General features: G+C 45.5%; 2 protein-coding genes across 2 annotated transcripts; one reads left to right on the top strand and one right to left on the bottom strand.

The window, feature by feature from the left end:
* The first annotated feature begins 21,380 nt into the window (after positions 1–21,380).
* On the top strand, positions 21,381–36,656 carry GTF3A (general transcription factor IIIA). Its single transcript, XM_046663868.1, has 10 exons — positions 21,381–21,479; positions 24,154–24,579; positions 26,794–26,894; positions 30,966–31,062; positions 31,409–31,497; positions 32,560–32,633; positions 34,106–34,186; positions 34,769–34,998; positions 36,081–36,140; positions 36,390–36,656. The coding sequence occupies exons 1-10, from the start codon at positions 21,381–21,383 to the stop codon at positions 36,573–36,575; spliced, it is 1,443 nt and encodes a 480-aa protein (XP_046519824.1). The 3' UTR covers positions 36,576–36,656.
* Positions 36,601–54,059, bottom strand: MTIF3 (mitochondrial translational initiation factor 3). The gene is given in 7 exon segments (XM_046664148.1): positions 36,601–36,742; positions 36,744–36,857; positions 38,131–38,288; positions 40,800–41,263; positions 45,207–45,274; positions 46,699–46,800; positions 50,791–54,059. Coding segments are annotated over 4 exon segments (792 nt in total). The 5' UTR covers position 41,263; positions 45,207–45,274; positions 46,699–46,800; positions 50,791–54,059; the 3' UTR covers positions 36,601–36,685.
* Between the last annotated feature and the right edge of the window lie 17,578 nt (positions 54,060–71,637).

Below are 71,637 nucleotides of genomic sequence, written 5' to 3'. Positions count from 1 at the left end.
GCACTTCCGACTGAATTTCAGAGGGTGTGTAGAAGAGTAATGGGTGCTCCACAGACCTTCTCCCACTGTCGTTTCTCCTTGAAAGCCTGGAGCTGAGAAACGAATCCATGATTGATAGAAGAATGGCAAGAGAGAGCAGAGTCCATGAGTCCATGCTTCCCAAGTCCTTGATACTCCCAGCCCCAAAATGCTCTTTTCTGGGTTCTCACCTCAGTTAGGTGTGCTCAGTGGCATGCTGGTAAATGTTTAGAAACCAGCTCTTTGGGGAGGAAAACAAGCCCTGACTTGTACTGTTTGTGATTCCTTTCTTCTGAACACTCCCACCCTGGCTGACTGTGACATCACCAAACCTGGAGTTGGGAAGAGATGCACCCACCGATGGGCTCTTGCCGACAGGTGCCCCAGCTCCGGCACACCTCTGTGTGCACTTCTGCTTCTGCTTAAATTACGAGTTCGGTGCCCCCATGTTTGTCCCTCCAGGGAGATTATAAGCTCAGTGAAGGCAAAGAGAGTGTCCAACAGGTCTTTACATCATCTATAGTGCCCGGCACAGGGTTCCATAGAAAGTTCCCCATAAATTGTCACCAGCATCATTAGTACTACTTTTATCACTGGTGCTGTTCTTGTTAGTTAATAATTATTGAATTCAAATTTACTCAGAAGAGCTTCTCTTGTATCATCTCGTTTGCTGATGAGGAACACAAGAACGTATTACAGACTACGGAAACAGCATGGTGGATCCTCAAAAAATTAAAAATAGATGACTACTACTGAACTGTACACTTAGAAATTGGTAAGAGGATAAATTTGTGTTATGTGGGGTTTTTTTTACCACAATTAAAAATTTTTAAACATAGAATTACCATACGATCCAGCAATTCTACTTCTGGGTATATACCCAAAAGAATGGAAAACAGGGACTTGACAGATATGAGTACACCCGTGTTCATAGCAGCATAATTGACAAAGCCAAAAGGTGGAAGCAACCCAAATGTTCATTGACAGATGAATGCATAAACAAAATGTGGTATATATACAATGGAATACTTATTATTCAGCCTTAAAAAGAGAATTCTGACAAATGCTACAACATGGATGAACCTTGAGGACATTATGCTAAGTGAAATAAGCCAGACACAAAAGAACAAATAGTGTATGATTCCACCTATATGAGGTATAGAGCGGTCAAATTCCTTGAGACAGAAAGTAGATGGTGGTTGCCAGGGGCTGGGGCAGGAGGCAATGGGGAGTTAGTGTTTAGCGGATACGGAGTTTCAGTTTTGCAAGATGAAAAGAGTTCTGGAGATGGATGGTGGTACAACAATCTGAATATACTTATTGCCACTGAACTATATGGCTTAAAATGATGAGGATGGTAACTTTTGTCATTTGTATTTTACCCCAATTTTTAAAACTTTTAAAAGGATGTATTAGAGAGAATAAATATATTTATTGAAAGAGTTATCAGAATTATACTCATTCAATGTCTGGAAACCACTAAGCGACGTGTATTTATTTCCCAATCATTCCCCCTCTTGCTCTTTTCCACTCTGTGGAGCATCTCTTCCTCCCTGTTCCCTCTTCTCTTCTCACACAATTTCTCTCGTCCATTCCTGATTATGGATGCGTACACATCATCATTTGCAAATAATTCTCAATCATTAGAGTGATAAAATTCTTCTTCATCTCACCCACAATGACCAGTGTCATCACTCTGCAGAAACACATCTTCTGTGGTTTCCCTCATCAGGGAGTTAGGGCAAGCCAAATAGCTGTCTTAAATGCAACCTCATAACCCTCCCAGCCTTCGAATCTCAGGACAGCAGACGAAGGATGAGATAGAGCGGGGAGGCAGAAGGACCACATTTCCTTCAGGCCCCACCTGCCTGTGAAAGCTCTCAGAAGAGAGCTTTGAGGCACCCCTCCTGCTCTGCAGGTGGCACAGTAAACTGGAAGCCTAGAGACTGGGGTCCTCATTTCAGCTCAACCACTGAATTGTGTAACTTTAGGCAAATCATTTCCCTATATTCAATCAACATTTTCTTTTAAAAATCCACTTTCTAATTTATTTATCCATACACTTGGAATAACACATTTCCTTACAGTTTCTTGTAAAGCTCAAATATATGAGGTTGTGCTTAAAAGCACAAAGTCTGATATGTGGCCACATGTGCAGAGCGTGAGAGCCCTATATTATATGTTGTAAACACATTGGTATGAAGTATTATTTTTCTTTGGACATTAAACCAGTAATCTCACGGCTGATACAGGCCTATAGGTATTTTGCCATACTGATTCAAATATGTAAAACACTTATTGTTATCATTAGCATCAAAAATGTTTATTAAATATTTATTAAATTTCCCTTTTTGTTGTGTGTTGGTCTCTGTAGTCTGGGTGATTATTTGTCTTTGCAAACAGTGAGGAGCTATGAGAGCAGGAATCGTAGTCCTATTTAGCTAAACCTATTACTAATGTCCTGGGAAATGCTCTCAATTCTAGGTTCTGTAGCTGATGTCTCATCTAACATCTCCCAAAGTTCTGGGTTGGGCAAAAGTTACAGAAATTTCCAGTTTCTATTAAAGTCTTTTCCTGTGCTTTTATTAATTTAGGCTGTTGTTGCTATAATACATCATTTTATCCTCAGAGGTGAAATCTGTCTAAAATACAGACGGGAATATTTCAATAAGAATTTTCTTCCAACTACTTTAGCCCTCTGTCTATAACCATTCTGGCATGTACGCGGAGGACCGCTTCCCACTTTGCGTTAAGTGTTATTCAGTCCATCACTTCCTGTTGAGAGAAGGAAGTTCCAGGACGCAGAGCTAGTCCCCCGGGTGCTGCTAGTAGACGGTCATCCTCGGTTCCACCTTCTGGGAAGGAGGTCAGCTTCACCTCTCCTCCTCCTTTCCACCAACCTCAGAAGGGAACTTGGACTTCTGGCCTCTAAAGATGAATATACTGACTGTGGCCCAACACCAGACACCTGGCTAAGCTCATGAAAGAGCCATTGGTTCAAACAGCCAGTTTTATATTCTTGGCCAGCTGTCGACCCTGCCCCAACCTGGGCTGGGGCTGGGGGAAATCAGAGGAAGGACTGAAGCAGTAGCACATTCCAGGTAAGGCATGCTCACTCACCTTGTCTCACTGGGCTTACAACCTCCTCAGGAACAGGAGGAAAGTGCCTGCTATGGGAAGATACCCACAAAACAGATGCGGAGGTGGAGGTACAGAGGGAGCAGACCCCCGATGAGATGGTTCTGTGAGGCCCTGGGGGATGTGGGCACTCTCAGTCCGTTGCTCCCTACACCCTGGGCATTAACAACACGAGAGGAGTTAGAGAGCTAGATTTCCTAGAAAAAAGAGGATATTTAAACCTCATCAATTAAGCCCAACAAGGAATGCTTCCTCTTTCAAAAACTAAAACGCGTTTGTTGTCAAAAGATCTTTTCATTAAAGCAGTTATGTCAATACACCATCTGGGCACAAAGAAAAGAGTTCACTTGAATGTACGTAAATGATATTAGTGTTAAAATTATTCAAACTGTAGGTGACAGCTCTGTTTCAGCCACTGCTGCCTGCATTCTCTCTTCTCCAGGTCCCTCTTGGAAACCAGACTGTTGTATCTCGAGATTGCCTTTCCCCTGAGTAAAAGGAAGTAAGTTTGAGACTGTCTACTTTTTTTCAGGCTTCTCAGATCAAGAAGAATTGACCTTAATTTTTTCTTGTTCAACCTATTCATAAATATCTACCATGACTCGAAGGTACTTATGGAATAGAATTACTTATTAGTTGAGTATTTAGACATATTTTCCCTGTAGTATCTTTCAAAGAGCAGATTTTAGTTTTCAGAACTCCAGGATGGCTTCCAAATTAATAATTTGTTCGTTTCTTAAAATTTTTTCTTCCAAGATCACAGGTGAGGGTTCTTCTGCAAGAAGAACAGTTTCAAAGCCTCTGATTCTTGCCTGCTGGAATAGCACGTGGTAGGACTGGCGCTGGGAGCAGGTCTAGACCAGTCCCAGCGGGCAGGAGACAGCACTCACTCATCTGCAGGATCCCAGCTCGTTCAACAAAAAAGCGAGAGTGGCAGATGGAGGACATGTTTTCATCTTGTTGCATCTTTAAACAGATGGACCCTTTTTGAAAGACATAAGCCCTGTTATCATTAAGAATTAGATCGTAGGAAAAATAAAACTTAAAAAATTCCATACTTGACCAATAAAGGGACTAACGCAGTAATTCACACAGGGTTAAAAAGGACATTTTTAGTCATTTGAGAAAGCATTACAAAATGTGTAAATCAAACTTACGTATCCTTGGACATGCCCTTTGATATTGGAATCTGAGTTTTATGATCTGCCCGTAATTACAGTTTTTGGTTAAGTTTTTAAGGAAGAGAAAATTAAACACTTTAAGAGCCAACAGCTTGTTTCTCAAGACGTGAGCCAGGGTGGATTTTTGTGGCTGCACTAGGCTTTCAGTCCCCAGTGGCTGGCACTCTCTTCCTAATTCTCAAAGCGCTTCCAGCCCCTCCTCTTTACGGCGGCCCGTGCTTCCGGCAGGGCCTGGGTGTAGACCTGCCCGCCCTCTTGCTGTGGACACGCTGTGCGGTCACAGCTTGGCCTGGAACGGGCCCAGGGCCGAGGCTGGGGCACAGGGCCGGGGCTGACACGAAGGGAGTGAGCCTGGACTTAGACGCTGGACAAATTACAAACTGAGGGCAGTCGGCAGGGGAAGCACACTTGCTCTGTCTGAAAGAATAAGGAGCCTTCTTAAATCACAGCCACCCTCGCTGCCACACACTTGACTGTGAGCGGACTGGCCGGCACAGGCAAGCAGGGGTCTTCCAAGGCAGTTATTAAACACAGCCATTATTAATAATTATGTAAAATACAGAGCTAAGAAAACTCAAGGATGGTCACTTCCTAATTCACTTTTTACCACATTTTACTATTATTCATGTTCTTGAGGCTGTTTGGGGTACTGTAGCAGAGTGATAGAAATACCCTATCAGGATGTGTTACCGGGCGTCTCTTCTCAATTCCATGTCAGTAGATGGAAATCAGCCACAGTGGGAGTGTTCACAGCCTGGAAATTGGCAAAATGCTACACATCAGAGTTTGGTTTATTGTTTTGTTGCTAGCGCAAACTTAAAAAAGTGATGGAGAAAATATTAATAAGACAGATTAAACTTAAAAATGTGTATAGCTGTTAAACTGTGAATAGCAGGAAAACTGAAAATACATTCCTTCAGTGTGTGAAAATATTATCTGATTTAGCAAAGAAGTCACACACATCATTGATGAATGACTGAGGATTGACATAGTCTTTGTTGTTTTCCTTGTATCTTACTCTTAAACTGAAATATCCACTAACATTATGTTGAAACTACATTTGTTCATCAGCCATAACCATAGTTTCGCCGTGAATACAAGAGTTCAACAAAAATCAACCGAATGCCTTCTGTGAGAATCAGTCGGCTATATGGAATTTATAATCAAGAGTACTGTATATTTTTTATTTGTAAGTTGTGTATCACACATCTTCTAATATCAGTAAAATTTATAATAAACCTATATATTAAACACATTACGCACCCACACGTGCACATTTTTACCCCTGAGAGCTGGGTGCTAAGTACCTGCTAGCATTTCACTGCCTACATGGGTGTGATGCGTTCTAGACTTCTAGGACAGCAGCTTGCAAAACTTTTTTGACAGCAGCCCACTTTGACAAGCTAAAAACCTTAGGGCCTACCTACCTCAGTCAGTTTCCAGACAGCATAGAAAAAGAGCTCCTCAAACACATTCGGCAGAATTATGCATACTTTTGACTTAGCAATAGGGGCCTGGGTGGCTCACGTTCCAACCTCAGGGCATTTGTGTATTAACATGTAGTGACTGGGAAAGTATAGGCAGAAGCTGAAATACACCACCACACACTTCAGGGTTAATCAAACAAGCCTGACAAACCAAACGGACAGGAAAGAAGCTAAAACAACAGTAAGGTATAATTTAAAAGCAAGAAAAGCAGCAATTGCAAAGCACGACCAGCTCAAGACGGCGCTGTTAAGGCGTGTTCCGCCCCCAGACTTGAGGAATCCCAGCTATGCCGCGGGTGCCACGGAGCCAAGCTTGCTCGCAGCCAGCCCTCTGGGAAGGGACCGTCGGGATGTTCCAGCCCTGTGCTAATTTTTGTTTGTGAATAATAAATTTTACTAACGCCTAATGATTCACTTCTTAGGTGACAAATAATTAGGCATTAGTCGTCTATAAAAACGAGAGAGTGTGGAACCACCTGTCATTTACACATGAGAAAGGAGGCAAGGACCTGAACCCTTGCCTCAGTTCCCTGCTCAGCACAAGTGGGCTGTGCGTCACCGTGAGCCCGGGCCTCACAGGTTCTGGGGAATTCGGTGGTCTCGCACGTAAATGCTCTCTCCATCAGACTTGACTCAGACTTTGGAGTCCTTGTGCTAAATAAAGTCCTTGCTGATAGTCACTGACAATTAAGTGTGGTATTTTTGTAGGAGCATCAAATCCTTCAGTCATTGATTAGTCAGTGCTGGGGCCAACCTAGTCCCAGCCATAGGCCCCACTCTTCTCCAGGGGGATGGAAGGGCTTCCCCGGCCGCTGGTCACCAGGAAGGCCCAGCTCCATTCCAGGCTGAGAGGGCACTTGGGCAGACAGCCCCCGATCATCCAATGAGAGCCAAGTGACTGGTTATCTCCGCTGGGGAAATTCTGGGTCTGCTCTGGGGTGTGCTTGAAAGAGCTTATCTTCCTGTTTATTTGTTTCTCCTGATCGAAACAGCGTTGGCCCAGTGACAGACCGGCACCCGGAACTGATCTAGCAGCTGGACCTCCTCAGCTCTGGTTTAGAGCTGATTTGGGGGTTAAAGGTTACACTTTTTGAGAAAGGTAGTAAAACATTAATGATGGGTAAAGTTCTTTCTCTCCTGCCCCGTGAGTTAACTGGGTGATCCTGTTTGCTCTATAAAGTGAACTGTATTTGCTAAGGGTAATTTGAAATTGGCAGCGCAGCTGACCTCCTTGATTTCCTCCTGCTGCTGGGCTGCTGTGTCGAGGTGAGCGTTGCAAGGCGTTTTCAGGCAGCTGAAAACAGCCTTGTCATGCCCAAGACCCACACTTAATCGAGTCCCTCCAGTGGGACAAATGCTGCATACCTTAGGAGACCCACTGAATTAGAGACTGGAGGACCCAAGATGTTAGGAGTCACACAGACTTCCCAGAGCCGGTACCTCATCCACAGACATGCTATCTAATGCAGGTACACAGTGCACAGTGATGCACAGTAAAATTGACAGCTGGGGAGTCTGATTGACTTTCCTCACTGCAGTCTCTGATTTTATTCCTGTCTCTGGTCCCTAGACTCCTGGGTGCCCTTGGACCATCCTTTCGATTTGCCATCTATAATGTGATGTATTTTTTTGTTCTTGTCTGTCTTCCCACTAGAATAGAAGCTCCATGAGAGCAGGGCCTTGGCTCCGGTTCTGTTCATCGCCATCTGCCTGGGGCTTACAGCAGTACCTGGCACACAGTGGGCACTCAGGCAGTATTTGTTACTCGAACAAACGAATCCTATGACTGTTCTACACATGTTGCCCATTGCCTTCGTGGCACTTACCATCTCCCTGGGGAGACGTGGGTGCTACGTGGCACATGTGAAACAATGAGATGACAGGGTAAGACCAGCAGAGGCAGGAGCTAAACTGTGGGCAAGGCCGGCACACCTCAGCAGGAAGTCAGCGGGCCCAGTGGGCCAAGGGCTGAGCCTGGGCAGGCGCCTCGGCGTCTGCTGGGCAAAGATCAGGTTGGCACGGGGTGGGGGCTGGTCCAGCACAGAGGAGAAGGAAGCATATTCCAGGTTGCACTGAGGACATAGGGAAAACTACTTATCCCCAAAATTTAACTGAATTCTGTCTTAGCTGACTTCAAGAGCAAGGCCAAAGCCATTTGTAGCAGATTATCCCCAATCTGGATTTGAGGCTGCCAACGTGCACACCATGCTGAGGCTCTTACAGTTCTGTTGTCTGTGGTATGAGACGTGGCTTTCCTAAACCCAGCCCAGAAGGCCTCCTCTTCCCACGCTGGGAGGCTGCTGAGAAGGTGCCCCAGTGGAAGCATCTGAAGGATCCTCACTCTATAAGCTGAGCGAGAAAAACCCTTATCAGTCATCCCATTTTAAAAACGTCTCTTGTAATGAGTGTTCAAGAAGGGAGTGCCTCCTGAGCTTAGAGAGGAGGCTGTTTGCTTATTTGAGGATGGAAGTTTGTGTGCAGAAAACCACACGCACCTCACTAGGCACAGCTGATGCAGCTGGGCGAAGCTCTCCATCACCGTCCAAGCTGTTTGGAACAGTCCCGTAGACGCAGGTGACACTGGGGCTTGGAGTAGCCGACGGCCTAGGCGCAGGCCCAGCTGCTGTGCAGGCCACACTCTGAAAGTCTGTCCCCCACGCCTGGGGACTGCACTCTGCCGTCTCAGAATGCAGCGTGCATTGCTGGGGTCTGCACCGTGAGAAAAGGCTCGCACGACATGACGGATGCTTCCAGAGAGGCAATATGAATCCCTGACACCTACAAATCGATCCTCTAAGTCCCGTATCATCTCTGATGAATTAGGTTTATCCTTGACAGAGAGAGTGCAGCTGCACAGCATTTGGCAGCGTCGGAGAGCAATCTGACTAATTTCTTATTATTTTCTAACAATAGAAAAATCCAAATATTTAATAGAGGCAAATAGTAAATCTTTCAGGATCATGATTACCCAATTTGATTGTTTACTTTAATCAAATTACAAACTAATGATCAAATTTGGATTTGATTATGTACCTATAAAGATAACCAAGGAGCCAACGCAACTGTCAGTCAAACCCTTTTCAGACAATAGCTAGCATTACAACACACCAATTACATTTTTATCAGGTAGTTAAGTTAATTACCTGTGGTAAATGTGTTAGCGGAACAACTATAGATTGCTGTAAACGTTTGCTGACCACTTTAAAATGCTGCCCGGCCAACCGGGAGGAAACAAGGGTGCAAGAGTATGCAGATGTATTTACACCTGTGTAAAACCCCATAAAGTTTTCAGGCTGAAACCTGTGCGTCCTTTTCCCACCACAAGATGGCTCTGTATGGTTTCTTCTCAGAAGCAACATGGACTCCATGGCAAATTGGTGTTTGTGAAGCAGCCCAAGCCCTGGGCAACGATATCGTCAAAACTGGATGGTCAGCTTGAAGCTGTGTCTTCGGCCTCCCTTCCTTGGCGAGTGGAACCCTCTCCTTACTCCCGTCTCCCTCAAGCATCCCGTGCCCTTGGCTTCCCTCTGTGCCAGGTGGAAGCAGCGCCTGGAGCCTGCAGCCTGGCGGGGCCTCGGCCTGCTGTGTTCATTGATGTCTTCCCAGTGCTCGCAGCAGGGCCTGAGGTGGTGCTTGGAAATTCTTCGCCTGCTTCCTCATGTGCTGGGGGAGGCCACCGCAGCCAGGGATGTCACCGAAAACCATGTGCTGAGTCAGTGTCGAGTCCATGTTGATCAGCCTCCACACGAGGGTGCCCTGCCTGAAGTTCTCCCCCACATGGAACGGTGGGCGAGTGTGACGTTTTTAATGTATGACGTATCCCCTTTGGCTACTGATATTAAGATAATCCCTTTTCCAACTCCCTGAACTTGTGTAATTCCAAACTGTCTCTCAGGTAGGAATGCTGGCCACGTTCACAGTCCCTCACTGATCATTCCCAGGCCGTGCCAGCTGCTACCAGTCCGCCTTTTTTGGAAGTCTGTGGAGCAATCTCATGATCTCCAAAGTGTTTTCTTTTTCTACCAGCCTCCAAGCCTCCAAAACTGTGTCACTGCCTTTGACCCTTCTGAGTGCTGACCATGGATGAACGTATTTAATCCTTTCTTTGGCTTCTTGACTCTGCCGAATCAGTTGCCATCCAAACTTCTGCTTTCCAGCATCCAAAATTTTGTCGCCACAATCTTATCTCTTGTTCTTTTGCCCTCCTGGGATAATACGCTTGCTTGAAAAAATCCTTCCTGTATTTTATTAGGGCTTCAGGAGGAAGCAGTAAATGCTCATGTTCACTCTGCCATTTTTAATGAGAAGTGAGCCCTCTGCATTTAGTACCTCATTTACTCAACACAATAACCCTATACTGTTATTATCCTCATTGTTCAGATGAGGAAACTGAGGTTCAAAAGAATTGAATCACTTGCCCAAGTCCACACAGCTTGGAGTAGGGGTGGAGCCAGAATCCAATTCCACGTGGTCAGACTCCAGCATTTATCATGCCTTTCCTCTAGAAGAGAGGAGGTGCTGGCAATAGAAGAAATGATGGAAAGTCTGCTTAAGAAGCAATTAAAGCCCTAGGTACACTGTGCATGTGCACAAACACACACACACTGTAGTGACCACCTCCTAGTCATGCCGTTGGTGAGGGAGGGATCCGCCACCCCAAACAGTACGAGGTAGCTGAACACATGGCACCTGACACTGGAAAGATGAGATGACAGCCGTTTATCAGCCACATACTCACAGCTTGGGGGAGGAGGACACACTGAACCATGCAGGGGCGCATAGTGGTTGTTCTCAGGAGCAGAGCGAACCTCTACGGGCTGGAGGAGGCAGGGTTTGTAGTAACAACAGGGTGGAGTACCCCTGGGTTCCCACAAGAGGTTGTGATTGGTTTGTTTAATTTCACAGACAGGCAAGGAGGTGAAACCGATTCAGTGGAGTGCATTAGGTCCGGCTGACAGGGAACTAGCCAGTGGGGAGCTTTTCCTGCTTGGTGGGGGACATACCTGGCCAGAGTCAGGGAGATCACAGTTAGACCTTTGGGGCCCTGTGCTCTAAGATGTCAGAGCAGCACATGAAATTTTAGGTCTTACAACATGCACACACACACTCCTTGCTATGGCCAGTTTTCCCTTTCTTCTTCCCAACAGAAGCTTGGAGTTACACCCAATGAAGAGGATAAAACATAGGGTCTCTGGATTGATGGGAATCTAGCACAGTGGAGGGCGGGAGAGATGGAGGGAAAGTTTATCCAATGAACAGGGAGACTCCCAGTCTCCTCCTCCACAAAGCTTCTGAGATTCTAGCAGCCAGAAGCGTATGGTCTGCAGAAACCTGGGGAACATGACCAGCCCGAGAGGAAAGCCCTAAAAACACTGGGGTTCCCTGAGGACTGGCCCAGCTTTCAGTCATCACCCACGTGTACAGGAATTTGATTGGTTTTTAATTAAATATGAGAAAGCAGCTAAGGATCACCACATAGCTGTGGAAAATCTCTAATATAAGACATGGGTCAACACGAAGGGAAGAAGGCATGGTGGAGGAAACAGAAACCACGCAGGGAGGCGAAAATCCAAATCTACTACCATTAATATCCTCAGACCAATCAGAGAAGATACCACATGCATGAAACAAGAATAGGATGCTATTTAAAAAAAAAAAAGGAGGGCAAATTAAAAAATTTTTAAAACATGATAGGAGAAAATATAAAACATAAAAATAGTATAGAATATTTTTAACATTCAATAGAAGGGTTAGAAGATAAAGCTGGGGAAATCTTCCAGAAAATAGAGCAAAAGAGAAAAAGAAATGAAAAATAGGAATAAAAAGATGAGAATATTAGAGAATTAGGGAGCATCATTTAAGAAGCGATGCAAGAAAATCTCCCGGGATGCAGCAGATGGGTTTCTAGGCCCAAGAGCCTGCTTTGTGGCCAGCCCAGTGGTAAAAATAGGCTGCACCAAGACATGTCACAGCATATCCCTGTGAAATTTCAGAACACTAAGGAGAAGGGGAGGATTCTGTGAATTTCCAGAACCCTGGAGGAAAAACAAAATCAATAGAGGCATATGTAAAGATCAGGAATCAAAACGTCGTCAGAGTTTTCAGCACAATGCTGGAAGCTAGAAGGCCATGAAGCAATGTCTTCAAAACACTGAGGGAAAAAACATTTCAAACTTAAAATTCTATACTCAGCCAAACAATCAATCATGAGGGTAGACAAAAGATATTTTTAGATGTACAAGGTCCCCCACATTTTACTTCCTACGTATTCTTTCTGAGGAAACTACAGAGAGCTCCACCATGATAAAAAGAGGACCAAGAGGGAAGAAGACTGGAGTCTGGGAACAGGAGGGGTGAAGGGAACCGAGGGATGACACAGAGAAGGCGTCCAGGACGGTGGCTTTGAGCAGGTCCCGGGAGCCGCCAGGCCAGACTGGAACAGGTCAGAAGTGCTCCAGGAAAAATTTCTCCAAGAGGGTAAAACTGATGGAATACCAGATGTGTCTGAGTATAATGAGAGGAGATCTAGATAACTGGGGGCGAATTTAGGTTGAATTAGAGATAAATATGTAAGATACAAAAGACCAGGGAAACAAAAAACCAGACAGTTTTTGACTCTGGATAAAATAAAAAGTTTTGCAAGAAGGAGAGAGAAATCACAGTTTACCACAGGGATCAGCTGTTCACAGCACTGATCGAATCGTATCAGAAGAACACTGAAGACTGATCTGACTAAGATCATGGCCTGATCCCAGCAGCTAACGCGGTGCTTAAGAGCATGGACTCAGGCCAGGCTGCCTGCGTTCAAATCTGCATCCACTGTTTACTGGCGGTGGTTGGGCCACTTGCTTAACTACTCTGACTCAGTCTCCTGATCTGTAAAATGGGGATTATAACAGACCCCAGGGTTTGGGGGGAGTATTGAATTAATACGTGTGAAATGCTTAGAACAACCCCTGGTGTGTAACAAGTTCTGTGTAAGAAGAACCTAGTATTGTTATTTTATAACCATTTAGGAGAATGGAAGAGGGGGGAAGGGGGGTGTGTGTGTGTGTCTTAATCTTCATATTCTATAGGGGAAAATCAATAGAAAATGCCTAAAACTGAAAAATCAGGCAGCAGCACTGTCAGAATGTTATTTAGAGACGTAAATGAGCATACCAAAAAGGAAGAAAGAAAGGAAGGAAGAAAGGAAATAGAGCTAAGATGAACGTGAAATGGTTGTTTCTGGAGAACACGAAGGTGGAGGGCGTCTGGGCCGGGTCGGGGCGGGTGGGGGCATGTGGTTTTCCTTAACAAACCTCAGAAAGTGACTCGACTCTCAGTTCCCCAGAAGCAGACCCTGAGAGGAGAACTCGGGTGCAGGACTCACGGAGTGCTCCCAGGGGAAACAGTAGAGGACAAGGGGGAGCCGGACAGGGGAGGAGGAGGCCAGGCCCAGACTCAGGGTGACCCTGCTGCAGGTGAGGTTGCTGGGCCGGCCTCTTCCACACCTCTGACTAAGGGCCAGCCACAGAGAAGGAGGCCCCTGCAGCCCCAGGGCACACCTCGGGAAAGGCCTGGGTGCTGGCGCCCTGGAAGGCTGGTGACAGATCTCAGAAATGCTAAAAGATCTGTATGGCGGCCTTTAAATTGCTAAAGGTCCTAAAATACAGTTTAAACTCTCCAATTTGCATCTCTAGCCAGACTCTCCCAGGCTTGTACGTCAAATGGGATGGGCAATAAACCAAGCTTGTTCCACCAAAGGGGGCTCTGGAGGCCTATGGCTGGAGGGTGCTAATGTGGCCTTCCTGGGAATATCCGCCCCGGTTTTTTTTTCAGGTACCCAAACACCTCATGTGTACTTTCAAGCAGAAAGTAGAGGAAGCACTGTGGGGTGGAGTTCTTTCTTGAACCCCTGAAATCGCTCAACAGAGAGAGGCACTCCTTCTGCATCGTCTTAATGCTGAGGGGGCTGCTGCTCAAGAAACTTATCCTCGTTATTTTTTGTCCCCCCTCCATGCAATTTAAGTAAAACAATAGTGCTTAAGTAAATGTTAGTGCAATTACAATATTCAAACAGCACTTTTTGCAAATACAACCAGCAACAAAAGATTCTTTATTGCTCAAAACAACTTTGAAAGAGAAAAACCAGGGCTTCAATATCCTCCAGAGGACATTGGCCTACTTTTCTCCCAGATTGGCATACTTTCACTTATTGCTCAATAGACATTTAATAAAAAGTCTGTGATGACGTGATTAGAACTCACAGAAAGTCTTTCTTCATCATCACCCCTCCCGTAAACAAGAGGTGATCACACTCTAATGTTTTTAACACTTTTTATCACTAAAATGGCACTGGTCCAGGTGCCCCAGTTGTCGGCTGGAAGGCTCCGGGGTGCACCCCCTGAGCATCACGTGGGGCTGGCACCGAATCTCACACAGAGGTCCCGGTAAATATCTACAGGGACCAAACTTAAGCCATTATATGCAGGTTCACTCTCATTATCACTGGTACTTTAAACACAGGTGGCTCTGTGGCAGTCACGGGAGTATCATAGATTGTAAGTCTCTGTGGGAGAAGAATAAATCAGCCACTTGTTCATGGACAAGATTACTGTCACAGACCATCCCACAGGAGAACAGGCTCCCTTCTGGATGACAGTGCTGGCTCTCCTGGGCAGCCCACCCTTTGGAATGCTGGAGAACACCACTCAGCTGGAGACAAGCCCCACTGGAAACAGTCGCTAACTCCAGGACTTAAAATTGTGACCACAAAAAACAACCAAAAGATTTAATTCCAAACCAAATTGCTGAGTGTTACTTTTGAAAATTTTTTTTCTACTCATCCTCTGGAGCAGGAATTCTTAGCTTGGGGTCCAAATGATGCGAAATTATGTGCAATTATTTTTTACTTAGATGTGTATAGGTATTTTCTGGGGAGAGGACCTTGAGGATGACCCCCCAGTTGTAGTGATGGGCAGCGAGATGACAAAGGGAGAGCTTTTGGTGTGCAATGGAGTATTTTTTCTACATTTGGTAGAGGAAATACCCATATAAACCTATTATTTCTTTGACCCTATTTCCACTGGGGAAAAGGCCTGGAAAAGAGAAAAGGCAAAGACAACCATCTCATTCCATCCAGCTGCAGATAGACGAAGGCACTTTCTCTTTCATATAGGAGCAGGGACCTAGACAGGAGAGGGAGCAACTGTTCCCACAGGTGCTCCAATTCCAATTTTTAGAAGATTAACATTTGAGACCAGCTATTTTCTCTTCTCGTAGGTGGGTGAATATTACTAGAGGTCGTTTTAAGATTCTGGGGAAAGTTTGCGGCATCGCAGACATTAGAACAGTGGTTTTCCAGGGTACATCCTGCAAGTTCTCATACAAGGCCCCAGACATCCAAAGGACCACGGAGACCCCTCCCCTTCCCACGGCCTCTCCATGTGACCCTCCACCTGAAGAGAGATGGTTCCTGTCTCTGAAGCTCAGTCCAGAGACCAGCAAGAAAGGATTGGATGAGGCTGACTCCATGCTTTCATCATCTCCTTTTTGTCTTGCACTGCTGGTCAGTCAACAGAGAGGCTGGGAATCCCCTTTTGGACTTTGGAGTAAGATAAACTCAGTAGTTTGAGAGCTCCAACAGGGAGAGAACCTGCTTTAAGTTTAAAACCCTATCTCCCAGGGGCTGGAGGCTACCAGCGTCCTGGTGGTCTAGGCTGGGAGCCTAGGCTGCCCCATTCTCTCTGGCAGGGCTGACTTGAAAAGAGACTCTTGGCATATCACCTTTCTGTTCCCAATGGAACCTTGGAGATGCCTTGTGTCTGCAGAATTGGGGGTTTTATAACTTAGCGCACTTCCAGGTACAGCACCTGCATCCCGTCAGCCGACTTCCTTTGTCCATCTCTCCTCCATCCCTCTCCCCTCATTAATTAACCCAGTAATTTAGCAGCTACTTAGAGAGGGTTATATAATAGGCCCTGCTTGGCATTTCCAGGAACTGGATTACGGAATTTCTCTCTTCCAGTCTCTGACTCAGAAGAAAGGCTTAGTAATGTAAAGAGAAGAGAGACCACTGGAGGCGCATGCGAATCATGTGGCCAGGGTGAAGAGGCGGTGGCATTTGTGAAAGGTTGGATAGGCTGGGAGTCACTGTTCGTGTACCCCAGAGAGTCCCAGGAAGGTGACAGTCATGACCACACAGTGGAGGAAATAAAAGCACAGAATCCTGAGTTCGGAAACAAGAGAGGGAGTCTGGAGCACCAGCCCCGGAGGGAGCATGGTGCCCCGAGGTGTGCTTCCCTGTCTAGGCTGTTCCCCATCTCCATAACGGGGCACTCTAGCCGCTGGGACTGCGCTTTCTAAGGAGAATTAATAAACACTTTTTGAGTGAACGGATGTCACAAAGAATATTTAAAAAGTTGCCATGTCCCTGCTCTGTGCTGCGAGGTAAGCAGGACAGACGACTCTGCAGTTCCAAGAAGGGTGCAGGTTTCACTCTAAAATGTAGTTGATAAATAAATGCTGCCACTTATTAGCAAAGGGCCTACTGAACAGGACCATATGGAGCCCACAGTTGTGGGGACAAGAAGAGGTCACGGAGGGTGGGGGCCTTAGGCCTGAGTACACAGGGCTGTGGCTATTAGACCGTCCACTGATGCAGACCTCCCTGCCCATGGGCACGGGGCCTCCTCATCTGTGAGAAGGAGTCAGAAGGTCTGCCTCACAAACTTGGGGGAGGATGAAATGAGATGATGTATTTAAAGCACATAGTATAGAAATTGGCCCAAAACTGACCTAGAATGATTGAGAAGAAAGGGGGGAGGCAGTATTTCAAAGCCAATTCATAGGATACAGGGAAGCTGTGAAAGGTGTGAGAGAAATAAAAATAAAAACATATTGGCATGCTAGAAAGCAATAAGTCTTTTGTTCAAGTCAAAAATTTACGTTTCATATGTGAAATGTTATCAGGACCAATAAACGTCTGACCCAGGGAAATGCCATAGCAACTTCCACTACTATTTCTGCGGCTTCATAGCAGTGGTGGGAAATTTACTGATTCAGTCAAGAAAGATTTATTGGCACCCGCCTTGTGCTGGGCACTGCGCTGGGTGCTGTGGATACGGTGGTGGATGAGATCCATGGAGCATGCCCTCAGCGCTTGCACACTGCCGGGGAAGATTAATTAAAGAATTGTGGTAACGGCAGTAACATGTGGTAAGCGCTGTGAGGAGGGAAGCCCAGGGGATGGCAGAGTATGGAGCAGGGCCACTTGGCCAACCGGAGCAGTCTGGCAAGCTCTCTGGAGGAACTGACCCCTAAGCTGCCACCTAACGGATAAGTTGACATTTGCTAGTTTTGAGGGACAGCAGGAGCAAGAAGGGGAGAGTGACACAAACCAAGAGAAGAGCATATGGGAGGTCGGAGGGAAGTGAGAGATGGGCAGGCATGAGTGATGAAGGAAGCTCCCCGTGCTTGGACAGCGTGCAAGTGGTGAGAAAGGAGGCCTGGAGATAACGCGGCTTCTCTGAGGCCTTGCCAGGGCACTAGTAAGGAGGGGGAGATTTATCCTACAGGCTGCGGGACATCACTGAATCTCTGGCATCTGAGAAGGATCCCTCAGCAGTCGTGTGGAGAAGATCGAAGAGACTGAGCCTGGTGGCAGGATGCATCTCGAGATCAGGTGGGACAATGGCAGACTGGACCGAGATGGTGGCACCGGAGGTGAAGAGAGATGAATGGATTCTACCCCTAAAGTAAACCAAGAAGCCATCCGTAAATGGGGCGAGGACTCCCTCCAGATGCCAGCTTCCCTCTGCCAGGGGTGACTCTGGTGGCTCAGTGAAAAAGCTGGCAGAGGAAATTATCGAACACAAAAATCTTGCATGGCCACAGATAGAAACTGTGTACATGCAAGCGCCTGACCCTGTGGGTAATCAGAGAGCAATTAGGCCTCACTCACTAGATGGAATCTGGCTCCTCCAGACTAAAATGGATTTGAAGTGGGTGGGAGTGATTACGCACAGGCCTGTGGCGGTGCAATTACAGCTGCGGGAAAATGCAATGATCAGACTGAAGCAAGAGGAGCGCTAATTAGAGAGGCCAGGCTGGAACTGCAAGATGAGCAGATAATCAAGAAGAGAAATGGTGCTAGGCCTGAGCACTGTCCGCCGATGATTCCAAGAGAAGTCTGTTCCAAAGAACAGACGCTGAGAGAGGGCGAGAAACCTGCTGACAGCGTGCCGCTGGGAGTGAGCACAAAAATACAGATGACAGCCTGGGGGACCTCTCCTAACTGGGCCATTAGACAATCAGTGACTCCTGCAGGCTCCCTGGGAGATGGGGGGAATTATATTGAGGATGTGGCCCAGAGGTGGAATCTCTCTTGTTCAATCTCCAGGCAAAGTGGAGGGAACTTTTCTTAACTGCTGTCTTCCAGCTCACTTTGGGCTGACCTTGGCCAATGCAATAGTGCTCATCCACTCATTTCCTTTTTGTTTGAGCCAGAATTTCAGAAGCTAGTGTTGGTAACAGTTTGCAGATGCATCGCACTTCATGGTTGACAAAGGTGTTCGCACAGATCACAGTAATCATGGCGATGAGAGCTAATTCCTCTGAGCACAGAGCAATTCCTCTGAGCCATGCCTTTTGCTACGTGCTTTAAATGTGTTTTCTCGTTTAATCCTCACAACCTGTGAGGTAGGCACTATTGTCCTCAATTGACTGATGAAGAAACCAAAGTACAGAGAGGTGAATTAACTTGCCAAGTTCTTACGTGACGCCCATAATGACTCTGTAAGGGAGGTAGGTCAGGGTCTCCTCTATTTTATGGATGATCAAAGCAGGTTGGGAAGAGTTGCCCAAAGTCGGGCCCAGGTAGTCAGTGGCCATTCGTGGCCCATCCAAAAGTCTTTCTACCACATGCCTACAAAAGCAGCAGCAGAGCTGTCGTTCTGCTTCTTCAAGTTAAAGGTGTGTTTCAGGGATGGTGTCCTGGTGCCTTGCCTGATCCACAAGGACAGTGGCCCTAGCTAACCACGTTGGCTGCGTGGGACTAGTCTGGGAGAAGTCAACATTGGAAGATAAGAATAAAATTGGGATAAAAGGGACCACACACTGAAGATCTTCTAGGACAGTCCACATTCAAGCTATTTTGTCCAGTTATCACCATAATTGTACTCACTCTTGTCACACTATGTAACTGATTTTTGGATAGGAAGAAATTTGTGTAATGGATGGATGCTGGGTCAGCGTGCCCTCTCCTGTCAGAATACTCCTTGTGCAGATGCTCTCTCCTTAGGGTGTCTACTAGGTCTAGAGTTATTTTGTGTCATGAAAGACTGACTTTATGTATTAGTTATGCTGCGTAACAAATTACCCCCAAATTTAGTGGCTTAAACCAACACACATTTATTATCCCACAATTTCCACGGATCAGGAATCTGGGCACGGCTTAACTGGGTTCTCTGCTTCAGGGCCTCTTCCAGGCTGCAATGAAGGAGTCAGCCAGGGTTAGGGTCTCATCTGAAGGTTCGACTGGGGAAGTACCTGCTTCTAATCCCACATGGCTGTTGGCAGGATTCAGCTCCTTGAGGGCTACAGGACTGAGGGCCTCAGTTCCTAGGTGGCTGTTGGCCAGAAGCCACCCTCAATTCTTTGCCCTGTGGGCTTCTCCAACATGGTAGCTTATTTCATCAATGTACCAAACAAGCCAAGAAGGTAATGGAGGAGAGTGTGCTAGGAAGATGCAAGTCCCAATATTTTGTAACCTAATCACATACCATCACCTTTGCCTTATTCTATTAGTTAGAAGCAATTCATAAGGTCCAGTCCACACTCAAGGAGAAGGGTAATCACAGAGGGACATGAATACCAGGAAGCAGTGATTATTGGGGGCTATCATAGAAGTCTGCCAAACTCTACTCTGGTTTAAGAACGGAAGGCATAAGTCAGCAGCAAGTCGGGGGAAAAAAAGAAAGGCTACTATTGTTTGATCACTTATTACGTGCTGAGCCCTGTGCTAAGCACCTCACATGAATTAATTGTTTCATATAATTCTCACAACAATCCTGTGGCATAGATATTATTAGCCCCATTGTACAGATAACACGGAGTTCAGAGAGATTAAATAACTAGCTTAAGGTCAAATAGTAAACGGTGGAGCCAGGATTCAAAGTTAGGTCTGCCAAACTTCAAAGCCCGCTTCTAACCACCACCATAACTGGGCTGCCTTTTCACCTGTGCACCTGCCGCCTTCTTTCTGGTGCCATGGCCAGCACTGCGAGCCCAGACCTCACACTCTGCTGACAATAATGACCTCTGAGTGTGCCTTCCCGACTCCAGGACTCGCCCTTTTAATCCTACTAGATATCCTCTTTTTCTTTAGTGCCATATTTGTTAGTGTGAGAAGGTCTAAGGCCTGCCGGGAAGGAAGCGAACTTGAGAGGTCAGGAGCAGTTTTGGGGAGGATAGCCTCTAAACAGAATTCTCTCCACATGGTTGGGGAGTGGACCGATTTGATCCCTGAACACCCATTTGCCGATGAGATCACAGACACTCAGGGGAACTAGAAGGACCAGGGCCTTCCTTGGGTCCAAGTGAAGATGGGGAGGTAAAACCAACCATGATGGGCCTTTTAATAAATGCAGGGGTGAGAGATGGAAGAAGCCATGGGTTCAGTGAGCTGGGTGGATGATGGCCCCGCTCACTGAGACAAGAAGACCCGGGAGGGTGCAAAGGGAGAGAGGAAAGCAGTTTTGAATATGCTGAATTTAAGGGTCTGTGGATATTAGACGACTTTAAGGAAGTACTGTTCATCTTGCTGGATCTGATAATAGAATTGAAGATAATACTATGTATAATATCTATAACCTCTTAGAGCTAATTAACAAAATGAGATAATACAGCAAAATGAGATGATGTATGAGACTGCTTTAAAATACTCTAGCAACACCCAAGTTCTCTTGCGGCCTAGGCTTGGAACCAACACACTGTCACTTCTAACTTATAGGGCCAAAGCAAGTCACACAGTTGATACAGAGTCAAAGAGACAGAAAATATCTCCAGTCTCCTACATCGGAGGAACAAAGGGTGGGTAAAAAGCTGAGGGTAGTAAATGCAATTTTGTAGCTAGAACAGGCATACCAGAGTTCTGTTTGTGTTAACCTTTTGGCTTGATCTACAAGACTCACAGCCTTAGCTCTTTCAGGCTGAAGCTGTTTGGGCCTGAGGAAGAGCCTGAACCCCAGGTGGGCCAAAGATTCTCCTTCAGGAGTCACTAGCCATGGGGAGTTGAGGCCAGATTATGTAAGGTCAGGCAGGGCTGTTTGAGTTGAGCCAAAGCTCTTGGAAAACCACAGTCACAGGGGCAGAAACTCAGTGTCACAGAAGAAGCTGAGAAAAGAGTAGAGACAGGCAGGGATGATCCGAGACCCAGGACTGTGAGGGGAGGAAGCCTGAGGAGGGGAGGGAGGGAGGGAGAGAGAACACACGCACGAGCAAGTGAATGAGCTAGCAAGACGCATGCACAGACAGGGACACACGTGCACAGGAAATGAATGGAGTAGCCTAAGAGATGCTTGGAGAGCAAAGGAGTGAGGCTAAGGAAGACAGCCGAGCTGAAGAGCGGCAGACTGAGAAACAGACCGTGTGCAGGCAACTGCCACCCTATGCGGTCTGTCCACAGCCGGTGCAGTGAGAGTCCCTCGCGTCGCACGTGGATTAGTCTGAGTGGGATTATGGTCCTTGCACACGAAAGATTCCTTGATGAAGACATTCATGTCAAACTTTTAAGGTTTCACACAGTGCTTTCATGGTTATGTTCATTTAACTGACTATATTAATACTAAGATGGCTCCTAGTGTCTGCAAGTCACCTCACTACTGAGGGTCCAAAGATTATGATCCAGTCTCTGCCCTTATGAAGATTAAATCAAGATTGGGGAAACAGGAAATTGTATGTCTGAATGGTTAAAAGTAACCCAACACAGTCAAGGACTGTCTACTCAGTGCTACAGAGAGAAAGGGCTACAAAAGTTCAAAGGCAGGAGAGACGCATGGGGGTGGCAGCAGTCAGGGAAGGCTCATCTAGAGGCAGTCAGACTTGATCTGGGCTGAGAATTGTGCCCAGGGGAGGAAGCGGTATGGAGGGGCCTGAGCCCAGGGACCCCACTGCCTACCTCAGTGCTATTACCTGAATTGCAGGAATAATAGCAAGAGGAATAATAATGCTCTGCAATTACCAGTCTTGCAAACTCAAACCTAGAAAGTCTCAGAGGTTTAGGGAGATGAGGCTGGCGAACGTAAAGGTAGGAAAACTCGTTGAGAGGCTGTTGCAGAAGTCTGGGCCCAGAGCAAAGAAAAGCTAGACAGAGACGGACAGCACAGGTGCAAAAGTCGGCCAGGCCCATAATGAGCAGAGGAAGGAAGAGGATCAGGGACTCTGATTTCACTGGTGTGAGCGGGGGCCTTAGGTGTCATCATTTTCAAAACCTTCTGGGTGACTCTAATGTGCAGCCAGGGCTGGGAACCATTGTTCTGCGTTTTCATGAGTGGGAGACAGAATTATACCCCTGTAGACAAGAAGAAAGTGGGAAGGAGGTATAGCCAGATAGAGATAGTGAGATTGTTTGACTTACGATGTTGAGTTTGAGGTGACTGCTTGATGTTAATGTAAAAAAAAAATCCACTTGTCATTTAGAAATGTGGGTCATTGGAAGAACAAATTGGGGAGTAAACTGCAGAGAGGAAAGAGGTGGAACAATGGATCTGTTCAAAGGAAAGAAAGAGAAAGAAGAAGAAAGGCACAGCCTGGATCCTATTAGCTGCTTTCCATGCAGAGCTGTTGGGAGAACTGAAAGTTGGTGGGAAACGTCCCTCACACAGGGGGTGGCACATAATAAATGGAACTATCAGTTAATATAATCTCATTCCCTCCAAAAATGACTCTAACAGGTGGGGATTAACAGTCGAGTTTAAAGGTGAGAAAAGAGATTCAAAGAACGTTATCCAAAGTCCTACAGTTAGTAAATTTAGAGTTAGGATCCAAAGTCAGGTGACTGAGGCTCAAAGACCAGCTCTCCCACTACAGTACATCATAGCAGAGGGCTGAACACGGAAACCTGGGCACCAAGCTAAGGAGGTGGGAAGAACAATTGGCCAAGGAGACGGGCAAAGTCAGGAAGGCAGGAGGAAAGCCATGGGTGTACCACATGGGGTCAGGAGGCCAAGAGAAGGGAGGATCTTGAAGAGATTCACCATGTACCCTCGCCATGTCCACGGTGCAGTGGGCGTGGGGAGGAGAAAGCCAGAGACAACACAAGGGAAACCATTTAAGACTTTTGGAGTTGTAGGAGGGATGTGTGCGGACTCGTCCCCTGGAGAGGGCCTAGAGTGGCGAAGGAGAAAAGCAACAGGTGGATGCGTGTCCTAGACATGCGTCCCAGACACCCTCTCACAGTCCTCATGAGACCCTATGAGACAGGCGCTATTATCATCATTTCCACTTGACAGGTGAGGCTCAGGAGTGAGTACCACGTGAGGATTCCAGTTCAGGACGATGAAGGCCAGGCTTCTTTTCAAAACTGCACTCTTCTGCAGGGACCTGTTCATCACCTTCAAACAAGGCCTTGCTTAATGACTTGGAATAACGCAAGACATGAAAATTACATACCTGGTGGAAGGTCACACAATCCATCCTGTCGTTGTTATCCTCATCCAAGGACATCCTTTAAACACGTGGTCCTCATAAATCAAGATACCCATATCCATTCAGGCCTCTAAACAGTGCTTCCCAAATCTTAATGTGTGTCAAATCACCCAGAGATCTCTGATTCAAGTAGTTAGAGGTTATGATTTCTAGTGATGCTGCTGGTCCACAGTCCACACTTTGAGCAGCAAGGCCTTAGGGCAGTGGTTCCCAAACTTTTCTGCACATTGGAATCACCTGGAGAGTTTCCAAAACTACTGATACCTGTTTCCCACCGCTAGGGAATTGTGATTTAATTGGCCTGGGGTATGCTCTGGGCTTGGAATTTTTAGAGGATCCCCATGTGATGTAAAGTGCAGGCAAGTTTAGGAGCACTGTCCTCCTGAGGCTTGCAGAGGCAGCCTGTAGAAAGCATGCAAGGAAATGAATCGATAAAGATGACGAACCGATAATGCGGTAAGAATACAATAGCTTAAACTATGCAAGGTCAGTACTTTGAAGAGGGTAGTGGCAGTTGGGAAACACGTCACACTCAAGCAGCGCCTAGGAATCTGTCGTGCCTCTGAGGCACGAGCGCCTGTTGCTGGGAAGACGAAGCCCTCGGCTCCCTCTGGTTCACAGCACCCGCTCCTCACCCGTAGCGGGCGGGGCGCGGGCCGGCGCAGGCCTTCCTGGAGCATGCGCGAACGCGCCGCCGGCGTGGGCGGGGCCTGCTGTCCGCGCGCAGGCGCACCACTCCCGCCCGCAGGCCCGCGCCCCCGGAAGTGCGGCGGAGTCACGCGCGCGGTCAGCCGGGGGGGTTGGCGCCGGGCCGGGCGTCGGCCGCGCGCAGCCGCTTGGCGCACGTGGCTGCGCACCAGGCCCCCAGCGCCCTGGAGCCGCCGGCCTCGGTTGCCGAGGCGGTGTCATCCCTGACCATCGTCGACGCGTTCACCGCGGCCGGCGAGAGCCCCGCGGCGGCGGCCCCCGCGTTCCCCAGGAGGTTCATCTGCTCCTTCCCCGACTGCAGCGCCAGTTACAACAAGGCCTGGAAGCTCGACGCGCACCTGTGCAAACACACGGGGGAGGTAACGAGGCCGCAGAGGGGCGTGGCGGCCAGGCCCAGGGACGAGGGACGCGGTGGCCGGCCCGGGGGGCGCTGCCCAAGCGGCCTGGCGACAGCGCGTGGGTGCGCAGGGCCGGCTGTGCAGAATGTGTTCAGCTTTGGCACCTTGGCCCGCGGAAGCGAACCAGCTGTGCCTTAGGTTAGGGAAGGAACATGAACAGGTAGACCAGAAGTTCTAGGACCGAGCTCTCCGCGCTGTGGGCTTATTAAGAACCCCCCACCCCCTTTGATCTTGAGTCTTGGCCAGTCACCACCTCCCCATCATCTGTAAATACGTGCATGGTTGGAAACCGCCCCCACAACAGACACCTGTCTTAAGCACCGGCCTCCGGGAACTGGAATGGGAGATGACTCCTAAGTACTGGAGGTTTTGCAAGCAGCGTGCGTTTATTCTTTCCTAATTCAGTACCATCCCAGCACTGGAGAGAGCGAGCAGTGAACAGGGAAGGCTTCTGCTGTCTCCAGCCTCTCGCTTTAAGGGGAACAAACGAACGAATAAGTAGGACTGAGTCGCAGTAAGGCGAGGGCTGTGGCGACTGGTCAGGAACGGCGTTTCTTGACTGGAATGACAAGGGAAGGATCCAGCCATGCAACATTTGAGGGACAAACAGTCTGGGCGGAGAGAGCTGCGGATGGAGCCTGTGGTCCTGGGGTGGAGGGCAGGCCCGTGTCATGGGCTGGGGGACCACAGGGCAGGAGGCCTGAGAAGCAGGCCTAGAGGGGTCATTTGTAGGCCAGGGTACACAAGAGTTTGGGTTTCATTTTGAGGGCAATAGGAAGCCTTTGGAAGATGGCAGGTGAGGAAAGGGAGGCTCATGGAGGCTGAGGAATCTGCCCAGTTTCCCAGATTTGGCAGAGCCTGGCTTTGTGCTGCCTCGGCTGAAGGCCTTAGTTCTTAAACCAGGGCCCGGCAGTCCCTGCCTTTGCTTCTCGCACCTGCCTCACTTTCAGGCCACTCCTCCATGTGTCTTCATGGTTCCCATCCTCCTTGCCCTCTGCAGCATTTCAAGGCTGACCATTTACTCCTTGGGACCTTTTCCTCTTTCTCTTCCACCCTTTTCCTTGGCTTCTCTTCTGCCCTCTGCTTTGTCCACCCCGCCCGGTCCTCTCTTGGTGGTCTACCCCGGGGCCTGGCTTCACTCGTAACATCCATCATGCTCTGCCTCCGTGTCCTTCCTCTTGCCCATTCTCTCCTCCACACTTTGGGCTCTGTAACCAGTGTTCAAATTAGAGCTCACCTTTCCTTTTAGACTTGTGTGCTGTATTTTGGATATTGGCATTACCAGCTTCCTTCATACAGGCTGGAAAACGTGGAGTCATCTTTGTTGTCCCAAATCTCACACGTTAATTTGACAAATATTTATTGAGCCTACTCCATGGCGAGCTGTGAAAAGTTCTGTGGATCTGCTCTGGTCATGCACCTCGTCTGTCTTCCTGTCCACTTGCTTGGCTACTAGTACTTGCATCTGAGGCCTTGGTACCTCCCTCCTGGACTGTTGTGGTGGTATGTTTTCCATAGTTAAATAAACACAACTGCTTATTTGAGGGGTGTGTTTTGGCTTTTCCTATAGGTTCAGAATGGAGTCCCCTGCTGCCGACTCCTGGCTCCCAGGTGTGGTTGTGATTAGGGCTGTGAGCTGTTTTCCCAGGCACCTGTGAGCTCTTTCAGGTGTGAAACATTGTCGTGTAGCTGTGCCAGGCATTCTTTTAGCACAGATGCTGGGCTTGTCCAGGATGAGACAGAACTTGCACGTTCCTCTGCTCTAGCCTTTGAATAGATGAAAACAGGCCGCGGTGGAGATCTGTGCAGACAGGTCATGCTAGTGGCAGACAAGCCATCTTTAAGGGAGTTGCTGCTGCAGTCTCAGGTCAGGAGCAGGTGAACAGTGCTGTACGGTCACTGTGAAGGCTGTCTGCTTATTTCATATGCTATTCATAGAACAAAATCTGCTGCGGTGGCTTTGTGAGAAGTTGTGGCATTTGTGTTGTGTAACTTCACGCAGGAAAGTGTTGCCTGGGCATGGTGTAGCAGGTGCTGCACGCTTCGTGAGTAGAAACCGTCTCTGGAGACAGTCTGTGGCTTTGCCTACTAGACATTTTAGGCCTGAAAATAATACCAGAGCTACTAACTAGGGCAGAATTGATGTGCTTTTTTTCTTTCTTTCCTGCCTGCTAGAGACCATTTGTCTGTGACCATGAAGGGTGTGGCAAAGCCTTTGTCAGGGACTACCATCTGAGCCGCCACATCCTGATTCACACTGGAGAAAAGCCATTTGTGTAAGTAGTCAACTGTTTAAGGCCTTCGAAGCGGTTGTGTTTGGCAAATAGACCTGGTGAGAACGTTGATTGTTCACCCACGAGGTCAAGAACGTTAAGCTTCTTTGCTTTGCATCTGCTGATGTAAGAGGAGACTAAGTTTTGAATGTGTGGAAGAGAGGGGTTTTGTGGGTCATGTGTGTGATAATTTCAGGAGTGAGTAAATCTGAAGTTCTCTTGAGTTCCCATCCTCTCATCTCCCTGCAAAATGTATACTAGATGGGAAAGCAGCCCTGAAAAACACATAGTTCAGACTAGATGGAAAATGGTTCCCTGGCGTATTCTTGGCTCCGCATTGTCAGGGTCTTCGTAAACTGACAAGCTGCTGGGATAAGAGAGAAGCATGAAGTAGAGCTTTTAATGGTTTATCTTGTATTTCTTCAAATTAGGCCTCTGTACCTCTGTCATACGAGTTTTAATTTTATTCTTCTTGGAGTTACTGAGTATTTCTGAGAGGATAGAGGTATAGCTTTTCTTTTAAAGCTATGGATTTCAGGGGGCCAGCCCCCTGGCCGAGTGGTTAAGTCCATGCGCTCCGCTTCAGCAGCCCAGGGTTTCATCAGTTCAGATCCTGGGCACGGACCTAGCACCGCTCATCAAGCCATGCTGAGGCGGCGTCCCACATAGCACAACCAGAAGGACCTACAACTCGAATACACAGTACATAGAGCACAACTATGTACTGGGGGGCTTTGGGGAGAAGAAGAGAAGAAAGAAAAAAGGTTGGCAACAAATGTTAGCACAAGTGCCAGTCTTAAAAAAAAGAAAAAAAAAGCAGTGGCTTCAAATTTAGGGGGCATCAGAATCACCTGGAAAGCTTCTTAGAACAGTGCTGGCCCACCACAGAGTTTCTGGTTCAGGAGGTCTGGGGTGGGGCCTGAGAATTTGCATTTCTAGCACATTCCCAGGTGCTGGTGAAAATGTTCCATGAAAACAGTTAGTTTTCATTGAAAAAAACAAAATAAATGTAATAGCTGTCCAGAGCTGTATGCGGGAGACTGTGTCAGAAAACAGCTGTGTGGCAGGTTTTGCAGATGCTGGAATTTGGTAGCATAGTTTTGTTCCATGAGACAATTCCTTGAGCAGTAAGCTTTTTAACGGCCTGAGTTGATTTCTTTTAGTTTTAAGAGGATGGTGGATGTGAAGTGTCTCCTGTCTCCCTAAGGTCCAGGCAGTGTGAGGAAGGTGGGTTCTCGACACAGGATTGCCTTCACTGTGGTTTGCCGCATGGAGAGCCATCTCCTCTCTGGCTGAGCACGTGTGGCCCGCGGGAGTGGGGCAGAGTCCCGAGGATGGCCGTGTCTTCACTTCAGTCCCAGTTCAAGCACCCAGTGTGTTGTCAAAATAAATGACCCTGAGGGAAGCTTCATTTATTTCAAAATTCAGTTCAGCTAGATTAGCAAGGAGTAAGCGTGGTCTGGAAAATAGGGCTGGAGGTTTCGCTTTGGGGAGTTTATTGTACAGCTAGACTTGTGCCTGAATTAAGTGTCTGTACCAGGTTCTGTGCACCACGACCTGTAGAAGTAGAAGAGGGCTACCTTTTTGTGTGTGAAAAGGAGGGGAGGGGGAGACAGGATGAACCTGTATTTATATTTTCTTCTATTTGTGTAAAGAAACCTTGAAAGTTACATAACAGAACTGAAAATGTTGTCACCTGTCTTGGGAGTGGTGGGGAGGGCTGGGTGGGACGGGGCAGATGTGGAAGGAGACGTGGCTGTGTCCCTTTTTATGCTTTTTGGTTTCTGAGCTGAGTAGCTGTACACTATTTAAAAAACAGATCTCAAAGAAAGCATGGGTCTGGGTGCAGATGCGCTGGATGGATTAGAAAGGCGATGGTTATTCGCGCTGGAACCGGACAAGCGTGTGGTAATCTCCTCCGGCTCGCTCGCTCGCCCAGACCTCTCCCTTTAGCTCTGGATCTCCGTTGTCCAGCTGCTTGCTGGACAGTATCACATGGTTGCCTCTCTGGCTTCTTAAATTCCACGTGGCCGAAACCCCTCACCGTCCAACCTGGGCTCCGCTTTCCCTGTGGTCCTCTCCTCCCTTGTTCTTGTCAGGTGGCGTTGCTGTCATCCAGTGACCCACAGTGAAGAAGAGCAGCTCCCGTGGATGCCTCATTCTTCTTTCCCACCCTCTACAGCAAACAGGTCACCAGGTGTTGCTACTTACCCCTCAGATCCCTCTCCCCCGCTCCAGCTGCCACTGTCTCAGTCAGGCGCTGCCCTCCTCCATGAGGAATGGAAGTGTTTTCTCTGCCCCCCGACTGGCGCTCTCCCTCAGTACCCTCCAGGGGGCTTCCGTCCCTAAAACCCCGCAGTGCTTGTAAGCACCGCTTACACAACAAAGTCCGGGTTCTTAGGACGTCACAGAGATGACCTTTGTGATTTGAGCTTTCTGTGCTCTTGCCCCATTTGCTTGACACTCACACATGGAATTGTGGTCCAGCCATGGTTAACTGAGCAGCAGCCCCCCGCACCCCCGACTTTGCCAGGGTCTTTCATGTCCTGTGCCTGCTGTTTGGTTCCTGTCAGGACTTTTCCTGGCCCTGTCCTCCTGCCCCACGCTTGGGTTAGATGGCTGTGTCAGGATTAAAGTCAAGAGTGACAGAAAACCCAGCACGATGGAGGCTTAAACAAGAGAGTCTCTTTCTCTTGCGTACGTGAAACGCAGAAGTGAGAGGTAGATGGTCAAGGGGTGCTGCACAGTCCTCAGGCCCCGGGCTCCTTCTAACCCGTCTCTGCCATCCTCATCTTGGGGCTTTAGCATCGTGGTCCGGGATGCCTGGTGGAGCTCTGGTTGTTGCATAAGCATTCCAGCCACCAGAATGGAGGAAGGGGGCAAAAGAAGTATGCCCCCTTTTTAGACACTGGGGGGGTGGTGATCAGGATGAACCAGAAACTTAGCCTTGTGGCCACCCCTAATTGGAAAAAGCTCTATTTCTGTTGGCTGTGTATCCAGCTAAAACTCTGAGTTCTGTTCCTGAGGTCAAAAACAACACCTGCTGGCACTTGTAGCGATCTCTGCCACAGTGCTCCTCTCGTGGGCTTCCAGGGGCCTCTGGCAGATCTCTCACTGTCACTGTGCAGCTCTGTCCTTCTGCCTGTCCCTGAGGATAGCACAGTGCCTGATAGGAGTATTCAGTGAATGGCAGCTAAGATCAGGGCTTGTAAGGAAGTCCTGCTTCATCCATCAGGCTTATGAAAACTCATCACAAAAAGAGCACATATTTAAAAAAAACACAGGGCTGGCCCTGTGGCCGAGTGGTTAAGTTCGTGTGCTCCGCTGCGGCGGCCCAGGGTTTCGCCAGTCCGGATCCTGGCATGGACATGGCACCACTCGTCAGGCCACATTGAGGCGGCATCCCATATGCTACAACTAGAAGGACCTACAACTAAGATATACAGCTATGTGCCGAGGGGATTTGGGGAGATAAAGCAGAAAAAAATAAATAAATAAAAATTAAAAAAATAAAAACACAGTGTCACAAAGAATTTACATAATTTTTTGAGGCCAAGATACAGAAACGCTCCTTAAGGGGAACTAGAATGGCTTGGTGACGTGCCAGAGGCATCATGGTTTATGGTTCTGTTCTCAATATCTGTTGTTACCTCTAATGATGAGCTGAAACTAGTTTTTTTGAGGTCTTTTGGAAATGCAGGTTATAGTGACATTTCAAGCAAAATTAAGGTTATCAGATTCCAAACTGAGAACTTACTTAAATACGCTTGAAGCTTAAGCAAGCTTTGGTTTTTGGGCCCTGGCGTTTCTCCTCTTCCCCCTGCCCGGTGTGGAGGGGAGGTCTGCCGCAGTGTGCTTGATTTCAGAAGCCTAACGTGAAAATGCACCTCGTCACGTGATAACCACATCAGAGTTAAGAGGCCTCCATGGTATGGCTTCACACTTTGGAATGTGTTAAAGACTATTTTATACTGTACTTTGAAATAATTAGCTTTCATAAAGTAGGAGGATATACACATCTTAAAACGCTTCTTCCCTTGGTTTACTGCTTTGATTTTATATACTTTCTTACAGTTGTGCAGCTAGTGGCTGTGATCAAAAATTCAACACAAAGTCAAACTTGAGGAAACATTTTGAACGCAAACATGAAAATCAGCAGAAGCAGTATGTAGTAAGTATGAATGATTTTATATGCTTAAATTCTATTTGTATGCTATCGCCTATGTTTCTAAGATTTTCATCATCCAAATTTTGTCAGTGACACTAGGTATCATAATAATGGTTTATTTTGAAACCATTTTTTTTGCTAACTCAGGTACGTTATCGGCAGGCTACCTCCAATGAAACATTTTTGCTCTTTCAAATGTGTTTCTCTTTAAAGCTTCCTGACAGAGTTTTATAGTAACTAAATGGTGAAAGTAGCAACTATGTAACATCCACAATATTTTTATCCTGAAAGGATTCTGTTAGGAACTGTCTTTGATTTTTCTCAAGACTAACACACCTCTACCAAACAGTGCAGTTTTGAAGGTTGTGAGAAGACCTTTAGGAAGCATCAGCAGCTGAAAATCCATCAGTGCCAGCACACCAACGAACCGCTGTTTAAGTAGGTATTTTACGTGGGGGAAAATCGCTTACATTTCAGGCGAGAATCAGATCGAAAAGCAAAGGTTGGATACAAATGTTCTGAAGCAGTTTCTTAATCAACATTTTTCTTTTAACATGTACAGTATATACCCATTTACATATTGGGGCATTTTAAAAGTTTAATTTTGCTTTTGTTTCTCTAAAAGAAATATTTAATGTTTCAGAATAATTTGTGAGATTAGTATAATTGTGGTTAAGCTTGAAGGGAGGGCTAAGAAGTGACTTGACTGTTTAGAGCATGTTCAATGATAGGAAATGTCATTATGAAGACACTGAGTATTCCTTTCCTACAGAACAAAAGTGAGTGAGCTTAGCCTGCATTAGAGAGGGTTTCGTGGGGAACATGAAAGGGCAACTGGACATGCTGGAACAGACTTGCCAAGGGCATCGAGGAGCCTGACTGCCTGCTCGAAGGTCGTCTTGAAGAGTGCTGGGTGGCTGGCCAGGGCCGCCTCCTGCTACACAGGACGCCTCGCCCTGGGAGTTGCTGCAGGGCCTGCGCCTGGCCTTGCTTGCAGGTCTGCCACTTCTGCTTGTCTGCTGACGCCTAACACAGCAGTGGCGTGTGCTCTCTATTGCTCACAGAGGCGGCTGCACCTGCTGCTGTGCTTTTCATGCTGTCCCAGAGCAGCAGCATTAGAAAAACTAGACACAGACGATTCAGGGTGGCTTAGTGGTTTAGCTAAGCCATCTATTTTTAGCCATGAAAACAGTCTATTTTTAGAAGTCTAAAGATGAAAACATGGTTATCACTTATGTTAATAAGTTATCATTTATTAACATAAATTGCTTATGTTAATTTGATCACATAAGCAAAAAAAGTAATGACCTTTTTCTCTCAGCTTGTTTTGCCCCAAGGTTGGTCAAGTAAGTTGAATTTCACGTCTGATCAGGTCTAAATTTTAAATCTCCTTTTTTTTGACTGGTTTGCTTGTGGGAGAAAAGGACAGAGTAATGTTTACCGCGAGTGGAGTTCCCCGTGACAGTGGACGGGCTAATTCTCCACCTGTTCTTAACCCAGGTGTACCCATGAAGGATGTGGAAAGCACTTCGCTTCTCCCAGCGGGCTCAAACGGCACGGGAAGGTCCATGAGGGTACGTATGGACCTGCTTTGTGACGCTCACTCTCAGCGAGACACCAGCATGGGGTGTATTTGGTTCTTCGACCCGCTCGGTGCCTTCTGCCCTAGTCCGTGGTCATACTGAGAAACTCGGAACTATGCAGGCAGGGGCACCGCTCTGCTTATTCGGGTTTATACTCTTTTTTTTTTTTTTTTCAAAGATTTTATTTTTTTCCCTTTTTCTCCCCAAAGCCCCCCTGGTACATAGTTGTATATTCTTCGTTGTGTGTCCTTCTAGTTGTGGCACGTGGGACGCTGCCTCAGCGTGGTTCGATGAGCAGTGCCATGTCCGCACCCAGGATCCAAACCAACGGAACACTGGGCCGCCTGCAGTGGAGCGTGCGAACTTAACCACTCGGCCATGGGGCCGGCCCCGGGTTTACACTCTTGAGCAGACAGGCACTGTTTGCTGTCGCTTCTTCCCCTATCTGTTGTTGTCGTTCAGAGTTAACGTTCTGTTGTTTACAGCGAGTGCCTGGCTGTGCTTTATACTTAGGAATGTGTTGGTTCTCCAGCCAAGGTTTTGCTTTTTCACACTTGTTTCTAACCTCTTCTCTTTACCACCTGGGCCGTTCTTTTCCTTGTTGGCCTTCGAAGGGCTTGGATAAGAGTTTGAGGTTTTCACAGTAATCAGATTGCAACTTTTTTCAAAAAGACTTCATTAAACTAACTACTTGAATCTATTATCTGTTTCCATGAGGGATTTTTGATAATTCCAATTTCCAAATCCCTAGGATTTCTGAGATTTTTTTATTATTATTATTTAACAAGAGATTAGTAGCTGAGAGTGAGGAGCAGCCTCACTCTTTTTAGTTTCTAACTGGTATTTAGTTAGGTGAAACTCAGGTTGGCTGTCACACTGATTAATCCAACTCTGGTGCTTTGCACAGTGCCTGTTTGTGTGGAGTGTTTTTTCCTGGGTTCTTCTGGTTTTTTCTTCATAAGCTGTACCCTGCTGCTTTTTTGCAGCAGGACTCTTACTGGATGGTAGGACTTGAGGGAGCCAGGGGGTGGGCACATAACTACTGAGATAGAGTGTTGGTGGTTTGCCAGGGACAAAGGACCATGTAACTCTTTTTCTGAGGAAAGAAAGAGCAAGCAGAAAGCAGAGCAGGGAGAGGGGCTGTGAGCATGAGCCGTGGAGCGGGGCGTCAGAGCAGCTGGGGGTGCGTGTGCAGGATGCCCCCTGACAGAAGAGCCGGAAGGGGAGGGCACCTTCCTGTGCAGTCTGTGAAAGTAAAAGCCTGTAGGAAGTACCTTCATGCAAGTGTTTGGTTTTACTGTAAAGCAAGCTTTTCTGAGATTTTATTCCCACCTCTTGAGACTAACAGAATACTCTTGGGAAGTAGGTGAAAAATTATAGAGGTATGTAAGTTTCCTTTCTAATAACCATTGATGTTTACACTGAATATTCACAAAAGGCAATGCAACAATTTTTTTTAATAGGTTATATATGTCAAAAAGAATGTTCCTTTGTGGCAAAAACATGGACAGACCTTCTGAAACATGTGAGAGAAGCCCATCAAGGTAAGGCAGTTGTGAATGGGATGGTGTCACTATTTGTCCCTAGAGAACTGAGGTCATGCTTTTAAAGAGTGAAATATTAAAAATGTGCTCTAAAATAATTGTTGCTATAGTATGTCTTGTGAAATGCTGGGTACCTCAGCTGTCTGACACGTGAGCAGAGATCTGTGGTCCCAGGGTCAGAAGAGCTCTGCCGGGTCCCATCTGCTGTGGACACCAGGCGTTCTTAAAGGCTCTGGCAAGTGAGGAGTCTCAGTCGGTGCTGGTGTTCTGAGGGACAGTCTGGGAAAAGTGCCTGTGGACTGGACCACAAGGAGCGAGGCGGGTCTGTTTAATTCTCTCTCCTTGTCCACAGCCACCTGCTCCTTAGCAATGGAACAGTGACTTTATGTAATATAAGAACTTGTGAAAATTGAGACCAACTGTCAAGCAATAAAAACTGGAGTTAGTTTGCTCTGAAATTTCTGATTTATGATAATCACAAGGTTTTTGGCACCAAATACATTACTTATACACTCAATATTAATTTTTTCTATATGGTAATACCTGGAGAGAGTGGCTAAATTTGTTTTTCTACTCCACCAGAGGAGATAAGATGTGAAGTATGCCAGAAAACATTTAAACGCAAAGATTATCTGAAGCAACATATGAAAACTCATGCCCCAGAGAGGGATGTGTGTCGATGTCCAAGAGAAGGCTGTGATAGAACCTACACAACTGTGTTTAATCTCCAGAGCCATATTCTCTCTTTTCATGAGGAAAGGCGCCAGTTTACATGTGAACATGCTGGCTGTGGCAAGACGTTTGCAATGAAGGTGAGCACTCACCCTCACAGGTGCCGTCCTTTAGGTCTGTGGCTTTCCAGCTGGGTGTCTAGGAGCCCTGGATTCCAGGATGGTGGCCCAGGGCCTGCACATGGGGAAGGCTGGGGGAGCATGGCTCTAGACCGGTCGTCCACTCTGCTTTAGCAGGAGTGGTTCTTAGCTCAAGCCTGCAAAACCACCAGATTGACCTATGCCAGTGGTTCTCAAAGCGTGGCCCTGCACCAGGAGCATCAGCATCACCTAGGAACTTGCTAGAGAGCATATCCGCAGGCCCCACTCTAGACCTGCTGAGTCAGACACTATGGGGGTGGGGCCCAGTAATTTGTTTTAACAAACCCTCCAGGTGATTCTTCTATAGGCTAATTTGAGAACCAGTGGCCTGTGGTACCACATGCTTTTTATTAGAGTCTGCTGATATTTTGGATGTCCTTTTAGACTGCCATCATTAAGGACTGAGAAGGGAAGGGGGCAGCAAGGACACGAGGGACCATACAACTCCGGGGATTTGGTCTAGATCTTGGTGTGATTCGAATTGGTAAGAACATGACGCTAAGTGGAGGGACCCGTGCAGTTTCGCAGACTCTCGCTCGAGTTGGTGCTCCTACAAGCGCTTACCATGGATTATAATAAAGGCTGAGGAGAGAGATGCTGGCTCAGCAGAGGTCCAAACCGTTGGAAAATAACTTCAGCATTATCATCAAGCACAGCAAGACTTTGTCAGAGTTTCCACTGGTTTTGGGGAATGCTGTTGATAACATTCAGTTAAAAGAACCTCCTTTAGCTTGGAATAGTTATGCAGAACTCGCTCCCCATGCCCCCTTTCTTATGCCAGAACTAAGAAGCCGTGGGTAGTTGAGACTGGATGAATTCCTAAGCTGGGTCCTGGGAGAGGTGGGGATCGAGGTCCACGATTTGAGGAATTCTACTCTGGTGGGGGAATCTTTTTAGGTAGAGGTCAGATCCCTCAACAGAACATAACAGAAGTCTGACAGTTTAAGTAACTCACGGAGTTTCATTTTAATAGACACCAAATGGCAATGTCTTTATAACTTTTTGTCTTTCCTTCATTGTAGCAAAGTCTCACTAGGCATGCCGTTGTGCATGACCCTGACAAGAAGAAAATGAAGCTCAAAGTAAGTTGAGACAACTTAGGCTTTCTGTTAACTTAAAAACATAGATTGCTTAAGCCAGATGCAGTCTACTTAGTATATTTTCAACTGCGTATTACTGTGTGCGTCTGCGCTACTGCTGACAGTGACCGTATGCACTTCACTTCCTCATGAAGGGATGCTGGGGACCTGTCAGGGCGTACACCTATTGGAAAGTCAGTTCACACAGGTTTGATTTTGAATTCTAACCATCTGTTTTCCTTGTTTCCAAAGGTAAAACCTTCTCGTGAAAAGCGGAGTTTGGCCTCTCGTCTCAGTGGATATATCCCTCCTAAAAAGAAACAAGAACAAGGCGTCTCTCTGCCGACCAACGGAGAGTCACTGCGCTGCCCTCCAGACCAGGCGCCCCTGACCGCCGCAGTGCTCGCCCTCAGCCAGAGAGCAGCTTGCTTTGTTTAAAAGGACTACACATCAGCCAGCTCAGTTATTTTTTCTTGGCAGCACATTTTTCTTTATTAAAATTACTGCTGCAGAACAGAACATCTAATTCTCTATTCTATTTTCTCTGTTCAGAGTGTCTCCTTTCTGGGTCCCTTGAGTTTCTCTATATGCATCCTCTTCCTTTTTGCTCAAATGACGAAGCACGCACATTACAGCTTTTCCTCCTTTAACAGACTGTGGCCTGGATGAGAAGGTAGCTATTCCAGGCATAGTCTGGAGTATGTGATTAAATATCTCCTCCTAAAAAAGAGAAAAGAGCCAAAGATTAATTTAAAACCAATGTCTTTGAACAGGGCCTTTAAGGAGGCAAGTAAGGTTAAATGAAGTCATAAGGCTGGGGCCCTAATTTAATATGACTAGTGTCCTAATAAGAAGAGGGCGAGACACCAGGGATGTGTACCCACAGAGAAAAGGCCCCAGGAGGGAACAGGGAGAAGGCGGCCATCTGCCACCAGAGAAATCAAACCTGGGACACTTAAATCTTCAACTTCCAGCCTTCAGACTGTGAGACAATAAATTTCTGTTGCTCAAGCCAAAAAAAACCCCCAAAAAACAAAAAACCAATGTCTTTGACTCTTTCTGGTGTTAATGCTCTAATATCCATACAACAATCATTCTTGAATTGCTGCTACTTAAGTGATTAGCTTATCAAATCATACGTATGTGGTTAAGCTGATTGAAACCTATACAATAATCAGGCAGTTACACAAATTCCATGTAACTAAACTAACGCAGTAAAGGCGTGGTAGTTTTAAATCTCCACTCTCATGGCACTGAGGGGCTATGTTTGGGCCCAGACTACCCCCTCAAAAAAGTACTACAAAGCAGTGGGTTTGGGCCCTGGCAGAGTACTTCTCCTCATCCCCAAAATTTGTTAGCCCAGTGCAGTTCCCACCACTCACTCACACAGAATCACCTGGGGCGATGGGAAAACTGCAGACACCTGGTTCTAGAGACGCTGGGTCGGCTGCGCTGAGACCTAGGCCTACGTGATTCGAACGTGGAACCAGGCTTGAAGCCACTTACACTAAAGCTGCCTTTCAGTTGCTGGTAAGTTATTGAAGTCTAAATGCATAATACATGTTCCATAAACTTATCCTGGGATTATAAACTAATACACACTTTCCAGAAGACAACTTGACTAACACACACACACAGTGCTCCTCAGAGGCATTTAAGAAAACGAAACAAACTTTAAAAAATGAATCTATACAGTTTATAGTTTTCCTATTTAAATGTTAGATATTCTACAATTTGTAAAATAGAATGGTATATAGCCCTTAAATTATGAAGTAGAATATTTCACATGGCAAAATATTTATGCTACAATGGAAAAAGCAATGTAGATACAGTAAGCTTGCCTTTTGAAAACAAACTGGAAGGCTACCAGCACCACTGGGTGGAATTACCAGATGCTTTTCTTTGCCTTTACATTTTCCAGATTTTCTACAATTATATTTTTAGGTCAGAAAACAAAAAACACAAGCAGTTACTCATACCTGCTTTTACTTACTATTTTATTTTCTGGCTCTTCTGCATTCTTCCCTTTCTTTATAGTAATTTGAACTTTGTATTTTTTCTCAATCCATTGCTGAATCTGTTTACTCTTTGTGTCCAAATCATGTTGTCCAATGTTTGAAGAAAACGTTAGTTCCTTTGTCAGGGTCGGTCCTAGTTTGAAACAGTTAGACTTGGTGCCAGGACTATTTACTATCCACTGAACTTGATCACCCACACTTCATAAAATCTTAGCTTGCCACCGACGCCCTAATGGTCTTTTCATCTGATTTTAGTTTCACAGACGAGTAAACACTTTTTTAAACAGGAGAGACAGACATAAAGGTACCAATTTTTTACCTGACAAGTCTTTAAACATGAAATGCTTCCACTTAATGTTACTGTCATTTGAGGAAAGAACAACAAAAGAATAGTCCTTTATAAAAGGAGCAGATTTAGCTTTCTGATAAACTTAATTGTCCCTATTTTTCTTTCGGACGTGCATCAGCATCTGGGAAGTGCTCTTCATCTGACTCCTTTTGCGGTGCCCTCCTAGCTACAGTGGGGTCATCAGACTGTGGCAGACAAGGGGGAGCTCGCCAGGTCCTGCATTCACTCACTCTGCCTCTGGAAAGCCTGACTGTCAGGCAGTTATCTTAAAGGGAAGGGACAGACTACTCATTAAAGGCACTGGGACAATTGAGAGTTTTCATATGTGGGAAACCCATAGAAAAGTCTCCCAAGACAGACCAACTGACTAAACGTGAAAAAATACAACTTTAAAACAGAGGAAAAAGGATATGTTTGTGACCTCAGGCTAGGGGAATGATTTTCTTAAGAAAAAGTTGATAATTTCCTATATCAAAAACACTACTAGGTAATTAAAAAAAAAAGGGCCAAAAAGTGAGAAATCTAACTGGGATAAGGTTTTGCATCATACAGAACAGAGAACTCTATAAATGAGGAAGAAAAGCCATGAAAGTAGAGAAAAAGGGCATATGGATAGGCCACTCAAGGGAGAGGAAACTCAAACGGTGACAGGAAATACCAGTTAGAACAGTAAGATATGGTTTCTTACCCATTGGCATGACAAAGATCACAGTCTGACAGTACCAAGTGTGGGTGAGCACACAGGGAAAGAAATTTTACATGCTACTGACATTCGCCCGATAGAATCTGGAGAACCCACAAGGAGACACTGACAGATATGCTCACTGTTCATAATCATGACAAACTGGAAACAAGCCTAATGTCCATGGAAATGGACTAACAAAACTATGGCATATTCCTATGATGAAATGTCATTTAGTAATTATAATAGCTATAGCTATTATATAAACACAGTTCTTGAAAACAACAGTGTGCCATTTATGATTTTCATGCATACAAAATCATCCTAAATACTGTTTATGAATATTTCTCTATGTAACTGGAGTTTAACACATGGACTGGATTGATACCCTGCGTGCATCAGAGTGAGCAGGGCAGGGAGGATGGAGCAGGAGAAGGGGGCACAGGGAACTTCAACTTTTCTGTAATGTTTTGTTTTATTTAAAAAGTCTGAAATATGACAATAACACTTGTTCATTTTGGATGGTGGGTAACAGGTGTTTACTATTATATTTTCTGGAGGCTTTTTAATTTCCAAAATAAATGTAATTTTTCTAAAAAAAGAGTTCTTTTATTAACAACTCCTTGCTTCCTTACAGCTCCTACTAGTTGGTCCTACTTCTGTATCAGAACAAAATAATACCTTTAACACGTGAGCCCTTCAACTCTCTGAACACGGCAATGTGGCTTCTCCAGGCTGTTCAACGTTTTTTTCTGTGACGTAGTTTGATGTCCTTATCACCCTAGTTGGCCTCTTCTGAATATTTTTTGTTTTCCAGTCAACATCCTCATTGTTAAATTCAGTGTTACAAAACTGAGACACAGATAATGTGTGATTTTCTCAAGACACACAACCTCATTGTGACAGCTCTGGGACCAGTCTTCTGGCCCCTGTCCCATTGCATTTTCCTTAAAACACTTTCATAATGATCAGCTCTTATTAGGAATCATGAAAAACAAACATCTACACTTAATATCCAATTCATGGCTATAGTTTAAATGACAAGTCCTTTGTAAGCTGCTTGGCAAAACATGTAAATGAGTGTTACTACGAATACTGTAACAAATACTTGGGCACGGAGATGCTCTATGAATCACTTCAGAGTTTAGAAAGTGCTTCCACGTAATTAACCAAACACCTCCACTGTAACACCTCCACTGTAAAGATGAAAAAAATTGAGGAGGATAAATGAGTGGCCCAGGACAGGAACAAGAACTTGAATCCCTCTCTTCCGAGCCTCACTTCATTACACCCGTCAGTTACTCTGCCTGCCCTGGCCCGAGGAGACAAAGCTAAGGACAAGGGGAGAAGAGTTCCCATCATTTTGATGGTGTTTACCTTCTTATTCCCTCATTTAACAAAGGTTTAAAGGAAGAGATGATGGACACAGGGTATCAAGGAAAAAAGAAAAAAGGAATGGAAATAAGTGAGAGATGAAAAAAAGACACTGGAAACAGAAATGAAACCATGAATTTTCCATTTTTTCACTTCTCCACTGTCCCCAGGCACCTTGGCAAATGCCGGATTTAGCTGTGGACGTGCAGTCCTAAGGGAACAAACAGCAAAATACCCACCAGGCGTAGGTCTAGCCTTTCCGCTCTCTCTCAGCCGCAGCCGTTCTTCGTGGATCTGGATTCCCGTCATGAGCTGGTACTGCGGAGGATCTGCGCCAGGGTTCCTTCTGACGAGCCTCAGGTCTCGCTCGTCCATGAGTCGAATCACGTTTGCTCGGTGCATGTTCCCCAAATCATTGCCCTTCTCGTCAAGTACATGAATAATTCGCTCATTAATTTTCCTCCCAATATTACTAAAAGCTGTTTCGTTCTTTTTTTTCTTTTTTCTTTCATCCTGGGTGTCTTCAACAGTACTAAAAGCTTTTGCACGAATTAGGTAGGACAGTCTTGGGGCAGAAGCAATAAGGGACAATGGTGCAGGTACTATCTTTTGCATGATGTATTTACCAAAACATCTTCTAGTGTAATTCTTTTCAGTCTTTATGATTTGTAATGTTAACCTCTTTAGGAAAACAGCAGCCATCCTAAAAAGTAGGGAGAAAAGTTGATTAAACTCATTTATTCCTGTGGTTTGATATAGTGGTACATGGAGTGTATGTGTGAGGCTGTGGGTACTACGTCATCTGTGAATGTTACGGATCCATGCATAGGAAATTTATACCAATAACACAGACTATCAAGTGACCACAGTCACACTAACTCATGGTAACACCGTTCCCAGTACAAGTTATTGTTAGAATAAACCATATTTGCATGGTGCTTTCATTTTCCAATTTTTTCTTCGCCCAATATTATCTTATTTGACTCTATTTCCCACAGATCTTGTAGTGCCAGCTTCAAAAGTAAGCATCAGGGGCTGGCCCTGTGGCTAAGTGGTTGTTTGCGTACTCTGCTTTGGCAGCATGGGGTTTTGCTGGTTCGGATCCTGGGCACGGACACAGCACCGCTCATCAGGCCATGCTGAGGCGGCATCCCACAGGCAACAACTAGAAGGACCCACAACTAAAATATACAACTGTGTACTGGAGGGATTTGGGGAGAAAAAGCAGGGAAAAAAAAAGTAAGTAACATCCTGAGGGTTTATGTAGGACAATGCAGTATATAAAATCCTTGGTGATTTATAAACACCAATTCATAAACTTTTAACATAATTAACTGCTAACAATTTATCAATCTATCGATGGAGCACTATTACGGGAAAGGGGACTCTGCATGAAGGAAGCTGACCCACTGGAAGAACCAGCTGAGACTCAGGAAGGAGATGCCCTGACAGTACTCAGAGTACTGACCTCAGACCGTGTAGACCACTCACAAGGTAAGGAAGGCGTCACCACCAAATGTTAACTGAGCGTTAGGCACACACCACGATGCTGGTTTTACTTCATGGTTAGAATGCTGCACTGTAAGTGGCATTTTGATGTTTTAGTCGCTTCTCTACCATAACGAGTGTCTCTCTCCTTCCGTTCACACGTTAGGTAAAGCTTAGAAATGCAGGCTGAAGGAGGGACAAGAGGACGCAGTCATCTCATCTAGGGTTTGCTGAGAAACACCGGCAAATGAAGAACTCAGAGAGGTGAGCCTTGTCAAAGATGAAAGAGGGTAGGATGAGGTGCCTTAAGTAGCACTCCCCAAACAACGGTCCCGGGGCCACCTGCAGGAGAATCACCTGGGGTGTTTGTTAAAACTGGAAATTCCCTACTGTCCCTAGCTTTGATCCCATCCAGCTGTACAACCCACTGATCCCGCCCCTGTCACCACCCCTCATGCCCTTGTTGATGATTGATGTGAAGGGAAAAAAGGCACAGTAAATTGAATAGAAAGTGATAGAATGTGTGTCTTCTCACATCCCCCCTTACCCAGCTTGCTAATACCCACATTTATTGCTCTGGCTCCAACCTCTCCTGTGAATCCCAAACTTGTAGAGTTAACCGCCTACCCAGCCTCTCCTCTGAGATATCTGACAGTCCCCGAAGGTTAACACGTCCAAACTGAATTCTCGACCTCCCACCCTACACTTCCTCCTCCCTCAGTCTTCCCTGTCACATAGAATGACAACACGTCCTTCCAGTTGCTCAGACCAAAAATAAGCAAAGTTATCCTTGACTCTTCTCTTAGCAGTTCCTCAGCAGATCCTATTGTTCAACCTCTAAAAACATCCAGGATCCACCCACTTCTCATCTTCCCCCCTGCTATCGCCCTGCTCCAGAAACACCATCCTCCCTTCTGGATGACGGTACTGGCCTCCGGACTGCCCTCCCTGCTCCCGCCCGTGCCCCCTGTCATTTATTACCACCTGGCACACCGTGAGCCTTTTTAAATGTGTAAGGGAGGTCACGTCCCTCCACTGCTGACAACCCCCACTGGCTCCCATCTCACTCAGGGTAGAAGGCAAGCCCAGACAAGGGCCTCCAGGGCCCTCTGTGACCCAGCCCCACCCACCTCCGCCCACAGCATCTTCCCAGTTTTCTCCAGCTCACTCTGTTCCAACCTCACTGGGCTCCTTGCTGCTCCTTGTAAACACAGAAAACACCCTTCCCCAGGGTCCTTGCACCCACAAGTTCCCTTCCCTCACACAGCTGTATGGTTCACTCACTGCAGGTCTCTGCTCAGATGGGACCGCTGGGCGAGGCCTTCCTTGTGCACTCGAACAGCACACCCCATCACCTTCAAACCCATTAACCTGCCTTTTAAAGAAAACCCCAGCCTGACATATTACATGTTTGTTTACACATATCTTCACAATCTCTCCTCACAAGAACATAAGCTTCAGGAGAAAATGCAACTGTCCGTTTTGTTCACTGCTGGGTTCCAAACACTTGGGCTGAGAGCCTGGCTCAGTATGTACGCAGTGAATGAATGCACGAGCCAAAGGAAACAGCTAGGAAGGACGTCGGTGTCCGCTGGCATTTAACCTCTGGGTCTTCAGATGCGGCATTCCCCACCAAGACACACAAATGCGGAAAGCCACGTTCTTCACATTTCTAGCTGATATTTCAAATGCCCACTGACCTCAGTGAGATCTACGGCCAGATGTTTCATCCAGAGTGAATGAGATGAGTTACTTTCTAGTCATTCACTGGCTGGGGACTCCAGCTGCAGATGCTGTAAAGGCTCTAAGCCTGGAGCGAACTGGATTTTAAATAGCTGAGATACTTACTGTTTAATAAAAAACAGTCAGATATGTGTTGGTGGAGAAAGTCCCCAAACCAAAAAGAGCAGTAAAGTCTGAAGAGACCAAAGAAGCCTTCTTCCCATTTATCACTGGAAAATAGCAGCACCAAGTCTCAAATTTCCCTCTGAGTTAGGGCGAAACAAACAGTTACGGACGACAGCTAACGTGGCCCGTGCAACGAATTATCAACACATTAACATGGAAAATACCATTCAAAAGCTAGGATTTTTTTTTAAAAGTAAGCAAACAAACTAGGCATAGAAAAAAATGAAAAGAAATTTATGAAAACTCTGGTTATCTGAGGTTGAAGACAAGTGATTTCTTTTCCTATTCTTCCTACTTATTATTTCTCAAGTTTTTCATAAGGAGGAAGTATTTTTTATAATAATAAAAAACTGTATTTATTTACAAAATAAAGACTATTTCAGAAAAATGATGTGGAGTTTTTTCAAAGCTTTAAAAACACTTTCCAAGAAGAAGAAAAGGTAAAGGGTAGAAAAATACTATAACTATGTTTTTTAAAAAAGTTATTTACCATTATGCAAATTTTAAAAAGCTTTACACTTTCTTGACTTATACAGAAACTAAGCTTCAACAGAAGCTAAATTTTGGCTTTAGATGAACAAAGTAGAAGATATATATGTTTCTTCAAAATAAGCATTCCACAGATAAAAATATAAACCCAAAGTTAAGAAAAATCCTGTGGCTATTAAATTTGAATTGCAAATACCAACATAAATTCAAGTAATTAAAAAATTTTTATTAGGAAAATTCTCAAATATGTACAGAAAGACTAGTGTAAGAAAGCCCTAAGCGCCCATCACTCAGCTTCCTCATTAACATCACATGGCCAAACCTGTTTCGTGTTGATGCCCCCCGCCTCCCAACCATCCATGAACTATTTCAACATAAATCTGATCTTATCAGTAAAGACTTTTGTATGTCATCTCTAAGAGGGGAGATCTCTTTTATCTTTTTAATAACCACAGTAACATTATCCCAACTAATAATCACTCCTTTCTAGCATCAAACATCCAGTTGGAAGATTTTCCTGTAGTGTAATTTTGTTTGCTGATGTTTCATTTATCATTTGGTAGCATGAAGACACTCCCACTGGCCAAACGTGTGATAAGTTAAACAGTAAGGGATAATGACTGAAATTCATTTCAACACTCTGAATATGCAAAAATCTATAAAAAGGAAAGATCATTTGCTACAACTGGATGTGACTATTACCCCGACTCTTTACTGTGAAAATGAGTAATTAAAGAAAAAGAATAAAGCATTTACCCTACCTTTTTAAGAAGACATGTAATCGTCCCGAGTTGATGAAGAAAAGCTCTTCTTTAGAGGAGAATGCCAGCTAATAAATGGAGAAGAAAAGTAAAAGCAATTTATAAACCACCATTTTGCCACCGCAAATCAAATCATGGATTCAGGCAAGGATGGATGCAAATATCATGAGGTAAAAAGCTGAAGATGAACCAAGGTACTCATGTGGTGCCAAAGGGTGACCCAAAGATCACTTCCAAATTGAAACAAGAAAAACACACTCTGGGCGTCACCCTCGTAAGCAGAGGTGAGACCCAGCATCTCAGCAGGACAAGCTGACACCGCAGCGCGCCGCCTCCTGTGCTGTGGCAGGTGTCCGGTGCCTTCTGTGAAGCAGTCCTGCCTAAAAGGTTTAACCTGAACCTGCTCCACCTCCAGACTTAGCTTCCGGTGTCAAGGAACACAAGCACCAGACTTAGAGAGGAACAAATCAGATGACACCAACAGGAAACAATCTGACAAATACAGACTGCGGGACGTGACAAGCGGCTTGGCGTCTTAAAAAAACTCAGTGCCACTGGGAATAAAAAGACAGGGGAGGGAGGCTATTCTTGAATAAAAGACTAACGAGACAGAATTATAAAATGCAGTATGTTTGAAAAAAGCAACTAAAAAGACATGTTGAGATAAAGGAGGAAATGTAAATATGGATTAGATTCTTGGTGGATTAGATACTATCAGAGAAGTGTGGTTAATTTTCTTAGGTGTGAAAATGGCATTCTTAGGAAAGGAATGCTGAAGTATCTAGGGCAGAGTGTCATGACATCCGCCACTTACTTTGAAACGGTTTGGCAGAAAATAGAAATGCAGTTACGGCAAGATTTGCTGAATCCAGGTATATGGGTGGTTAGTTATTAGTCTTTCAACTTCTCTGTATGTTTAAATTTTTTTAATAATTAAAAAGTTTTTTTAAAAAAGACTCCACAGCCTACAGGAAGGAAAAAGTTCAATGGCCATGCCAGTATTATTCCAGTCTGTATAAGTTATATACTTCGCCATAATTTAATAAATTGGCATTGTGCTTTATATATCTTTAAAAAATATCCTCTTCATTAGTTTCAAGCCTATGTCTAAGGAACTTTACAAATTTAAAATTCTGATTTTTTTGTAATGCAAATCACCTTTATTTCTCCATCTAGTTTTCATCAAACCAAAGTCTAAAAGTGTCACACCACCATAAATGGTGGTGGTTTCGGTTTGAAGCAGAACTTGCACAATTTTTTGCTAACAGTTAGAAGTTAACACGTCTCTTTTAGAGTAGTGGTTCTTAGAAACCGGAGGCCTAGCAACGTCATCTGGGGATGCTTTTTCAAAACATAAGGTGTTTCCTTGCCCCTCTCCTGTTAAGAACCACTGTATCAGGACCCCCAGAAAAAGATGACATGAGAAAGTGAGTAAGAAAACATTATACTATAAGTGGGGTCAAGCAGTTTAAGCTAGGATATCTGGGATTACCTTTAGCCTTTCGAGGTTGATGCAGAACAGGAAGCCATGTTCTCTGATGAAATGTCTTTGATACTTCAGTCAAATAAATAATAGGCTGGATGAACCAGGAGTCTAAATTAAAATAAAAATGCTCATGTTCTTATCACACATTTAATCACTCATACTCCCACGACTATCCTTTCTGAGACGTCCAAAAATATTTTAAAAGCCAATTAAGTCAGTTACTTAAAATGCATAATTTTATAGTATGAGATATTCATTTCTGATTCCATGATTACTCAGACCTTTTTGAAATCATGCTGTGCTGCATGAGTCTGCATCTATTAGCAGTTTCAAACTCAGCAGCTGACTCCACATTCTGGAAAGAAACACGTAATTTCTGTGTTGTTGTTCCTTATTTCCTTGAGATTGGGTCACTGAAAAATCCCGTTATCTTCCAAGGACTGGAGGCTGAACTGACAAATGTCCCAAAGCCCCTTGACGACTCTGTGCTCTATTTTCTCTCTTTTAGCAACTCCTGCTACTTTCAGTCTCATCTCTCTTCTTGGACCTCTTCAGTATCATCACTTACTTTCCTAGGACAATGTACGAAAAAATATCAATCGCATTATTCCAATGCACACAACACAGAGGAATTTTAATGTTTGACCCACGCATTCCATAAGGAATTGAAATGATTTAAATTTTAAGCCATAAAGTGGGAAATCATGAAGTAAATATGTGGCTACTTCCACATGTTGTGTATTTCAGGTGAGCTTAGAGATGTGTTCTCTACATTTTCACATTAGTCTTTGGTTCTCTAAAATGAACAATATTCTTTGAGGACAATTTTCCCCAACTATTATGAGAATGTTTAAACATACAGAAAAGATGAAAGACTGTAGAGTGGACACCCCAATACCCATTCACCCAGATTCTACATGTTGCTCTCCCTGCTTTATCTATCCATCCATTTACTCCTCTTTCCATCCATTTTATTTATGTTTTGATACACTTCAAAGTAAGCTGCAGATATTGGGAAACTTCATCCTCAAAAACTTCAGCATGAATATCATTAACCAGAGTTCAATATTTGTTTACAATTCTTGTCGTTTTCTTTTGAGGAAAAATTTACATACAAGGAAATGTACAAATCTTAAGCATATCATTTGATTCATTAGTTTTGACAAGTACAAACATCTCTGTAAATAAAACTCCTATCAACCTGCAGAATATTACCGTCACCCCAGAAAGTTCCCTCATGCCTCTTCCAAGTCAATCCCCATGCCCATCCAGAAGCAGGGACTGTTCTGATTTTTCTTCATCTGGGTCTATTCCATGATTTCATACAAATGGAATCCAACAGTATGTACTCCCTGTTGTAAGGCCTCTCAGCATGTTTTTGAGATTCATCCATGTTGTTGCACGTATCATTAGTTTGCTCCTTTTTATTTCTGAGAATTGTCCCAGTATATGACTATACCATAATTTTTATTTTTATTTTTTATTTCATTTTTTGAGGAAGATTAGTCCTGAGCTAACATTCACTGCCAATCCTCCTCTTTTTGCTGAGGAAGACTGGCCCTGAGCTAACATCCGTGCCCATCTTCCTCTACTTTATATGTGGGACGCCTGCCACAGCGTGGCTTGATAAGTGGTGTGTAGGTCCGTGCTGGGGAGCCAAACCTGCAAACTCAGGGCCGCCGAAGCGGAGTGCGCAGATTTGACCACTACACCACTAGGGTGGCCCCATATACTGCAATTTTTATATCCAGTGTCCAGTTGATGAACACTTACGCTATTCCTAGTTTTTGGCTATTACAAATAAAGCTGCTGTGAACATTACTGTACAAAAAAGACCAAACGATTATTCTCCAAAGGACAGCTGCATTCCCTTTCTAATATAGTATTCTGCATTACCTCTTCACAGGTAGCCCTTATGATACATTATTCCACATTACCTCTTTAGGAGGTACTGATAAGGTATTTGTAAGGCAACTTCCTGGAACATGATTTAAATGTGTGGTTATGAGAGGGCCCTATCTTGTACGAAAGTAAACTGCTTGCATGCATTTTGAAATTACATAGACTGAAAAGATGAAAATAACTTCTCTTACGTGAAAGTGTTCACGTACTGCCTGTCTTTCCTATACATCTGATATTCACAAGCTCTTATCGATACCGATTCTTTCCAGGGAGGCTGGATCAAAGTTACATAGATCCTAGTGAAATAAATACTTGTGAAATTAATTTTGCCAATGCCTAGGACTTTAAGAATCCTCTCTGACACCTTCCAAAGGAGCTTCACAAAGTCCTTGCTTCTGCCTGCAGACCTGCAAACTGCCCCACCTGCCCGATTGCAGCTGGAGTTGTGCAGCCTTGATCCCAGGGGACTGCATCATGACACTCTCCCTTGGCTCTGGCTTTGCTCTTCCAGGACCAGCACAAAGTACTCTCTATACTGAGGCTCGCTCTTTAAGAGAGAAAACACTGATTTGTAACACTAGAAAAAGCCAAGATATATCTTTGGCCAATTTCTTAACCACACTTCTTTAGCCATAAAATTTTTCATTTATTTTACTTTTTCAGTTATTTATTGAAATAACTATCCAGAAAACATTTTTTAAAAAGCTTTTACATCCAGAGCTAGACTCAATATTAAAAGTTGGACTTATTTTTGTACGTTAATCTTCTAAACGGTCATCTGCTCTTCCAGAACGCCCTATCTCAGCGGCCAGCATGATGGTCCATCCCGAGCCACAAGTCGTCTTTTCTGCTTCTGCCCTCCCTCACTCTCACAGCCAATCCAACACCAAGTCTCATCAATTTTACTTCCTAATACCACTCCACTCCATCCACCTCTCTCCACACCCACTGCCACCGCCCTAGGATAAGACATTTTCATCTCGTTTGCATTCCCATTAGTCTCCTTCCTAGGCTCCTACACCGCACTTGAACCCTGTAATCAATTCCCGCCTCTGCACTGCGGTCACCACCCCCAGTGCTCTCCCCACCTTAAATTGCCCTGCGACGACCAACATCTTCCATGAGGCCAAAAGGCCGTTCCCACCTCTCCAGCCTCGTTATATACCAAACTTCCTTCCCTGCCGAAGCCACAACGCCTTTCAGATTCTGGAAATGCTCTTCCCCTTGGTTTAGGAAACACCAGATGCTTGCCTGCTGCTATCATTCTTCTAATTACCTCCCTAGCTAAGCCACACCTCCCTCCTCCCTGTCTCCCGCCCCCATCTGATTGTTGAGCTCAACATTAAATGCTTCCACAGTAGGGTTTCTTTCCTTTATGGCACTTACTACAATTACAATTTTGTGATTACCTTATGACCGTCTCTCTTCTTCACTAGATGGTAATTTCTATGAAGCAGGGAATGAATCTCATTTATCCTTTATTGTATTGTGCCTGGCACAATAAACAGTAGTTCATTTTCCAGAACCCTCTCCACTCTATCTACTTACTTAGACTGAGGCCTCTCGTGACATGGACTTGGAACTGCGGCTTTTCAGGGAGAAAACTTCTCAGGAGTCTTATACATACATGAAGCCTACTAAATGACAAATGGGGGAAAAGGAAAAATCCCACAATCCCTTAGCGACCTTCCCCAACAAAGCTTCCTCCGGGGGCTGCAAGGAGCAAGGCAACAGTCCCGTCTGCCCTTCCCGCTCCGGGGCAGAAACCAGGACCAAGCGGCCAGGAGCGCTCCGAGAATGCACACCCGGTCACGTGCACCGGCGGCGGCCACGCCCACCCCGGAAGGGGACCTGCGGCGCGCCTCGGCTGGAGAAGGGCCCCAGCGACGTAAGGCGTGCGTGCGTACGTGCGCCGGGATGGCGAGGCGGAAGGGCCAGGGGACTGAAGGAGCGGCTCCGGGCTACCGGGACAGCGGCTTGCGCCCGAAGTCAGCTTTAGCGCCTGGCTGAGTCCCCGACCCGCGGCAGGGCCTGCGGGGCCTCTCTGCGTCCCGCCCAACGGGATGGGTGGCAGTGACCTTCCAGGGACACGGCCGAGGGCAATGTCGCTTCCTCCACAGGCACGTCCCCAAGACTACGTCCTCACGCCGCAGGTTCCCCCGCTGCGTGCTCAGCGCCCCTCGCCCGTAGCTTTACCTGTACCGGCCGGCGATGAGCAAAATCTGGCAGAAGGAGCCGGTAAACGGGCTCCGCCGTGAGACCCCTTCGCTTTCCGTAGTGGGCGGGGCTTCGCCCGGCGTCTTTTAAAGGAAAGGTGACGTGGGAGGAGCGCCTTTCCAGCTGGCGGGATAAATACCTCCGACAGAAAGTGCGGGGGGCGCGCAAGTTCCTGCTGCTTAGAGGGGCGTCGCGGACTCCGTGCCGCGCTTGCGACCGTCAGCGGCTCTTCTCGTTACGTTACGTTGACGCCAGCCTCCGTGCTTCTACGTGCCCACTGGGGCTTACAGAGGCTTGTTTCGTAAACGTCTTTTGTTTAGTAAAATGCAGTTTTAATTTCATGTTTAATAAACTGTTTCATAAGCGTCTTATAATTATTGTGCGTCGGGGAGCCCTGCCCCCTGTTTGCAGGTGAGCAGACGGAGCCGGGCGCTAAGAGGTTGCCCCGGCGGCGTCGGTGACTGCGCTCGGTGACCGCGCGGGGCCGCCGGGACAGACGGAGGGGGCCGGCGGGTAAGATTCGAGCGGAGTTGTGCTTGGGGGGCTGGGAACCGCTCATCCGTTGTCCGTGGGGTTGCGGGGGTCGCGCAGACCCGCTGGGGCAGGGCCGACGCCCCGTTGTGGTCCGTGGTCCGGGGCCCTCAGGTGCCAGCCTCCTGCCGCGCTCGCCTCCTCTCCGGTGGGAGGGTCCTCGGTGGCGGAGTGGGGATCTGCAGTCGTGACAGCGAAGCCGCCCGAGTGGAGAAGACTTGCGTTTATCCCATGGGAGGAAATACGTTTATACACTGGAGTCCAGCGGAACACACTGCTTTGTCTATTCTCATTAAATAACTGCTCGAATCAGGTGTTACCTTCCTTATTACAGATGAGGAAACTAGTTCAGCCTGAAGTAGCTGCTTGGGAGCAAGGACCGAGGCTCCGTTTCCTCATCACGTCCACGGCGTCTGGCACGGAGGCGCTGATGTTGGCTGAAATAGTGAAGTGAACCCAGACGCAGCTCGTGTGTGTGACCCGAAGTCCGAGGTTAGCGTTTGCATGTTGATCCTTTCCAAGCTAAACAAGAACTAGAGATTCGTTTTATTCTTCCTCGATACCACGATGCAAGTTTGTGTAGCGTAGATGTGGGGACAGAGTGACCAGCACGGTACCTTGGCAAATGGTAGGTGCGCAGCATTTCTAAGTGCGCCGTTTATAGCGTTTACCTACGGGCCTGCCAGGCTCTGTGGTAAGGGCTTTACTAATAGGAGTCATTGAATCCTCAGGACACCCTTGTTACCCCATTTCACGGAGGAAGGAACTGAAGCATAAAGAAGTTAAGTAATTTGCCCAAGGACACACAACTAGTAGAGAATCAAGAATAAAAAGACCCAGGCAGCCTGGTGCCAGAGTTGGTGCTCTGAATGCCGGATGTTCCTTCTGCTGCTGAATAAAGAAGAGCGAAGCCAAGTTCCAAGTCCGGGAGGATACTGAGCGTAATGTGTAAAATTGATGGAAGACTTGAATAGCTAAACGAAAGACTTGAAATTTGGTAAGATGAGGATGTGAATTAAATTCACACCCAGTGATCGTGCGTAGCCCAAGCTCCTGCCAGCATCCAGTTTGTAGCCCCTCTTTGAAGCCCCATCTCTAAGTGTCCAGAGTAGATGCTTTGGGAGATTTTCTAGACTGCCGTTGTCAGATGTCTCAACAAGAAGGAGATGCTTTAGTATTCCTGGAAGGAGAGGAACAGAAAAGGGGTGGGCGTTAGAGACCTGCCCTCAGACAGAAGCTGTTTTTTTCATCTGCTCCCTTGAACTCTGCTTTGCCCTCCAGCTCAGTGGGACACGGCAGCTTTTAAAGAGCCTGCCTTGGGCTCAGCTCTGTCCCGGCAGACTTTGCAGACTCTTGAATAAAGACGGTAAAGCAGGCAACTGGCCCTCCTAGGACCCTTCCCTATATTTATGGCCTCTACTTGTGGAGGCATCCTTCTTGGTTTAGGGAGGTCATGTTACTGTGCCGTAAACTATCTGGTTCAGTATGTGCATAGAGGAGGACTCTCGGAGGTCTATAGAGCTTTCCCAATTATTATTGTTTCTACCCATAATTTACAAAAAAAAAGAACCGAAAAATACCAAAGTGTAACTCAGTAAGATTCAAATCCTGGGGGCTCTAAAACGTCTACCTTTTCTTCCACGATGAGATTCCATGGTTGGTCCCTGAATGACACATTTTCTCACACAACGCCTATTGTGGTGTTTTGCTCTGATGAAGGATTAAAGGAGATATTTTGTCCCTGTCCTTGCCTGTCATCTTTCAGAGTCACCTCTCTCTCCGCTGGCATGGAGGGAACCTTCCGAACAAGGAGACTCGTAAGAGGCAGTTACTTAGCCCGAGGTCGTTGAGGTTCAATATATCTGTTCCACAAAGTAATTATCCTATGAGTGATTCCATTAAGAAGTTACTAACACTAGGCTGTGACTTTATGATGCCACAATGACAGCAACAATTACTTTAAGAAGCTAATGTTAAACTAATCAAAATCCTAGGTTTATTTTGAAGTTAAGTAGCTGTGGCAAAGCCTGGGTGGGTTCAGATATTCAGCATATTCTCCAACAAATAGTTGTGAATGGATCATAGGTAGTTAATCTACATCTTCCTCCATTAGGTTGTAAGTTCTTATCAGGGCAGTTTTGCTAAAATGGGGGAGCCGAAGAAGTCTTATGTGTCAGATCTATGCAGTGCAAACTAAATCTGGCTGAGAGCAGCTGTCTTGAATGGCAGCAACCTCTCATCACAGAGCCAGTTTGAATAGCTGAGAGGGTCCATGCTCTCCTGAGTTTTTGTTGACAGACTTGTCAAAAAGGACACGGAAAGCAAGGTGCGCAGGCAGCTCTGGCTGAGCATGAGGTCGCTCAGGACAAACCTCCTGGAGATGCTCTCAGTCCAATCCTGTGTCTGTTAGCATCACATCAGAAAGCTGGTGGCCTCACCGAGTGTCTGCCATTTATCCTCAGGCAGAACTGTGATTAATCCATTCCAAACACGTAAACATCCAGAAACAAAAACAAAAACAAAAAACTCCAGGAGAGGAGATTTAGCCCTCCCTCAGGAGCTCCTGTCAGTGTTTTAAAGGACTTAGGGGTCTTTTCCTTTAAGTAACCAAAATCCCTCGTGTGGCTACTTCTGCCAGTTCCCCAGAGGAGCTGGAGAACATCGGGTGACCACATCTGTGTTAAACCCTTTATGTGCTCTCAAACTATTATTTGATTCAGAATAAATTTCATTATCATGTGTAAGATTTCCCATAACATTAGACTCCAAATTAATCATTTCTCTTGTCAAAAAATGATGGCCCCGATTATTAAAACATGATGGTGGTTGTGAATGAGCAAAATAAATTTATCTAAAATGAATGACGTAATGAATTTTTTAAAAAGCTTTCATGTCTGCAAAATAAAAGAATATTTATATATAGAAGGTCCATTTATCTTCTGTGAAAAGTCTCTTTTGCAACTGAATGAAGCAGAAAATAGGTTCAAAAGTCTCCTTTGGTAAAACAACAGAGCCATGTGTTTCCATTTCAAAGGGATTGAGTTTTGGGGTGATTCAGTTAACTTTGGTCATTTTGAAACCCTTAATGAAAATAATTCCCATTACCCTCATAGGACATCATGCAGAAATATAAAGAGCTAATACAAGAAACCTTACAAAACATTACACAGTGTTTACTACTGTGTAAATCAGAGCAAAACAGGACCAAGTTATTAGTGTTTTACATTTTAAATAAAACTCAGTAATGTTTTCAAACACCCAAATGAGATCTTCTAGTTACGAGGCTGTATAAGGAAGGCAGTACTGACAGCAAATGTAATGTTAGTGATAAAACAAGTTCGTATTCTTACAGTTTCATATCTTTGAGGGAAATGGAATTAAAGGCAAATTATCCCATTTTGGAGGGTTCCTCCGACGTGGAGTTTGCACGTTGACTGTACAGGGAGACTCTCCACTGTACGTTTCCGTCATTGTTCGGCTGCTCTCCCCCGAAAGTTGCTAGGGTCCTCTGCAAAGATTGTAAAGGCTGCTTTGTTGGCAGCCTGGGATGCATCCGTGCCCTCACCAAAGTGGAAGTGAAAGCTCTCAGTTTTCCTTCTTTCTTTCTTTTTTTTTTTTGGCAACAGTAAATCTACTAATTTTACAGTCAGTTGCACAACAATAGGTTAATTTGTGTGAAGTCTGCGTTCACAAAGAAAACCCAAACTTCAGGGGCTTGAATGCCTGGAACTGCAGTGTGATCGCTGAAGGGTAGACTCGCTCCCAACTTGTTCTGGAAGGATGCGGGCAGCCCACTGTCACCTGCTCTTCCGCACAGGTGCTGACCCCTCGGTCGATGCAGGGCCTCCTGACGGGGTAGCAGGAAGGCTGGGCTTTTGTGTGCCACAGAGAACGCTTTTGCAAGGACTGGGCTGGTTTTCTCCAGCAGCCACAGGAAGCAGAAGAAAGAAAAGAGTAAGGGCCACTGTGAGGGTCAGAGTGGGTTAAATTTAGTTAACATCAGAGGTTATAGCTTTTAACAAGAACTTCAAGAAAACTTATTCGAAGATGCAATTTGGTTCTTCTTTGTCAACTTTTCTTTTTTTTTTACCCTATTGATCGTGACGGCTTAACAAAGTTTTTATATGCTAGAGGTTTTCGTCCTTTAGGGAATAAAGGACTGTGTTCCTAAAAAGAGATGCAGGTGGAGAACCTTATTATAAAGCTTCCATGATTTTCAAATTGGGAGCTTTAAAATAGACTCCCTGCTTGTCTAAGTCAAAAATAATTTGTGAGGGATGTTGAAAAAAATCCCCATTAGAAATGGAGGAATGTTTCAGCAGTCAAATGCAGAGGCTCAGTTTTCTAGAAGCTTCTTTGTGTGTATCTTATTTTCAACCATTCTAGTATAGTTTTCCCAGTTGTTATTCACAATTACCAAAGAGGCCTCTTAAGTTTCCATATGTGCATTTCTTTAAATTTAGAGCGTAATATTGGACAGAACTAGTTGCTTATTTTATTTCTATGTAAGCAAAAAAGATGGCCACAGATTTCTGTGTATGTCATTTATACTCTTGTCATTCTGTTACTCCACATTTTCTGTTCAAGGACTGAATTGTTATGGAAATTGGTCTTTCAAAAGGGAGTCGTGTAAACTCGAGCCTTTCGATTGGAAACTCACACCTTTCAAAAGGTGTGCTTACCCAGGACTGACCGATGTTGAGTGTCTTGCCTCATAGGAAGGCCTCATGTATTATTTAGCTTCATTTCTACGATAAATAAGAGGCTTGACTTTTTTGGAGGGACTGTATGCGTTCATTTAGCTGAGGTTTTAGAATGCTGGGCTTGGATTTCCAAGCCTTGTTTTCTATCCGATGGCGAGCAGGGTAAGTGGAAGGTACACATCTGAGTGCTGTACTGTAATTTGCATTTGACAGCATGTTTGTTTTAGGTAGGGTGAGGACTCAATTGTTATTTGGGAAATGAGATGATTTGTAGATGAGAATCTTCTGGATACCTAAGCTTACCTCTCAAATGAACACCAAACTTCTTACCATTTTGAATAAGAGTATTTTATATGATGTATCACAAGCTTTATTGCTTTCTGAAACGTGGTATAATGAATGTTTTTTTGAAGAATGGGATATCATTATGACTATCCATATTATATGGTGGTATATAATACCGTCACACCTGTATTAAATGCCGCTGCACTGTGTGGCCCAAACTGTCATAGTTTTTGAATTGGTAATTCTACTTTTCATAGGTTGTGTTACTCCTCTCTTGCCGTTATACTGTTAGCTACCCTTTCTTGTTGCTGTAATTGCTTACCTAAGTTTGATAGTTCTTCCCCCAAAATTCTGCTTAGCGTCAAATTTGATCTCACCTGGCCAAACGCAGGTGTTGCTTAAGGGCCCTGCTGGCTCTCTGTCTCATCTTATCCTAGATCAGCCCACATGCCACAGCCAGGGTAACCTGGTTTGAGTAAAGCTCCATTCACATCATTTTCTTGCTGAAAACACTTCTGGAGCTTTTCCTGCGGCCTGCCTGCTGGATTGGGTTGTGCTGTGGCGCTCTGGTGTTTATGGCCCTCTGCGGCATGTCTATAGCCTATTGTAGCTGACAAGTCAGTCAGTTTGTCTGCTCTGCCCAGCCCCTTTCTCAGTCTCCGCTCCTGCACATGGCCCCCAGAAGGGGAGCCTTACCGTCCGGAAGTCCTGCCCCCATGCCCTCTTTCTGTTCACAGCTGACTGGACCAGGGGAGAGGCCTGACCTGCAGGAAACCAGTCCACCGACTGTGACAACTTCCAGATTCAAACTGGGAGATTTGTTAGGTGTCAAAGAGTACTTGTGGCAGGGATACCAACTGGATGTCCATCCTCCTCTTTCCCAGGTTTTAGCTGGGACATAGCTGCCCAGAATAAAGACAGTATGTGCACTCCCTTACAGATAGGGCTGGCCGTATGACCAAGTTCTGGCCAGTGGAGTATATGAAGTGGGATAACAGTAAGTTCTGGGAAGGTCCTCATTTATGCCTGTTATCCTGGTATAATTATTAATAGTGAAGACTTCTCTCATGATGGTTCCAGTTTAGATGGCTTATTACACAGTCACTCTAAATAAGCAGATATGTGCAACTTCCAGAAAGTTCTCTCAGAAAGAGAGTGTGCTCTTCTCCCCTTCCTTTTTTCTGCTGGCTGAAAGGTAGACATGATAGCTGGAGCTTGGTCAGCATCCTGGAGCATGAGGGGCTCATGGAATGGAAACCATGCGTGGTAGAGCAATGAGATAGAAGGAGCCGGAGTCCTGACACCATGGCACACCATGCCTCTGGATTTCTTGACTGTGAGAAACAAGCTTTTATATTGCAGCTGAACCTACTCCTAACCGACACAGTGCCTGAGCTAAAAAGGCTTATAGAGTTGTTTATTTCACAGTACAAGCCCATGCCACGTGCAGGCTGGAGTTCTTCAAGCAGATGAGTTGGTTTGCAGAGAGAAGTAGGAAAATGGAATAGACCTCTAGACAGAACTACATGGAAAGACAAGGGCCTGTGGGGGCCCTGTGAGAAATGGGGGCAGGAGACTTCATTTCTGCCTTTCTAATGCCAGTCCCCGTGGGGTCCCCCGGTCTTCATTCCCTGTCTTTCGATAACTCTTCGGTGGATTTTCTCGTCGTCACTTTTTGTTCATTGCAGCCAGACAGCATCTTCACAGCTGTGACTCCCTCTTCACCCCCCACTGCCGAGCAGCTAAATGACTAACTTGTGTTCCCTAACCATATGCCTGTCCATGCTCTACCTACTGCCCGGAATACGGAGCCATCTTTCAAGCCCTAGCCCAGGTACCACCTCTTCCCTGAAGCTTCCCTTAGCCTGACTGAATGAATTTCTCCCTTTCTTGGACCACTGTCATTTTATTTTTGCTTCTTCTGTGGCATTTATTTTTCTTTGTCTCCTAATAGAGTTACTCGGCATCTCCTGCCCTCCACATTGTCAGCTCCTTAAAGGCAGGGCCTGCATCTTTGCTAGCTCTTACGTCATCTGTAGTTTTATGTCGCCTGAGGCCCACGTATCTCTAATGTACACTGAGTATTTGTTGACGTTGTGGGCAGTAAAACACACAGCTAGCCTATTCAAATGGTCTCTGACCATTTGAGAGAAAGCGACTCTCTGTGAATAGGTGTGCGAGCTCCGTGCAGGTCTCGTGTCTTTTAGAGGCTTCCTTCTCCTTTCTGGCTTTGAGTTGAGAGGACTTAACAAGAGACCATGAGGTATTTTATCACAGTTTTAGGAGGAACCTTTCTAAGCCCCTATGGGAAGCTCTGCTGAGATAGGCATCTTTGATAGAAACAAACTCCTTGGCTAAGCATGCTTACTACTGTAGTAATTTACACTTATTGAATTAGAAAGTCTAAACAATTGAAAAAAATCCCAGAGAAAGTCTGTGTCTCATAAAGGAGTAACTGGGTCTTTGAATTTCCCTGTATGAGTTATTATATTATAGACTCTGTAATTGCAACCTACACTCCATGTAATCATCATCATCATTGTCAACAAGATTATTAAATGATCGCATGTGTAACCTTGGGCTGACCTTGCTGCCTCTAAGACAGGAAGTTCACAAAGCAGTAGAAAATTCAGTCTAACTACTTCATTAATTTTCTGTACATAATTGATGGATTTTTATGACTGATTTGGTCAAATGTTTTGGTTTTAACGTTCACAGTAAAAAACAGACATCCTAAAATGGATCCATGTGTAAGTATAATTGCAACTTTATTACTGTAAGAGCATGTGACAATAATGGGGACTAATGAAGGAAAAGGTGTGGGTGGCTCACATCTACGATGCATCATTTATAGGCTGTAGTGGACAGCCTTAGACAATTTATAGCAGCCCCTTCACACTCAACCATCGTGTCATGACTCACTGGTGTGCCTAAGTTTTTAATATTAATAATCATTTAAGTCATAAAAGTTGCCACGGATTTTAGTTATTTAGTTTTATTTTTTACAAATTAGAATGGATTTGAAGTTATTCTCTCTACACTTGGCCTCTAGCTCACTTGCCTCCTTGAATGGGGGAGAGAGAGCCGCTGAGTTACAGGAGGAGCTGCGTCTTATCCCAAACCTGGTTAGACCAGGCTGGCACATGCTTCCTGGACACCCAGAGGGTGGCCAGAAGGCTTGCATGGGAGCTTCGTCACACCCGTGTGGGGCTGCCCCAAAGGGAGATAATTGCTTTCCCAGGCAGAGGTGACAGCATGGATGAAAGGTCAAAACCACGCTGAGAAACACCTTAATGTTAATGTAACAACGTAACAAAGTCAGAGAAGAAAACACAGGACAAGGAAGAATTCTCCCAGTGTAGAGAGGTCTGGAGAGTCACGTGGCCAACTGCTGGTTGCCAATAAGGCTGAGCAACTGGGAGTGCAGACCTGGAGCCAGGGGCCTTAGGTCAGCTGATTCTGTGGCTGTGTGTCTTTGGTCCAGTTACTTACTCTCTGTAAACCTGTGTCATCATCTGTTACACGGGGATGACAAAATTATCTTCCACATAGGTTTTTTAACATTTAAAAAACACACACAGACACTCATACAAACACATGCAGTCCCTGGCGCATGCGGGTGTTCAACAAATGTTAGCTATTAAAGTAACCAACAGAAAACATGCTCATGAAAAGTAAAAGTGTGTCATTCAAAGAAGAGACTTGGATAAGCCTTTTAGGAACAACAGCAGATTCAATTGTGTTGGCTGAATTTTCCCTGATCCCAAACCAATCTTTTTCTATCACCTTTTAATTTCCTTATTTGTAATCTGGTTTAAAGCTGGGTTATAAAAGCAATCTTCCTCATTTTCTCTTGTTTTAATTCATTTTTCTTAATGCCCTGTTATTGTAATACCTGGTAAGCATGTTATAGCATGGCTTAACTTTCCTAGGCTTCTTTGATTGAGTGAATCTTTTGTTTACAAGGAGCCTATGAATTTGTGTACATTTTTTAGTTACTGCCTTTTCAAGGAAACTGAATAGTTGAATTTAAAATGGAATGGTGATGACAAAAAAAAAAGCATTAAAATAACGTTTTAAGGGGCCGGCCCCATGGCCGCGTGGTGAAGTTTGTGTGCTCCACTTTGGCGGCCCAGGACTTCACCGGTTCAGATCCTGGGTGCGGACATGGCACCGCTCAACAAGCCATGCTGAGGCGGCGTCCCACATGCCACAACTAGAGGGACCCACAATTAAAAATACACAATTATGTACCGGGGGACTTTGGGGAGAAAAAGAAAAAAAATCTTTAAAAAAAAAAATATTTATTTAAAAAAAGAGTTTTAAATCTTGACAGTGAATGAATTTAAGGATTTAAAAATTGAAGGAGAAATTCAAATCAAAACCACAATGAGATACCACTTCACATCTACTGGAATGGCTAGAATCAAAAAGAAAAACAATGCCAAGTGTTGCCAAGGATGTGGAGAAATTGTACCCTCATAAATTGCTGGTGGAAATGTAAAATGGTGCAACTATTTTGGAAAACAGTCTGGAACTTTCTTTAAAAAGTTAAACATAGACTTACGATATGACCCCAAAATTGTATTCCTAGGTATCTAGCCAAGAGAAATGAAAACACATGTCCACACAAAAACTTGTACATGAATGTTCATAGCAGCATTATTCACAATAGCCAAAAGTCGAAATAACCCAGATGTCCATCAACTGATGAATGGATAAACAAAATGTGGCATGTCCATACAATAGAATACTCTTTGGCCGTTTGAAGGAATGAAAATACTAACACGTGCTGCAACATGGATGAACCTCAGAAACATTGTGGTCAGTGAAAGAAGCCAGTCACAGAAGAACACACTGTTTTTCCAGTTATATGAAATATCCCAAAATGGCAAATATAGAGAGACAAAATAGAATAATGGTTGCCTAGAGCAGGGGGTGGAAATGGAAAATGATTATGAATAGAAAAGACTCTTTTTTTAGAGTGATGGAAGTGTTCTAAAATTAGATTGTGGTGATGGTGGCTTAGCTTTATAAGTTTACTGAATTCATTGAATTGTACACTTAAAATGGATTGATTTTATGGTATGTAAATTTTATGGTGTGTATTGATGTTATATATCAATACGGCTATTTAAAAAATAAATAAAAAACCAAAGGAAACATTATTTTAATAATAACATAATTAAAACACTTCTAGGAAAATGCTATTATATAACAAGATTGCCATTTTACCAAATTTCTGTTCTTAGCGTTGCATCTGTTTTATCTTAATGACCTGTAAAATGCTCATTGGGATGTCAAATATGAACAGCATTTTTATTTTCCTAAAATTATTATGTAAAAAAGCAGTTTGTATTTATTTCAATTTATGAGGTGTTAGGAATATATTTATTTTCCCCAGTGAGCTGGTATTTCATGGAATTGAGGGCACTCAGATTTTATACTTTTGCCTTAGCAACTTAAAAATATAGCAGTATTTTCATGAAGTTTGTTTAAAAAGTGTCATAACTTTAAAATATCATTTTGGTTACTGTCGATAGAATATTATGTAAAATGAAAATTAAAACGCAGGTAAAATTTGATTAGGTTATATATGAGTCAGTTTTAGGGAGAGAGATTTTATAAATTCAGCCTGTATAAATGGAATTTCTTTTATAAATTAACCTGTACAAACAGTAAAGCTTATTATTCCACAAGAATACAGATATCTTGTTTTTACCCACAATTGTCTAAAACTTTCTCATGAGAGGAGGATGCACGAGAGCTGACCTTTCCTATTCAAAGTGTCGGAGTGTCCACGGTGTGCTGTGGAAGCTGGATCTAGAAATTAGTCCCACGGATCCCACAAGAATTTCTATCCTGTCCTTAGACCCTTCCGTGAAAGCCTTGGCCTGCTGGTTTAAGGGTTTCTGTCGCAGTCTGACTGTGGAATAATTCTTACATGCCCTGAAGATACTGTTTTGTGCGGGAGTCAGGCTTGCAAGGAAAGGAACCCGATGATTTGGTGAATTTTGTCTCTGATTCCACGGCTGGTGACCCTTGGCTTTCCTGAGGGGGGCAGCACACACAACCGTTAGGAAAGCTACACAGAAGTCTGTGTAGGAAGGGCATTGACAACGGAAAGGATTTGTCAGCCAGGCACCAACAGTTAGAAAAGGCTCCAGGACAAAGTGAGTACATGGGGGTCAAATAACCCCGGGAAGTCACTTCCCAGAGCCCAGCGCCCAGCGCCCTAGAATTAGTGCCGCAGCCCAGCTCAGACAGTGGATGCCCTTGGCGGCAGCGCTGGACTCTGTGCTGTAGTTGCCGGCAGTCTAATTTTCAGCATCAGTTCCTTCTTGGAACTGATACTGTAGCTTAGCCACGAACCTGGACGACCCAGCCACGTGTCCATATAGGGAAGTAGTGTGAGTGGCAGCAAATTGTGGTGCTCAGCCAGCAAGAAGTGCCTGGCATTTCCCATCCCGTTCCTTCTGTCTGTCCCAGGTCTGCTTCCCCCAGGCGCCCTGGGGCTTTTCCTGCCTCCAAGATAAGGGCTGGGTGTGAGATCTCTGCGAATTCTTCCTTGATGTTCCTTTCTGAGGATGCCTCCTCTCTGGTCTTATTTATGAAGGGTTCTATCTTGTTTTTGAGAAAGAGAATTCTGGGTCAGAAAACTGAGCCTCAACCCCCACGAGTCCTGGTCTGAATTAAGGCTCCTACAGATCCCACGTGGCCCCAGCATGAAGGCTAAATGGCTTCAGGGTACATATTAATAATAATGATATGCTACACACGCGTATATACCTATACCGTTTACTATGTGTGTCAAGCACTCTTCTAAGTACTTTACATATATTGACTCATTCAGTTCTTGTAAAAACTCAATGATCAAGTACTGTTAATTGTTCTTCTTATATATCCTTTCATAGATAAGGAAACTGAGGCAAGAGAGTTGTCCAAGGTCACACAGCTACTAGATGGCAGAGCTGGGATTAGAACCTAGGACATCCGTCTCTAGAGTTCATGTTTTTAGCTACTGTTCTATAAATGAGAGTTACAATAATATTGTGGTTTGTTATTTCTATAATAACAATAATAGTGATATATTGTTATTATCAAACTTAACATATAGCTAGGTCTTACTTAAAGTGAATTATAACCCCAGAAATTCCTTCACTTCTCAAAAGCACTGCTAGGAAGGCGATACTGAAAATCACCTACTATGAAGGAATATTTGTATTAGAATATACTTTATCCTCAAAATTCTTTCTGTTCAGTGTGGAGGACAGAGCTCCGTAGTGAGAGTTGGAGGGCCTGGATTTATTTCCTAACTCCGTAGTTTCCCTCCTATGGTTCTTTGAGCAATGAATTTTGATTCTCTGGACCCTTGCCTCTTTATCTGTAAAACGGGGTGAGAGTGCCACGGAATGGCATGGATCAAATAAGATAAATTAAAATATTTTGGAAACTATAAAACAAATGTAAGATGTTATTAATCTCCTAATCACAGGTCCTCTGAAATACTTATCTCTGAGTAATTTTCTGACTTCTATGCATAAACTAAAGAGGAGATATGCTATGTAAACCAGTAGTACTCCATGTATGGTCTGTGGGCCAGCAGCATCAGCAGCATCTGGAAGCTTCTTAGAAATGTAGTTTCATGGGTCCATTCTCAGATCTCAGCAGATTCGAAAAGTGTGGGCATGGAGCCCAACAAGCTCTCCAGGGGATTTTGATGCATGCTAAAGGTTGAGAAGCACTCATGTGGACGGTTTCTTCATTCATTCATTCAATAAATATTTATGGAATGTCTCTAGAAGGGGCCAGGCGCTGTGCTGGGAGGATAAGACACAGCTGCCATCCTCAAGGAGAGTATATCCTTCTTAATGAGCTCCTTTTCAGTCTTCAAGATTCTGTTCCAATGCCTCCTCGAGGACCCAGTGCGACTCCGTCCCACCTTTGGGCAACTCCTGATCTACAGAGAGATGAGCTCCCAGCCACTCTGACTGCGCCATGGTGACTGTTGCTTTACCAAGGTGGCAAGATTCCAAAAGGACACAGCGCAACAGATGGGCAGGGGCAGGGAGAGCAGTGGCCCAGAACTTGGGTGGTGAAGGAAAGGGAGAGCCCCAAAGAGGGGCCGCTCCCCAAGTTCAGGCTGTGGAGGGTTTCTACCCAGCCCTCCTGGGAAGAGAAATAAAAATGAATGTCAAAGCTCCCAGCCCTGTTGTTTGCTGCCCACAGTTGTCTGAGCAGACTGTGAAGTGGACGGTGTAAACGTCCGAGTCTCCTGCAGATTCACGAGTGCTCCGACCAGCGCTTCCACTGTTGTCCTAGTGAGGGCCAGGGCTAAGGGCCCTGCTGAGCGTTGGCAGTGGGCATTAGCTGAACTGATGTCCCGACTCTGGTGGCTGCAGTCCAGAATCTGGGGCGCAGAGTCAGGAGAATGAGGTAAACTGCATTCCTTTCAGAGTATTGCTCCAGGAGAGCTCAGTGTTGACCATGGGCTCAGTGCGACACCTATTGCACTACCAAGTGGCTGCAGTGTCTGTGCTGTCCCCTGGGAACATGGACACACTCAAACAAGAGGGTACGACTGTGGCTGTCTCAGAAGGGGCACATCGAGCAGTTCTCCTTGATTGGCCTCCCGTGGATTGGCATGCTTCCCAACCAGAGGCCGCCTGGCAGCGAGCAACAGACTGTGGGCTTTGCTATTGGGGGAAATGTGGCCTAGGCCCTGACCTTGCCTTTTGTTAGCTGTGACCTTGGGCAGATCGTTGAACTTCTCTGTCTTTGCTTACTCTACTGTTGAATGAGGATAATTTTAATATGTAGTTGGAGTGTCTCATAAATATTAGATACAACAATATTATTGCTATTATTATTTTATGATCAAATATTAGATGAAGTGCTATGGGATGGGCAGGTTCAGGGTTTCCATAAACTGGCAATGACATAATCACTCCTAAAGAACCATTAACCTTGGGTCTGCCCAATAAGAAAGCCTTCAGGGGATAGCCCATTGGGGCAGGTAACCTCTAAGAGTTTGTGCCCTCTGCTTGGGTGGCCTGGGGTTCGCTGGTTCAGATTGTGGTTGGGGACCCACGTGTAGCTCATCAAGCCATGCTATGGCTATGTCCCACGTGCAAAAAATAGAGGAAGATTGGCACAGATGTTAGCTCAAGGACAGTCTTCCCCATTGCCCCCCCCGAAAAAAAAAGCCGCAGCCAAGGAGGGGGAGGCCGAGGCTGAGAGGAGGTGCCTTCACATCCAGTGGTCCCTGTCTGCGCCTCGGCAGAAAGGGCTGTCACTCCTCTCCCCATCTGCCTGTAGTTGTCTACACCTTCTTCTCTTCTCTCTACACTCCACACCGGGGAGAATTTCAGGAGAGATGGTCTTCGATTGGTTGATCACTTGGAACCCTTCCAACTGCATTCCTCAGTCGTTGGGGACTTCCTAAACGTAAGACTGATGCAGAGCGCTCTGCTCGTTCCATGTTCCTGCCAGCAGTTCCCAGACCGGAGAGCTGTGACAGGGCGTGCTGGGGCCCGAGACCTTATGCAAAATTATACTTGAGCTTTTCCTACTGCTCTTCTGTTTGGAGGTGGGAAGGGTCAGGAAGCTGGTGAAGAGGACGTGTGGAGCGGAGGAATCAGTGCGCTGGAGGCTGGGGCTGGGCCGGGTGATAAGACAGAACTGGGTTCACGAGCACGGAGGCCCGTTTGACGCGTTGACTCCTCCTGGAGACGCCGCCCAGCCTTTGTGGTGCCTTCAGAGGGGCTATTTATACATTCCAGTCTGCGCTTCAGAGTTGCCTCCTGTGTTGGTGACACTGTGGCTTTGCTGAAGTTGTGTTTAAAAAAGAAAGTAGTAATTATGGACTGCACACCCAGATGCGGGGGTCTGAATGAATCCAGAACACAGGCTTTCACAGGAGCGCTGTACTCCTGCTGCTTCAGGGGGAAGCTGGAATCCTCTCCATGTCTAGCCAAAGCAAGCTTCCTGGAATGAATTAAATAAGGATTTTCTTGTCCTTGAAATGCAGCCATATCATGGGTTTTTGGGTCCATATTTTGACTTTTCGCGGTGATGTTTTTTTTTTTTTTAAATTTTATTTTTTCCTTTTTCTCCCCAAAGCCCCCCCCGGTACATAGTTGTGTATTCTTCGTTGTGGGTTCTTCTAGCTGTGGCATGTGGGATGCCGCCTCAGCATGGTCCAATGAGCAGTGCCATGTCCGCACCCAGGATTCGAACCAACGAAACACTGGGCCGCCTGCAGCGGAGCGCGCGAACTTAACCACTCGGCCACGGGGCCAGTCCCTTGCGGTGGTGTTTTTATCCCTCATCCTTCAGACATAATGGAGGGAGGCGGGAGGGAGAATATGGAGACTGAAACGTCTGATCGTAAAGCAATCTTTGCCTTTCACGGCCCTGAATTCTGCCTTCCTCTCCACGTCTAGCTCAGCAGTGTATTTGCCAGAAGCGTGGAGATTTCATACCAAATTCTCAGGACATGCCCAGTTGCTCTCTGAACGAGAGACCCCCAAGAGAGAGCAGCATAAGCACCTTTCAGCTGAGCCCTGATCAACCTCAGAATCATGAGAAGTAATGAGATGCTGGTCATTTTAAACCATTAAGTTACGTGGTAGTTGTTATGTAGTAGTAGATAACCAAAACATAATCCATTAGACAAATATTAAGGAAGTGGAAATATTACTCTTTTAGAAAGCAAAAAAGGTAATATTTATCAAAATCTAGGAAGGTATTTATATCCTTTGCAGCAGAAATCTTACTCCTCTAATATTATTGTACAAAAATTATTCAATAAGCAAAAACCTGTATGCATCAAAAGTGTTCATTGTAGCATTAAATTTTTAAAACTTAAAAATATATAATGGAGCAAAACAGTGATAGGTTTGATAAATTGTAACACATCAGTACATGAGAATGTTACTCTGGTTTTTAAAATGGTACAATAGAATCCTTCTTGTGCAATTCAACTGGAGACAGTGATAAAAAATACATACACATTTAAAATATTTATTTTTACTTAACGAATACATAGTTACATTGATTTGTCGGCCTTTTTTGAGTATGAATCTGCTGCCTTGAGTTCCAAATTGTCTTGTGCGTAATGCCACCCATACCACGTGTGCTGTGAGAAATTAAAGACATTCAGGAAGCAATATGAATGCAGAGTCGTCTAGATTCCCTCCCCCACCCCGGTTTTTACAGTTATCTCACTATATCTATTTCAACAGTCTTTGTTTTTAGTGACTCTCTTTTATGAGATTTGCAACTTGGTTCTTATTGTCCTTTCTGCCCTCATGTTTCAATGGTTTATGTAATATTTAATTGAATTGAGTAATTATAATATCAGGTATGACTGGCAAGAACAGATTTGGGGACAAACACAACTGCCTTTTGGTCAGAGGATCATGCAAGGTGAGGGCAGAGTGTGCAGGGGGCACAGAGCCTGGCCACTGTCCCCAGGTAGCTGTCAGGGAGCCTCTCAGCACGGGTCGTGGGGACCATGATGACCAGTTACGTGGAGCGCAGAAAAGAGGCCTTCTGCTCTAAATGTGAATGTGACATAAAATACGGAACCATTATGCTTTAATGTTAAGCAGAGAAATAAAAAATGCATGTATATGATGGCAAGAAGAAGTAAAAAACGCGATCATGTGGACGAACACCGTGACAGCATATCTCAACAACTGTTCTTGACAGCAGTGTAAATAAACACGTGCTGGGCCTGGAGTGGATCCCTTGACCAGGTTAAATTCATCTCAAGGTGGAGTATGGGAGGCCTTCAGGGCAAAGCTGAGCGAGAACTTTGCTCACCAAGCTTGTTAGAACCTGAGGAAAATAAGTCGCGAAGGTTGTGGAAGTTGTTTCCTTAGTGAATCCTATTTGGTGGAGCATTAATGTGGCAGGATCTCTTTGTGTAGCTACATCTGTAGTCCAAGGGCTGAGCTAAGTGACTTTTTCCCAGTTTTCTGCATTTGTGAAGTGGTAAAGCTTCCGTATGCTCTAAACAAAACTTCTCTGTCTTTCTGACATCTAATTGATCATAGGGTTACTTAGGGTGGCGCATTGGATCTTTTTGATATTATTTGTATGTTTCGATAGAGAGAGAAATTAGTAGAGTCTGGATTATCTGTGCAATAGAATAAGAATGGTCATGATAAAATTTATAGTTTGACTTTGGAAGGTATTTTTATGTTTCAAAATCAACTTCTTCAATGTTTGGATAAATTACTACCATTAAACTAAATAATGAAAACAAAATTCACTCAACACTCCATTCATGAGCACCCACTGTGTCCCAAACGCTGGTGTAGAAGCTGGGTATGTCACCGGTCCTGCCTTCAAGGGGTTTGTTGAGTCTAATCTGTACCAACCTGGAATGCCAAGGTATGACAGAATTCAGCTAGCCCATGCCTCCTGTTTCACAGATGAGGAAACTGAGGCATGAAGAGAATGAGTAACTGTCTTACAATGTCGAGCCAGCTGGGCTCTGTCATTTCATTTTAGTTCCTGACTTAACGTTAATAAGACATGTTAGTTAGTAAAGCAGCGTGGGGTTGATTCCAACTATGTAACATTCTGGAAACGGCAAAGCCATGGAGATTCTAAAAGGATCAGTGGTTGCCAGGGGTTGGGAGGGACATAGAGGATTTTTAGGGCAGCTAAACTGTTTTGCGTGATACCACAATGGTGGATGCATGTCATTATACATCTGTCAAAACCCATAGAACATACAACACCAAGAATGAGCCCTAACGAAACTATGAACTTTGCGTGACAATGAAATGTCAGTGTAGGTTCATCAATTGTAACAAGTGCACCACTCAGGCGGGGGATGTTGATAATGGGGGAGGGTGTGGAGATGGGCCATATGGGAGCGCTGTACTTTCTTTTTGATTTTAATGATTGGTTAGAATCTTCTGTGTTTACTGTTTATGTTCATATATATGTATTACATATGAGGTTCTCAATCAAAATAACTAATCAAAAAAAGGGAAAGCTTCCAGAAACGAAGATGGGACGGTCGGGTTTAGAAGGCACTGAACCCTGGTCTGTGGAGTGACGTGGATCCAAATCAGCTGCCTCCAGCGAAGGGTTGGCGAGAGCGGCTTCTGTCTGGGTGCAGAGAGTTAATCACGCCCAGTGTGGTGGAAGCACCACGGGAGAACGCGACAGGGGCCAGGAGTCTTGTCCCCATCTCTGCAGTACGAGGGAGGTAACTACACTGCCTGGCTTGCCTGGGACGCATCTGGGATTCTCCAGGAAGAGCTGGTCGTGCCCGATGAGGCCCTGGATCCAGCAGCATCGGAGTCCCCCAGGAGCTTCTTGGAAAAGCAGGCTCTCGGGCCCTACCCCAGACCTGCAGAATCCGATCTGCAATGCAGGGTGAGGCGCTCTGCTGAGGACTCGCCGGGGAGCTGGGGCCAGCCCCAACCACTGCTCTTCTCTGGAGCAAAGCAGAGCCCTTTGGGTGTGGCCAGAGCAGCCTCCCTCCGCGGCGGTCACCTGACTTCAAACCACCCGTCTCTGTAGGGCCCAATGACCAGATACCATTAACTACTGGGTGTCTCTGGAGCACCCCCAGCCCCTGAGGACGGCCACACCATGGGCAGGAGGCCCTGGACTTTGACACTGCCTTGTTTCCTGGAAATGATACACTCCCCCTGAAGTGGCCGCTCTGAGGCTTACCCTGGGGGACTGGCTTTGTGGGCACAGAGCCCAAGCGCTGAAACAATCTCGTCAGGAAAAAAGATGCTGAGATTATGGGGTGGGAGCGACTTCTGATCTTTCCTGAGGAAGGCTTGTTTGTGTAAAATTGCCACTTCTCGTGATACTGGCTCCTCTAGGTTCAGCTCCCGTGCCCTGTTTTTGCAACTCAGAGCTCTGAAGTGCATTGTGATTTATGGCTACTGTCCTCAAAGCCACCTGAAAACAAGAAGCCCCTCTTCACCTGGACACACAGCTGATACAATAACCGCTAATAACAGCTCTTATTTCGTGTGCATCAATGATCTTGCAGCTGGACGTGATGGAAGTGGTTTTAAATCCAAGCGTGTCTGACCCAAGAGGCGATTTCACCCTTTATGCTATAATGCTACCAGGTATGTGTGTCTGGCACTGTGCTCCGTGCTTGCCATATTGTTTCTCCTACTTACGATGGCCCTGAGAAATATTCTTTTGTCCCCATTTTCCAGATGAGGAATCGGGGCTCAAAGAGGTTAGATAGGTTGCCCGATGTCACAAAGCTAACAAGTGATTGGCTCAGAATTCTAAACCCACCTCTGTCTGATTCCCAAGCCAGGTCTTTCCCACTACCCGACACTGCTCTTCCGGCAAAGCCGACATCAGTGTAGAGGTACGAATCAGCCTGACACGTGTAGGAAATGAAGTCGTTTAGAGAGCCTCAGGATGACACAGCAGGAAGAAATGATTCCACTGAGGGTTTTCCAATGTTAGGGTCCACGGATAATCAGCTGGCTTGGGGGTGCGTGACCCCCTGGACGTTGGGGCTGTGCATGACCCCCTGTATCTGAGGTGTGGTGCAGGACCCCTGGATTTGGGATGCTGTGTGACCCCCTAGATTTGGGGGTACTGTGCGACCTCCTGAATTTGTATACAGATGAAGAAACTGAGGCCCAGACGGCAACTTGACCTGGGCGTGGTCACAGAACCAGCTGGGAGGGACTCAGGCTCTCCTCTCTCCTCAGCAAAATAAATCATTATCTCCTCCAGAGCGTGGAAACCCGGCTCTGATTGCTCCCTTTTCTTCCAAATCTGGAGATTAAGCCTTGTGTTCCTCATGACCTTGGCACTTGATATGAAAATGCGTGGCTTCTGAAATGGAGAGGCAGGCGTAGACTCCTCAGACTGCACTTTCTGCTGGTTCACCCATCCCTGAAGGGAGGAGAGCCTGTGGTGTCTGAATGGGGAGGGTGCGGGGCTAGAAAGAGTTACCAAGACCTGGAGACACGCGTGTTTGAGTCGGAATCTTATGCTTTCATGAGAACGAGCCTTATATATGTACTTACTCCCAGTTACATAACTGCCTCCCTGCCAAGAGGCCAGCCTTGGCTGCTCCCCGTGGAAACATCTAGGGAGACAGCGACCTCCGCGACACAGCACAGACTGAGCTGGGAAGGTAAGGAGCACAGAGGAGGGAAAGAGATGTTGCCCGGGAGGGCGTCTTCCTCCTGGAACTGGACCCACACAGGCCCGGTAAAGCATGGGGGACCCAGCTCTCCCACGTGCCTACTGTGTGCTGCATCTGGCCCACAACTAGCAGCATTTAGTC

Source organism: Equus quagga, chromosome 6, assembly GCF_021613505.1.
Source record: "Equus quagga isolate Etosha38 chromosome 6, UCLA_HA_Equagga_1.0, whole genome shotgun sequence".
NCBI lineage: Eukaryota > Metazoa > Chordata > Mammalia > Perissodactyla > Equidae > Equus > Equus quagga.
The sequence above is the reverse complement of the archived record's forward strand: the minus strand, read 5'-3'. Positions and strand labels throughout refer to the sequence as shown.

What these genes read in the sequence shown, in the direction of transcription:
- GTF3A (XM_046663868.1), top strand. Translation starts at nt 21,381, where the DNA reads ATGCTTGGAGAGCAAAGGAGTGAGGCTAAGGAAGACAGCCGAGCTGAA. An exon ending in GGCAACTGCCACCCTATGCG is followed by an intron (nt 21,480 to 24,153) that starts GTCTGTCCACAG and finishes CCTCACCCGTAG; the next exon opens with CGGGCGGGGCGCGGGCCGGC. An exon ending in ACCAACGAACCGCTGTTTAA is followed by an intron (nt 31,498 to 32,559) that starts GTAGGTATTTTA and finishes TTCTTAACCCAG; the next exon opens with GTGTACCCATGAAGGATGTG.